The sequence below is a fragment of the Coffea arabica genome, chromosome 11e (assembly GCF_036785885.1).
Source record: "Coffea arabica cultivar ET-39 chromosome 11e, Coffea Arabica ET-39 HiFi, whole genome shotgun sequence".
Classification (NCBI taxonomy): Eukaryota; Viridiplantae; Streptophyta; class Magnoliopsida; order Gentianales; family Rubiaceae; genus Coffea; species Coffea arabica.
Genome location: NC_092331.1, coordinates 51,744,525 through 51,816,613, shown reverse-complemented (window position 1 = coordinate 51,816,613; position 72,089 = coordinate 51,744,525). Strand labels below are relative to the sequence as shown.

Here is a 72,089-nt window from a genome sequence, read left to right as displayed (position 1 = left end):
ACACTTGCACACAAACACTTGGAATTTTCATACAATTGCACACGTGCACCTTTTCATACACTTGCACACAAACACTTGGATTTTTAATTTCTTTCATACACTTTCACACTTGCACACTTGAGTCTCATTTGCATTAATCGACCTCTATGGGGTTTTCCTTTGTTGGCCGCCACAATTCATGTGGTTTGGGACCAAAAGCCTCACGAGAGACATCGTAGAATTTAGGATTGCATTTTTCTTTCCGTTTTGCATTCATATAGTCATATCCAACGTGCGAACATATATTGGGTAGAAAATTAGGAAAGGTAGGGTTAAGTCGCGCAACTAGCCTTGGCTAGGTCAATGGGGTGCCTTGGATTCTATCCTTGCCTTCCCCTTTGTCAAACGTGACCCCCGAACCTTTTTCTTTGGCTTACGTGGACTAGGAGTCGTTTTAAAAAGGGTTTTCACTACTTTGTCTTTAAAAACACTTTTTAGGTGACTTGGTACACCTTAACTCATTACCAAGTGGCGACTCCGTTTTCATATTTAAAAAACCCTTTTTAAAATTTCATTTGGCCAAATCGTCGCTTTCCAAAGTCCCATGGCCTTTTACTTTTTTCATTTTTTGCACACGTTCACACACCACACTTCACACACCACACAAACATCACATCACACATTCACAAACACACTCATTCATTCAATCGAAAAGTGGGGCGCGACAGTACCTGCACTAAATTTTTGTGGATTGGTCATGATTTTACACATGAAATTTGGCAAGTTGGTTTTACTCATTTTAGGTGAAATGTTATCAAAATTCATTTTTAGGCTGAAAATGGTGTATCCTATATGTATAAGGGACCAAAACTCTTCATTTTAAAAGTGAAAAACTAAAAGAGTAGAAAAGCTAAAATGCAAGGGACAGAAACGCGTCAATTTACAAGTGAGGGACTAAAAAAGCACAAATATCAAATCTGAAGGACTATTTCTGCAATTTTCCATTAAAAGCAATTGGGTCCAATGCCATGTGCCCCAAGAGTTACTCCTTTCGTTATCTGTTCGGTATCATTACGTCAACATATACCCAAACCTAATATCCTATGGGTTTATACAAAAACAAAACAATATATACTTTAGAAGGCATATTACTTTACTTTTTTCTTTTCTATATGGACAATCAGCATTAGCTTTTCAGAATGCAGATTTCTATGATTTCTTCGTTCTTTCATTCTAGTAGTCAAAAATAATTATTCAATGTAGCAATTTAATAGTAGCAAGTGAATTTCTGGTTTCTATAGAGCAGGTACATCAAAAAATTAGCAATAGAAATTTCTCATTTCAGCCATCACCCTTCACGTGCAAAGTTGAACTTTCAGAACTTGAACACAAAACAAAAATTCCTTAAAAACAATAAAAGGGAATAATTCCATAATCTAATTTTGTATAGTTTTTCATGCTTGTGGATTAAGTAAATTAAGTTGTACTCTAAAAACTCACTGTAATTTCATTTATTATCACATGATTCTCTTAACATTTCCAAATATACACTTCATCCCCCTCTGGTTTCATATAAAGTAAAAACTTAACAGAAAATAATTTATGTTACGTCATTAGTTGAAATACCATAGTATCCTTACTTAAATGCCAAAACAATTGACAACTTGATCACCTTCTAAAATCACATGGAGATTATATGGTTAAATACAAAATCACAAGAGGTAAAGTGGATATTTATGCAATCTATAAAGGACTTAAGTAGTCATTATGATTTTATCATACGCATTTTTAGAATGCGTATGATTTTTAAAACTATATGGAGTTATATGGCTATTTTGAAACTGTAAAGAGGTCATCTAGCATTATATAAAACCACAGGGGATCATATGTAATTTACCCTTAAAATGACACCCATTGGCTTTTTGTTGAAGTAGTGATTGACTTGGATGGGCGGAGGCTTGGAGATAACAACTTCACTATCACATCATCACACGTCCAGGTTCCCAAAATTGACTTGTCCCATTTTCCCTCTAAAGTCTCTCAAATATACAGTTTCAGCACAGAGCTCAGAGTCCTCAGACTTCTGAGAAGCAAAAAGAATGGATGCTGAGCAGATATCGGGTGGTCTTGATTATCTTCTTGGAGCACTTGAAAGGCTACATATTCAGCCAGCCTTCAGTGCTCCTGTGAAGGATAAAATCCCAGATCTTCATTTGGAGTTGAGGTTCCTGAAACTGATTTCTTTGTGCTTGAGAAAGTACGAGGAATCAGCTGATGAGGACATCATGATGCAGTCTATCATGATGAAGATTCAAGCTGTACTGGAAACTGAAATCGAAGATGTGGAGATTTTGACTTGTACCTTGCTTGAAAAAATTGAGAATTTGAAGCCAGAGGTGAAAGATATCTGTGATGTTTTGTGGAATTCTTCGTTGGGATATATGGCTGGTGGCACGAGTGATGAGATTATGGAATTTATTGACTTGATTTTGTGGAATATGAGGGATCTTCTGAACTGGAAAGCTGATCATATTGCTGCTTCTGTGAAGAAGCATATCAAGGCTGACCTGGAGGTGCTGTGTTTTATAGGGAATGTTGTCAACTTCACTGCAAAAAGATGCACCAATCAACAGAAACTGGAAGTATTTTGGACTTGTACGCAATTCATAGTGGTCAAAGAAGCATGTTTGTCAGTCATGTACTGGATTGATGCAAATGATGAAAATCTGGCAACTAAGTCGGATGATAAGACTTACGATCCAAAGGTCATAGAGATGTTTGTTGGGGTCCTGACAGCATCAAAATCATCCCAATATGAAAAACTTATGCTTAGTGAAATTGTCACAAGCCTTGTTGATTTGCTCCAAGAAGATCTACTGTCCCCCATGAAGGCTCACATTGCAATCCTTTGCGAGGGGTTGGTATTCTTGATAGCATTCCTTATGAATCCACCAGAAAACTTTGAAATAGAAGCTGGAAATGCACTTTTGGCAGAAATTGACGCTGTCATTAAACAGGTGATATCTTTTATTTGTTCCCTTTACACTGATGAAAACAAAGAAGATATTTCCTCAGAGGAGAAAGTTTGCCTTTCTAGTTTGAAAGAAAAGATTGAGATGGTCAAGGCAGAGGTTAGGGAGTTTGTCCAGATTACAAGTTTGTCAGAGTCTGGTTTCCCTACAACTAATGGAGTTGGATTTATTGATTTCCTTTTGGAAAATCTAAAGAAAATGTTGAAATGCAAGGCCAGCAGTATTACTTTTGCACAGGACAAAGTTGAGAGAATCCTGGAGGAGCTACAGTCCTTAAGGCATATCATCAAGGATATCATGGAGCTGCAAAATGAGCACAAAGAAACAGAAGATCTATGCAAAAAATTTATGAATGTGGCATACAAAGCAGAACATGCTGTCAACTCATGTTTAGTTTCGGAAAATCCTATCTGGTATGACATGGTATGCCTTTCCCATATCATAGAAGAAATAGAAGTGATTAAGCCTGAGATCCAGGAGATCACTGATCAGCAAATGTACAAGGCCAGGTTGCCAGGTTTTCAAAATGATTCTACTCTTATCCTTCCTGGAGAGGCTAATACCTCAAGAAGCGAGGAAGTTGTTGTCGGTTTCAAGGATGAGTCAGAAGCAATAATTGATCGACTTATAAGAGGATCAAAACATCTTGATATCGTCTCAATTGTTGGCATGCCAGGTCAAGGTAAGACAACTTTAGCAAAAAAAGTCTATAATGATCCATCTGTCAAATATTACTTCAATAGATGTGCTTGGTGTTTTGTTTCCCAAATGTATAACACTAAAGAGCTATTGCTTGACATCTTAAGCGATCTTAATGGTCTTGATGTCCGAGTCTCTAAACCAACAGCAAGAGAAGAAGATCTAGCTGAGTGGCTCTGGAAATGTTTAAAGGGACGAAGATTCCTCATTGTTATGGATGATATTTGGGACATTGGAGCTTGGGATAGCATAAAAAGATCACTTCCGGATGATGACAATGGAAGCAGAGTTATGTTCACTAGTCGAATTCGTAACTTGGTTCTGCAAGCTAAACCAAATAGTAGTCCTTGTCCTCTTTCTCCACTCTCCGATGAAGAAAGCTGGGAGCTATTACAAGAGAAGCTATTCAATAACAATGGCTGCCCCTCGGATTTATTAGAGGTCGGACAGAAGATTGCAAAGAACTGCAAAGGCCTACCTCTAGCTGTTGTTTTGGTTGCAGGTATCCTTGCAAGAGAAAATAACGATCTTGAATGGTGGAACCAAGTCCAAGAAAGTATGGGTTCACACATTGCTAGTGAAGGTTGCATGGACATGCTGGAATTAAGCTACAAACATTTACCGCATCGTTTAAGACCATGCTTTCTTTATTTTGGAGTTTTTCCGGAGGCTAAAATCATTAGAGTTCAGAAATTGATGAAGCTGTGGATCGCGGAAGGATTCATAAAAAGCGATGAGGTAAAGAGCTCAAATGATGTGGCAGGGGAGTACTTGATGGACCTAATTGATCGAAGCCTAGTAACTACTGCAGCTACAAGTTCCAAAGGAGAAGTAAAAGCTTGTCGTATTCATGATCTACTTCACGATTTCTGCTTGGCAAAAGCTAAAGAAGAAAATTTTTTTCAGTGGGTACATGGACATGATGTTTCCTATCATTCTCCGATTCCCAAAGTTTATGATGAATATCGCTTGTGCATCAGTAGTGAATGGGAACAATTCATTCATTCAAGACCTGCAGGTCCTGGTGTCCACTCTTTACTGGTGTCTGGTATTCATGTAGAAAGGTGCCAGCATTCAAAGATGACATCCTTTTTCTTGGGTTTTAAATTTCTTTACGTGTTGGATTTGGAGTGCATATATGTCGATGATTTTTTCCCTGAAGAAATAATATTGATGATTCATTTGAGATACTTAGCAATATGGTGTTGCACCAACTATATTCCATCATCAATTGAAACATTATGGAATCTGGAAACTTTGATTGTTAAAGGTGCAAGGATCTATAGCATTCCTCTGCCAGATACCATTTGGGAGATGAAAAGTTTAAGGCATGTAGATATTCCTACTATGTCTTTCAGAGACTATGAGAATGATGAGTCCTGTCAATTGCAGAATGTAGAGACTTTTGCAACACCAACTCTTACTTCAGGGAAAGACACAGAGGAGCTACTGAGAAGACTACCAAGACTTAGAAAGCTTAAGTGCAACTTTTTTGAAATACAATTGGATTCTGAAGATCCCATTGGGTTTCCTGCATTGGGCTGTTTAAGTCAACTAGAGTCCCTAAATGTTTATAACTGTGGGGATATGCTTATTGGTGAAAATGATGACCAGTTTCCATCTTTTAGTTTTCCAAACACTCTTCGAAAGCTGACTCTACAAAACTTTTGCCTTACAAGGGATGCAATATCAGCAATAGGGCAGCTACCAAATCTTGAGGTTCTCAAACTACGGAAATCTGCCTTTTTGGACCTAAAATGGGATATGGAAGATGGGGAATTCATAAAGCTCAAGTTCTTACAATTATCGGAAGTGCAGATTGAAAGGTGGAATGCCTGCAGTGAGCCCTTTCCCAGCCTACAACGACTTGTTCTGATAAATTGTAAAGGCCTTGAGGAGATTCCATCGAGTTTTGGAGACATACCTACCTTGAAGATAATGCGGGTGTACTGGTGCCACAAGGCCACTAGTTCAGCCCAGCAAATTTTTGAAGAACAACAGGATATGGGAAATGATGGCTTTGAAGTTTATGTCTTAGATGACTAGAGTCTTTAAATGGAGAAAGGTACATACTTTCAGTCCACATATAAGCATCTAGAGATTCATTTTCATCATCCATAGCCACTACTGTTGCAAATAATTAAGCAGCTAGCAGATTTATTCCAAACTCGGAACATCTACCTTGCTACTGCATTTTGTGTCATGTATCCTTTTTTTTTTTTTTTTGAGCATGTATTTTCATATACCTGAAGTTGGAATTTTGATTATTGATCTCAGTATCTTTTATATGAATCAGTATTACCATCGGCTTGCATCTGACATCCTATCACAACAACTGTGACCAAATAGTCAGGTACATTGGCTGCAATCTTCACAATTTTTGGACCTGGTGTACTTCCAGATGTTGAGATAATAAGCATATCTGGAGACCAAGGGAAGTTCTATGAAGGAAACAGTACAGCACATGTATGCAACCTTGGTAGGAGTCGATCAAAGGCACCAACAATCCAATATGTTTTGGCGAATGTAAGGGCAAGAAAGAGGTGCTCAATCCATGAGAATGTCATGTTTGAGTAACATAGATGCTGTTTTGTTCAATTCTTGAACTTCACTGATATCTAGTCATTTGTGTGAAAGTTTGATATATATCTACATCTTGCAAAGAGTTTGAGACAAATTTGTGGTAGTGCAATTCTGCTACTTTGATAATACCAATGCATCCATGCATTGTGGTCAGTAATAAATTTAAGGTTTTTTGGTAAATGGCAACTGTTTCGCGGAATCAATTAGATGTTACCGTTAGGGTGCGTTTGATAAATCTAAAGTCTGAATCCATTAAGTTATTGAATTGTTAAGTATTAAATCTAATATATCTGAGTGCATATTGTATACAGTTATAGGTGAATAGTTTATCACTTAATTTTGAGAGCAAGTTTTGCTTAGAAAATTCAGTGCCGGTTAATTAATTCAAATGTTCAATTTTTTATTATCAAACGGTTTGAATATATTAAGATTTGATTCTATTAAATTTAAGTGTCGAATTGAATTATCAAATAGGGTCTCAGTGTTTTCAACTCTTTTGCTTAGTTGTGGATGTTCCACATTACTCACTTTTGCTTTCTGATTCTTTTGAAGGTTCATGTTAGAAATTTGATATTTTGTCACAATTTTTACCATTCTTGCACCATCCAAATACTACATATTGACACGGTTCAAACTATAAAATATTCTCCTATATCATCGATAGTTCAACAACCAAGAATCTACTAGTCGAGGAAAAAAAAATATCACATGCTTGTATCATATCTTCCTAATTTTAGTATTTTTTCGATGTACAAAAAAGATAAAGAAATAGAGTGAAGTTGCCGGAAATGCCATAATCCCAGAAGAGACTGACCAAAACCTCGTTCAGTTCAGGGCAGGGAATTATACTGACACATATGTCACAAAATTCATTTTCGAGTGGGAAACAAAGTGATCCAAACTCCAAATATGTAAAGACACTAAAAGTTATTAGTAAGAGGCTTTAAAAGTGGATTTAATAGGCCTATTTTAAAGTATTGTAAATAACGAGTTTTGGGTTTATCTTCAACGAGACTAATCAATCAGGCCTAAAAGAAAAAACAAAAAAAAAAAAGACTAATTAATCAGACAGAACACAAGAAAAATTAGCATCATAGTCATCAAATCTTCTACTCAGTTTCTTACCATGGTTGAAATGTGTCTTTCATGCTCTGTTTGGATTGGTTTTTTTTTTTAAAAAAAAAAACAAGTTTTTCAATTGCAATACTACAATAATACACAAACAAAAATAATCTCAAAAACACCAAAAACAACTTCAAAAACACAAAAAAGCAACCTAAAAAACATAAAAAACAACTTCGAAAACACCAAAAACATTTTTAAAAAAAACCCTTAAAAAATACAAAAATACAAAAAAATAATCTCATCTACAGTAAAAGTTTTTCAACTACATAAGTACAGTAAAATATTTTAAAAACACTCCTAAAACAGCTAATCTTTAGTACAATACTCAAGATTGCTCTATGAATAATTTATTGTCACCGGCCAATTAGTGTACCAAGCGACATGAAGGAAAATCACCTGTAATCTTTTTCTTCCTGTGAAGTCTTCATCCCAGTTATCTGGTGACAAAAAGAATCACCAGTCCTAGTTCTCACCGAGATCCAAATGTCAACAATTCTTAGATGGTACAAAACTTCGAAATGGCTCCAGCCAATTTCGTTATTCCTTAGGTTCCATTACCTAAATCAAAACTCCTGCTTTCTCGAGCAAAACCAGGCCAGCACAAGCCAATACTTTCCAGGAAACAACAAACAGGTAAAACCTCCCAACTTTCTCATTTTTTAAGCTTCTCTCTCTCTTTTTTTTTTTTTTATTCCTCCTCTTCCTCAACTTTTTCTTCTCTGATTCTTCTCCTTCCTCTATCTTCAACAATGCAACGGCGAATCAGGCAAGTTTTTTGCTCCGTAAAGGAGCATACTAGTGTGAACTGTGCCAAGATTGCCACCATTGGAGGCTTTTGTGATCTTGATCATGTGGTTATAAAAGCTACATCTCCTGAAGATTTACCATTCAATGAGAAATACGTTCATGAGATCATGAAGATTTTTTCCATCTCGCCTACTTCTTATCGGGAATTTGCTTTGTGCTTTACTCGTCGATTCAGCAAAACAAAATGCTGGCGAGTTGCACTGAAGTCCCTGGTTCTACTGCACCGTCTGCTGCGATCACTGCCTGAAGACAGCCCTTTTCGAGCAGAACTCTTGTGGGCTCGATCGAACAGATATATATCTCTTTACCCTTGTGATTTCCAGGATTTCTCCTCCTCTGCTGCAGAAGATTACACCGATTTTATACGATCATATGCTCGTCTTCTTGATGAAGCAATTGATTGTTCAGCAATTGAAATCACAGAAACAGATGAAGATGATATGCCAGATAGCTTTCCTGATAAAATGAAAGAACTTGGAAGGATGATTGAAGTCCTGTCACAACTTCAAAGCCTCATCGATCGCGTCATGGATTGCCGGCCAACAGGGGCAGCTGCTAAAAACTTCGTTGTTCAATCCACCATGAAAAACATAATCCGTGATAGCTTTATGTGTTACACTACTTTTCGAAAACAGATCGTTGTGGTCTTAGACAATCTCATTCAGTTACCATATAGAAGTTGTGCTGAGGCATTTGACATCTACAAAAAAGCAGCTATTCAAGCAGATGATCTCAGTGAATTCTATAATTGGAGCAAATCTATGGGATTTTGCGGAGCATACGAGTTTCCCTTTGTTGATCGAATTCCACTGATTCAGATTCGAGCTCTAGGAGCTTTCCTTAACGGCATGTGGCAGTTAACAGAGTCGTCGTCTTCAACAATGTCTCAATTAACCTCAAACGTCCAGTCTCCCTCGACCTCGAGTATATCTGACGATGAAGCTGATAAACACCCAATCAAGATTAATGAGATCTCTGCAACGACAAATAAGCAAGTGAAACTCGAAGAAGAAACAATGAAGAAGGAATTGCAGAAAGATCAGGAGATAGGACCATTGATACAATTAGATGTTGAGAACAATGTCAGTTGGGAAGCCCTTTTGGAAGCTTCACTTCCTTCCTCATGCATTGATTCAAGACGCAATGTCTTCTTGCCAAATGGTCCTGGATATGGACAACAATATGGAAACCTTTCAGCAAACCCGGGGTATGCAGATCAGATGAACGGTTGGCAAATGCAAGTGTATATACCTTGTGTGCTGCCCTCTTCTGCAAATCCCTTTATCCATACCAATAGCATGCCTATCTATCACGTACCATTTCCAGCTAATCCTACATATCCATGGGGACTTTGATGCTCTATCACTAGTACAAATTGGATTAACTAGTATTGGCAACCAGCCTCACTTTTGTTGGAGAATAGCTTGAGAGAGAACATGCGTAGCGTATCACGTATCTTGTAACTTTTAACAGTAATTTTTTTTTTTGGTTGAAAATTGATAAAGTGAATGAGGAAAAAAGTTCATATTTTTCGTGTGTTTCTTTGATTTTAAATTTCATGTAAAAGGCTCTATTTATTTGTTTGGACTTTCTTTCTTTCTTTTTTTTTTGGATAAATTAATCATCAGCAGTGCCATTTAAAAAACTATATTGAGATAGAACCTATGTTAAATTCGTACGTAATCACACTTTAAGTTAATCAAACAATAGAAACTCACATTCCAATACAAATCAAAATGTGCTTATCCAACTCAAATTGAAACTTGGTTAATTAGTTGTTCACAATCTTTTGCTTGAACAACAACTAAAGGATTAGGTTCTTGTATGACTACATTCCTCAAATGCGCGGTTAAGTGTTGGTATCCTACATTTATATCAATAAAGAAAATGTAAAACTCAAAAAATATTTAATCAAACCATTTGACTAATAATTGTATGTATGTATGTATGTATGTGTGTGTCTGGGAGGAGGAATGGGTTGGGTGGTACGTAGGCCTGTCAACGGGTCGGGTCTAGACCCGGATCCGGACCGGATCCGTGAAATTATTGCGGGTATGGGTAGGGATTTGATTCCGTTTCCCGGATCCGGATATGTCAAACAAAAAACGGGTCGGATACGGAATATAGTATTCCGACCCGTATTAGACCCGGACCCGGATATAAATGAATTAATAATTTAAAAAATATATATTTATCAATATAATTTGATTAGGGTGATGTATTTGAGTAAAGTCAATTTGATTTCTTTTCTTATTTGGTTTTTTCTTTGCATTAGTTAGAAATTAGTTTACAAATATATTTTTTTCTCATTTTTATTAGAAATTATAAATTTTGCTAAATTTGTTCGGATAGACCCGACCCGGATCCAGGACCCGCCGGATCCGGATCCGGAACATAGAATAAAAGACCCGTCGGGTAAACGGGTCGGATCCGGGTCCGGTATAGTAATCCGGGTCCGGAATAATGAATTCCGGCCCGTTGACAGCCCTAGTGGTACGGGCTGCTTACACTAAAAAAAAAAAAATGTGTGTGTCTATATATATATATATATATATATATATATATATATATATACGATTGTTTGTTTTAATTTTTTTTTACCTTTCTTGTTTTTATTAGTACTCATCCTAAGTATGGGGCTAGATACTTGTATAAGCATACTTATAGGTGTGGTAAAAGTAAAACATCAACCACAGTTAAAACTTCTTTAGGTTTTCACTTAGAATAAGCCAAATAATATGAGCATCCTAACACAACAAATTTGATAATTAAAAAAGTATTTTTTAATATGAGTAACTAATAAAAACCCATGAAATGGCAAACTTGAGCCAATGTTCATCCTATTGATTTAAAATAGAACCCATTTACTAGTAATATGTACCCATTAATTAAAATTGATTTTTCCTGTCTTCCTTTTGCTTTTCCTAAATAGATATTAACTCCTCATTTAGTTGATTTAAAATAATGTTGCTTATTCTTCAGAAGAGTTAGTTTTGACTAGCAACACCGTGATTTTTTTTCTATTAAGTCAATAAATAATTAAACATGTATATATTAATCTATAAATTGCATTTCTTCTGTGTTAAATACATCAAATGATTTACTTTCAAGATCAATAAGGAGAAAATATTCCAAAAGTAATTAGCTTGATTAATAATTGTTTGAAGTTAATTACAATTATTTTTAATAGCAGTACGTGTTTATTATATTGAAATGGCTGAATTAATTTGATTTACAATTAGAATTGTAAAACTCTGTATTAAAAATCAGCTAAGAAAATGTATTCATCTTCATATGACACATCACTATTCATCTTTTTATATTTTGATTTGGGAATGATTTTGGCACTCCATAATTAATCTTAGACGTATTACTTATGCTTCCTATTAATTCAACTGACCTAAATGATCATGCCCCAGCATAGTAGACAAATTTGATAAATGTATTGCTAAATTATATATAATAATGATTATGCTACTTTTAGCCAAAGAGTAGTTATTTTTTTAGAGTGCTTTGAAAAGTTCAACACCTTAACAAAGAGTAATAAATTAGATTAAAGAAAGTCAAAATTTAGATAGTTGCATAAAAATTTCATAACCCTTAAATCATACTCCCTCCGTCACTTTTCGGGAACTAGAGTATTTTTTAACGGTAGGCGCAAAAAGAAGAGATATCCATCTGCACTTCCTAAATTGTCCCTGCCCAAACTTTGCCTATAAGTGGTGTGGTGAAGTTATTCAAATGATTAATGCAAACAAGTCAACAATCTGGGCCAACTATACTATTAAAGCTACACTAACTCTTTGCTTATGTTGCACTACAAGCGCTGGCAAACATCCACTAGTACCAGTTACGCACTTTAAAGCGCGTCTCGGTCTTATGACAACTTATGCTAAACCCACATATTTAAAGGTAGTGCTTGAAGGGTAAAGTTAGAAGAAGGGGAAAAATTCATTTGCCATTTTAGACGTGACAAACAATTTGGGACAGACCAAAATGAAAAGCATGGCAGTTTTAGTGGGACAGAGGGAGTATAATCTCTTCATTACTCTGCCAAATCAACTTTTTGTGATGGAACTGCATCAAATCAATAGTCGTGACACGCAAATACTAACTCATCTCACATAGTTTTGTCACAAAGGATACATTTATATCCACTAGCATGATTGAATTTCATTTTTCATTACAAGCCTTCTGTCTTCAACTCAAAATTGCACGTAGGAAATGTCATGCTTGCTTCTTTCGCTGATGATTGCATTCTTCTCCAATCAATTTCTTTCAATAAATAACTTGCTATTGCATTTTTTAGAGAGAGGATCCATGATGATTCTCCACATATCCTCTTGATGACTTAAATATGTGATCTAGTTATAGTTGAAGCATTAATTATCAAGTAAATTGCGCTTCATTATATAACATGTCATTGCATGTAGTATTTTCCTTTTGATTTCTTTTTTGTTTCAATTTCACAGTTAATATGAAAGAGATAATGGGAAAAAAGGTTGCATCAAGTGTCCTACGTCTCTGAAAAAATATAAGGACGTATTTAATTTTTTGAAAAATCATTTAAAACGTCTCTCATATTTGCAAAATAACTTTTTTGCCCCTCACTTTTAAAAATGTAACCTTACGTCCTTTACAAATTCATATTGGTTAAATTTGGTCCCTATTGAGGTTTTTGACTAGTTTTTGGGTGAAATCCATCACGTGCCTTGCACATGATCATTTTTTGAGAGGCAAAATTATCAAATCACATTTCACATAATCCGATTCATAGTCTCTTACATTTCACCAAATGAATTTTTTCGTTTCTCACATTTCATAAAATGAATTTTTTCGTTTCTCACATTTCATAAAATGAATTTTTTCGTTTCTCATATTTCACAAAATAAAATTTTTTATTCCTTATTGATCATGTGTATGAATAGTTTTTTTTTTTAAACTCATGTATATGTTTTATTTGATTTCACTTGAATAGTATGAATAGAATGTAATAAATTTCTATTTAATTTCACCTACAACTCCAATTAGTTTGTTTAGGTGAAATCAAATATAGAATATTAAATGCTATTTGTACTATTCAAGTGAAATCAAATAGACAAATACATAGGTTTTCAAAAATAAGAAAAAACTATTCATACACATGATCAATGAAGGATGGAAAATTCATTTTTTGAAATATAAGGGACGAAAAAATTCATCTTGTTAAATGTGAGGAACTATGAATCGGATCATGTGAATTGTGATTTAACAATTTTGTCCCTAAAAAATGATCAAGTGCAAGGCACGTTGATTCCAGCCAAAAATAGTCGAAAACCTAAGTAAGGACTAATTGAACTAATGTGAATTTGTAAAAGACGTAAAATTACACTTTTAGAAGTAAGGGACGAAAAAAGTTATTTTATAATATGTGAGGGACATTTTGAACGATTTTTTCTTTAATTTTTAATTTCTTTTAACAAACAAATAAATAAAAGAATTAAAACATTTGTTACTGGCAGCTAGATAGATAAATAAACCAACGTTTTGCTCCAAATCAATTGCTTTTTTATAATGAAATTTATGTCAATAATATTCTATTACCAAATATAATCTCAAGGTTAATTTTTCGTAAGCTTTAGTTTAGTTCTAGAAAGTCAACTTTAAGCAATTACCAAATTGAGCTCCTTCTAAAGCCAGCCTTTGACAGCATAGGGCTTCAAGAATCACATTGGGTCCCAGTTGATTTCGAATTCTCACGTTGATCTTGCAAGACAAGAAATTTTCTTCTAAATGTAGCTTCGGCTAATTTCTAAAATCTATTTGCAAGAACTCATTTTGGGTTAATCACATTTTATCCCCTTAAAGAATATCTCATTTCTCAGTTTACCCCCTAACCTTTAATTTTGCTCACTTAATCCCCTTTAGGACAAAATTGCCCTTGCATTATTTTGACTTTTCATTTACCTTGTTTTCCTTTCTTTTATTTCTTTTTCTCTTTCTTCTTTATTTAATTTGTCCTCTTTCCCACAAAAATCTTCACCTTAATGTTTGAAATTAAAAAAGAGGAATTGTAGAGATCTATCTTTTCCTTAAATGATTAAAAAAATATTCAAATCACTTTTTTAAAATACAATTTTTTTAGCCTTTCAATTCTTTTAATTTTGGGTTTTCCTCTTTCCTTTCTAGTTTCTCATTTTATTCTCAAGAAAATATCATAAGATGAAATTGTTTTCCTTTCTTTTATTTCTTTTTCTTTTTCTTCTCTCTTTCATCCTTCCCAATAGAAATTTCATTTCAACGAAAATTTTTGTTTTGAGATTGTAGTTGCATATTTTTGGGTGAAGGTTTAAAAGGCATCAAAAACTAATTTTGATTTTTTGTATGATGCCACGTGTCACAAATTTCAATTGATGATTATTAATCAGGTCACAATTTCATCTTAAGATATTTTCTTGGGAATAAAATGAGAAACTAGAAAGGAAAGAGGAAAATCCAAAATTAAAAGAATTGAAAGGCTAAAAAAATTGTATTTTAGGAAAGTGATTTGAATATTTTTTTAATCATTTAAGGAGAAGATAGATCTCTACAATTCCTCTTTTTTAATTTCAATCATTAAGGTGAAAATTTTTGTGGGAAAGAGGAAGAATTAAATAAAGAAGAAAGAGAAAAAGAAATAAAAGAAAGGAAAACAAGATAACTGAAAAGTCAAAATAATGTAAGGGCAATTTTGTTCTAAAGGGGGGTTAAGTGAGTAAAATTAAAGGTTAGGGGGTAAACTGAGAAATGGGGTATTCTTTAAGGGGATAAAATGTAATTAACCCACTCATTTTTTGCAATTTCATATAATGTTTAATCTTAAAACCATTTTTCTTCAAGGGAGGGAGACGGGAGGATGAATTAAGGGTTCAGGAGAGAGAATATAAATAAAAAATATCGAGTTCGAGCCCTCCTTGATACAGTATTTTTTTTAAAAAAAAAAAAAAACTTTCCTCAAGTATTTTCTTCAATTCCCCAATTATCATAAATAAGCCAAGGCTTAAAAATAACATTGAATTACACATTGTGGGCAGTGTTGTAATACGAAATTTAATGTACCAAGCTGCCACTTCAGCCTCGTGCTTTTAATATAGTAGAAGAAGATTACTACACTTTCATTTTTGAAAGAAAATGCGAAGTAGAGAAATGAACAATCTTTAATTTTTCTTCCAATAATTCTGATGTAAGTGACATTTCAGTCATGCATGACCTTGTTTGAAATTATTAAGGAGCAAACGAGAGGGCAAAGACAGATTCAACAGTAAAGGTTTTTGAAGAAGGGTCACTACAAAATTTACTTACATATTAACAATATGGGCCAATTACAAAAGGAAAAGCTATTAAAGTAAACTAATCCAAGTTGACGTTAACTCAACTGGGCTAAAAATAACTACTAAACAACGAAAGCCCCTATGGTCATAGCACAAAATTCACATCTTACAACAGTCTAGATCAGCAATTCTATCATATACCCAAACAATTTGCTTTGGATGAATTCTTAGAAACTCAATGCGAGAAAATGCTGCAACAGCTCGTTTAGGGGAAAAATGATAATACAGGCACTCGTGTTTCAGCATGGCAGCGACTTGAGCACCAACAGCAGGCTCATGGATATTCTCAACCCTGGGAAATTTTGATTGGCAAATATCACTAATCTCAAAATTATTTCCGATGTCGTCTTTTTGGTTCAACTCTCTGCCTCTTGTCATCATCCCACTCTCTGTCGTACATCCTGAAAGATGTAGTCAAGACGTTCAGGAAAAAGACACAAAAATCAGTCTACAAGACAAAGGTCCGACTTTCAACCATGCTACAAGTAAATTAGAAAATCCCCAACTCAGCTCATTTCATAACCAATAATTATTACTAACTCCCCGAAGTAGCGTTTGTTCTAAGGCACTTGAAACAGAAAACCCCCCTTGGGAAGGGCAGGCAGAGAATGACATTGAAAAGCAAACTCAGCAGCATGAGAAAACTGCATGTGGCTTTGGATGAATCAATCAAAGCATTGCATGCTCAAATGAAACTTACGGATCAGTATCACGACGGGCTGTCTTGCTGCCTGCTTCTTTGCCATGCATCCTCAAACTTGGTTCCTCCAAGTACGCTGGGCGTTGGACCATAGCTCCCTTCCGGTCTCCTGCCCTATCCCTTCCATCATATGGTTGCGATAAATTTATTGTAAGGGGAGGAGCTGGAGCAGCTGGCAAATATTCACCAGGTTCTGATGGCAAGTGGTCCCTTTTCAGTTTTCGCCTTTTCGCATTTGAATCTATATCCTCCTTCAGAAGGCTCACTTTCTCCCTTTCTCTTTCTCGATCCCTCTCCTCTACCTAGGAAAAAGAAGCAGAAATATATAATCAAATTCCATGTCAGCGAGCAACAACTTTTGAAAAATTCCGATCAACTTCAGGCAAGAATTTCATATTAAACTCCTGTTGCATGCTAATAAAACTATTAGCTCCAAAGGACATTGAAGAATTGTCATCAACACAAATTTTAGTTCTGTAGGACATTGAAGAACAGTCGGCCTCATTCTTAGTAGAAAAAGGAAAATAAGCAGAAATAAAATCTAAATGTACATGAATGGTAAGTGGTGAAACTGCAACTCTTCCTAAACCTACTCTTCTCAAAGACCAAAATTTTCTAGATGATGTAAAACAAAGAGAATGGACAAATAGTAACCAAAACTAACAGAGAGCATGATGACATGAGGTAGCACAACTTGCTCATAGAATTATCCTCAACAAAATGAGGTAAAAGAATTCATGCTGCCATACTTATGGAACTCTCACCTCATGGGCAAAACAAGACAAAAATGTAAATTTGTCTGTAAGAATTACATCTCACTCAAGTTTCACTGACTAAATTTATAACAAGTCCATTAGTCCAAAGCCAGAGCAACGGTCCTAGAAATGAAAAGCTAGAAAGCAACTCTTCAAATCTGTAAAAAGTCGATTATATGGAAAAGAATTTCCATGGAGACAAGGCATCCCTGCCACTATTCAAACCACTGATGCATTTATCATAGCTATACAGCCAAAAGGGCACCCCCGCACACACTTTAACTGCAAACTCCTTAGAGAAGTGAAAGGCCCCAATTTTTTTTTTTATTGGCTGCATCACTTTGATAAAGTCCTCCAAATTCTCAGCAAAAACAACTACATGTCATGGCGGACACAAAACCAAAATTTCACTAGAACAATCAACAGTAGTATTTTACAAGGTTTCATAGAGTACTCGAGCAATGATGAATACCTTTATCAAGACACCATCTCGTTCTTCACGTTTTCTATCTCGAAATTCATCCTCTCTCCTACGCTTTGGATCATCTTGTAGTGGAACAACATTCTCTTCTGATCTTCTCCTCTCTCTCTCTTCATGTCTAGGGGAAAGCCTCTGAGCATGTCTAGCAGTTCCAAATCGTCTATCGGCATCCTCATCCCGTCTGTTTGCATTGACTGATTGTGGGACCATGTTAGGCGGCAATGGTGGAGGTGGAGGTAAATTTTGCCCATGGAAGCGGTCTTCATTATAGGATTTGTCTACCGAGGTTTCTGCATACCTCACTTTGCTCCTATCATCTTTGTTTCTTTCATCCTTAGATAGTCTATCAGAGTTCCTATCAGCACCTCCTCTCTCTTGAGCTCTTTCAACAGAGCGTTCTCTTCCATATCTTTCAGTTGACCTATCTCTTTTTTCAGATAAATTATCATCCCCACGAGGTTTATCTACACGCTCCAACCTATCCCTGTTATCCCTGTCATGTCTTTCACTGATTTTATCCTTTGATCGATCTACAGACTTATCTATGGATCTGTTTGTCATCTGTTCATCAGTTCCTGGCTTCTCCACATCCACTGGGTGTGGTCTATCCCCTGCTCTGGCATCAATTGACCTCTCCTTTTCAGAGACTCGAACATCACCACCATCTAGATCTCTGAAATCAGTCTCTCCTTTCCGACGCTTATTCAATCTATCCACGTCTTCAGCAGGGCTGGCCCTCTTTTGAGGTTTATCACCAGATTTGGAGGACGGGGCAGCACCATCTCGCCGGGGAGAATGAATCAATGATCTAGAAGATTTTACTATATCTGAAGCTTCAGCATCATCTCTCACAGCAGAAACTTTTGAATCAGCTGACCTGGCATTTGCAATCTCCATTTTGGATTCACTGGCATGTTCAGCAGATCTTGTTGATGGAATCCCTTTACTTGAGGCACAAACCATGTTATTATTGCTAGAAATTGCAGAAGAAACACCAGCAGTCCCACTTTGTTTGCCTTCAGAGATGTGAGAAGATGGATCTCTGTCGCCATTAGTGTTTGAAGTTCTGCCAACAGGTTTTACAGATTTAGTATCGTCCTTCCCATGATCCTGCTTTAGTTGTTTTGAGAGGGACCCAGCATTAGCAGATCGTTTAACTGGAGCTCTTCCCTGCAAGGAGGAACACACGTTGCAGCGAGAAGAAATTAAGTATGAAGACCAGAATAAAGCAGCTACCGAAAATGTTAAAAGTAATGCTGGAACATTAAGGTGCTTTTTGAAACCAAACGTGACAACAGGATAACAAATTACTAGAATCTTCACCAGAACAACTGATCTCATACAATTTATCACATTATTTTCTTCTAACACGAAGAAATAGCCCAGAGGTGTCAAACCAGTACAAGAAGTAATATCTCATTTTACAAGATGCTTGTTATCAATTATGCTCAGCTCCCATAATATCGTTATACGGTTGAAATGCAAGCCCAGCACACCAGCACTGTGATTTCGGATGAATTAGAAGAAGAAATTGCACCATTTTCTTCTAGAACAATGATATCACACACAAACATCTAATGAACATGATGGCTGATTGATAGATCAGAGAAATACAGTTCTTCTTACATATCTCGTCCCACCAGACTGTTAAAAAAGCCAGTTAAATCCATTCCGCACCAAACCATCTTTATCAGAACCAAAAATGCCTTACAAACAAGTTCTCAAAATATTATAAGATTTTCAGTCATGTAGGAAATTTCTTAATTGATTCTAAGCTGAATGTCAGAAATATAAACGATATGCTGGATCCATATACTAGTTTTGTTCCATGACCTCTCCCAACCATAAATTAGGAATTTGGGTTTCAAAAGCACAATTTCAACCATGTAGCTAAGACAGCATTTTGTAAAATAATACAGACAGAAACTTGCAGGTACTAGTGGTGTTGAGACTGTTTGCCAATGGTAAACGAACAGTCTTGGACCAAGTGCTGTTTTTGGCCACAATAATCACGGGCAACTGAAAGATGAAATTCAAAACTAGCATAGACATTAGATATTCAAAAGCTAATCAATTATTCCACATTGGATAAATCAGCATCCTCCTAATACTATAAGTTCAGCATATAAACCAGTTACTTAAATTCCAAGTTAAATTTCAAGAAGTGCACATCTAGAAGACTGCCAACCGGTCATAACATCATGAATGAAAGCCTGAAATAAACAGCAAAAAGATATGCGGCACATTACATTGAATCTACGATATTGAATCTACTGTGGAAGTAATCCAGAATATGGACAATATGGACAAAGCACCGACATCGAAAGCCCCAGATAACAATCATTCACCAAAAGGTATTTAACCAAACATATACAAATAAGTCAAGCAAACTGAAGTCCAAATCCAAATGGTCTAATAACATGAGACATCATAATCTATCAATTCTATTTCACCCAGTTACCATCTCAATATCTATTAACATATGTAAGAGTACTGAGTTATAATAAATAAAAATCTAACCAACATGACATTAATCATTATGATGACAATAAAAACATGAATAATAAGAACCTGTGCTAGTCCAGCAATTCAGGTGCCTATTGAATGCCATTGTAATAAGTTATGCTATACCTCGGGTTCAGTAGACATCTTCACAGCCATTTTTGTGATATCCTCGGAAGACCTATTATTTGATTCATCTAGTTGTTTTAGGATTTCAGTTGACCTGGATGTCCCACTGTGTACAGCAGCAGATGGCACAGAGGAGTGATGTTCAGAGCCATTCACTAATGAACCACCTTTGGCTCTTGCAGATCCTGAATCAGATTTTAGTGCAGCACTCTCTGTTATCCTTCCATCAGCAGGTCTTGTTCTTAGATCTTTGATGGAATTACTATAATCTGAATGTACATTCCCTGCAGTAACACTTCTCCCTACAGCAGGTTCACCCACAGAAACATGTTGGCCTGCACCATTTTGTACACCAACTGAATTTATACCTAAAGACTTTGAAGTAGCAACTGCTGCAGGCTTCAGGTCAAGGTAACCCATGCCAAATTCTTCATCTGTAACCCACGAAGACTGCCCAAATGCACCCCAAAAAATAATTAAAAAAAAAAAAAAACAAAGACAAGTTAGGCAGCCAATCTAGAGCAAGAAATAGTACTTATCCCAATGTTTCTATGCTGACTCCAAAAGCAACCAAGAAGACACATCTAAAACCTGTAAAAAAAAGTTAAAAATTTACCTTTCTAGCAGCCAAAGCAGCAGCAACACCTGTAGCCAATACCTTGAGATCCTCCCTTTCATCACCTTTAATTTTAGCTACCTGCACCACAGAAGCAATTGTTCAAACCCCAACAAGAAACTTATAAAAAAAAAATTCTGCATAAAAGTTGATAGTTTTACCCGCTTTTCAAGATTGATACCACTCTTTCGAGTCACAGGAAAAACACTTGAAATTTTGGTCAGCATGATAAGAGCATTTCGAATTTCCATGTACTCCGTTGATTCCAAGCACTGGATGAGTAGCCTTGTGATCCTCTGACTCCACTTCCAATGTACCTTCACGCAATCAGTAAGCCCACTTATCCATTAGCAAGGTCCTTCAGACAAAATAATATTTAAAATGTATATTTCATCTAACATGCAATTTAAACTTGTTTTTCCACATCCATTATAAAATGTCTGTATGTAGTTGTGCACGATAGTAGCAGGATACTGAGAAAACAATAATGTCAAAAATGACAAATGAAGGAAAGGAAGCATACCAAATAAGCAGAGAAAAGCAACATGTAGACATACAAAATGTCAGTAAAAGGTACCGAGTTAACATGAGGAAAATCAGTCTTAACAGTCCGGAAATGCCAAATAAGGACAGAAAGCATTTAACTGGGTCTGATACTCGAAAGCAATTTATGAAGACTGAACATCAACTGCCAATTTCACTGCAACAGTTAATGGTACTACTAAAAATAATAAAAAACATTCATATTCTCCAAATCAAATCATGGTGGTATTAATTGGTAATCAGTAAGACAGAAAGGAAAAGAGAATTTAGTACACACAAGAAACAAACACCATGCATGTAACATTTGATCTGACCTTGATAAATTGGCTATAAGTAACACGCTGGCTGTTCGGATATCTGTAATAAACAGCAAATCCAGGCATGTTTCCACACTCGCGTTCATATATCGATTCATCACTCTAGGAAAGAGAAGAATTTCATCAATGCACAAAATTCAATAGTTCTGAGGCACGAGAAAAACAAAAAATGAACTGATAAGAAATTGCTCAGGTATCTAGTAAAGACAAGGACTGTCTACCTTCCAAAAGTAAGCAGTCTTTAATGTCTCGTACAAAAACTTCCCTAGTCGACCCACTTCATACTCAGTACAGCAACAAATCATTGGTTGCAGTGTTTTACATATGAGAACATCTATGTGATTAACGGTATTGAAAAATGGTGTGCCCAGGGAGTGCAGAGTATTTACAAACATGGCACAGTATACAGCATCAGGCATGCTAAATGTACAACGAGGGAATATACAGCGCTGAAGAAACTCCATGTTTATCTTTAAAGTGTCCGGACAGGAACTCAACCATGTATCTTTTTCACGAGTTAGGCGCCTACGAACACATGCAACATGTTCTTCATGCTTCTGGAGTTCCATTGTCAACCGATCTAAAGACTCCTGGATTCTCTCTTTGTCTTTCTTCCGTTTGGTGATTGCAGAACTGGAATTATCAGAAAGTTCTTCCAGAGCTTTAAGAGCAGCATGCTGCTTAGCAATTTCAGACTGGTAACGATTTCTAGGAACATAAAGATCATAAAGTGTAAGACCCCAAAATGTCGCATAGAGGTCTGGGGACAAGCTATTCCAGGCTTTAGAAGGCAACATTGTTCTGATTGTATCAAGAAGATCAGACCACCTGCATTTAATAGTCAACAAGAACTTAATTACACAAATGATATAAGAAAAATGCTAAAAGTATAGTCTCAGAAGTATATGAACTCCATATTAGATAAAACCTCTTAACCAACTCAAGAACATGTTTTAGGAACAAAATCTCTTTACATCTATATTGTTAATATCTCCTCTCTATATTGATTACTTGAACACCATTAATGTCAATAACTTGGCGAGGTTGTTTAGCAACCACAAATTTAACAGACATTACAATCCTGCAACTTCCCTACGGGATGGTATAATATTCTCCAGTTTTACAACTTGTACAGAGAATACACAAAACAAAAGAAACAAAAAAAAAAAGGTTGAAGAACATTACGAAATAGGTTTGCGGGAAGAATCAAGATTCAGAAGTAAAGAGGAGGAAGCATCTGCAGTTCCAGACTCCTTGTCAGCAGAGGTACCAGTGACTGCATCATTGCAATCTAATGGCCAGGAAGATTCCAAGTGGTTGTGGCACCGGAACAATCTCATTACAGGCCTATAAATTAAAAAGGCCACCTGATCCCGAAACAAAAATCACAAATGCCATTAAGGAAAATAGCATTCAAGACCTCATACAGACTGAATTGAAGTATAAAAGGAAAAGCCAACAGGGAAAACCTCAGGATCAAGATGGTAGAGGTGCACAAGCTCATTAAGAGTGGGAACCAGAAGAGCATAAGCTGATGTTGGAGTCACTGCACCAGAGAGAAATTCCACATACTGTAGAAGGGTTCCGTGGCACCTATCAAACTGCTCACTAACCATTTTAATATGAGGTACAGCAGCATCTATGACAACCCTGCAAAGAAATATTTTACAACAAAAAGCATAACCATTTCGGCAGGAAATAATCATGCTTGGTACAATAAAATCAGTATGCATTGCTAATAAACCCATCAGAGTAATCAGGAACTATAGAGAACTAATTTTAACAGTCAGTTTCAGGACCCCGTCAATTTACTGACCCCAAACCAACCAAGAAGTGGACACGATAAATAGACCTGGGGGAATTGGAAAAGGGATACAAGAAGGTAAGTGAAAAATAAACCAGAATTACCCTAGAAGAAATTTGCAGTGCTCATCAAGAGAAAAAATTTTTAAAATTCAAAAAATAAAATAAAAAATCAAGTGCAACTATAAGTACCATCTACAGCAGCATGGCAGCTAAAATGTTGTTTTTCCAGTTACAACCCATATAAACAAAAGTCTAGCAGCTTACACTGCACGATGTTGTGCAATAAGTAGCAAAAGCGGAACTGCCAACTTTGGCTCTTCCCTGGGAAGCAAAGCATCTCTCAACCTATTAGTTGACTTGACTAAGGCCTGCAAAAATATTTAACCGCCGCCACCATATCAGAAGGAAATTGAAAATCACATAAATGAAGTACATATATGTCTCTTAAGATCAAACTGAATTTTAATGTTCAATCCTCAGATCAAAAAATGCAGAACATTCGCTTACTCTAGTAAAGCGAAGCCAGTTAGGCAAAGGAACTATAGTCCAGAGAATTTCAGTTGTTACCACAAAAACACCAGTACTCAAACATAGAAGAAAATACAACTCCATTACATTTGCAACATATGAAATGGCAGTTTAGGAAATCCAAACTTCTAAATGCCCTTGAAAGAACGAAAAACAAAATAGTTATCCATAGCTGCTTAAAAGTATAATCAGGATAGCTGACCATTCACCAGGTTATTTTGATAGCAATATATCCACTTTCTGTGCATGTTATATCAATAATAAGGTAGAGTGAAGAAAGTTACTTAAATTCAAGACAAAATAAGAAAAAAGAAATAGAAAGATCAAAAGAGCAGGAAAACCAAAGTATAATAACCAAAAAAATGCACACACAGACGGGAGATGTGCAGAAGCGATAATAGCTTTATGTTTAAAGCTAGACATATCTATCCTGTTTAGCTATTTTAAGTTGACAAACATCCAAACTACTGAAAATAATAATCAGAGTTGTGCCTTTGACCTTCATGATAAATAAAAATACAAAGCCTCCAAAACAAGAAGCTAAAATATCCAACTCATTAGTGAACTGTTGAACAAAGCCAATATCAGATGGTTCCAATCATGGCTTAAAATTTACCATTCAAAACTCAGTCGGCTATCTCAGGCTCAAACTATAAACATAAAGCAGACATTCCTCTCAAATTTTGTTCCACTTCAAAGATACTCTTCCCTCAAGAAATACGAAATTAAGAACAACAATGACACAAACTACAGTGTACCTTGTTATTCCGTGTTACTCCGAATGAAGTAGCCTGATACCGAAGAGTCTCACTTCCAGCCATGGCATCTAATTGTTCCTCAGTCATATTCTCAGTGTATTGAACATTTGCCATCTGCTGTATAAGTTCCTGCAGATTATCCATCAAACTCCATTTTAGAAAGCCTAAACTATAATTGCAATGAAATAAGTCACTAGATATAGAAGGCAAAATCCACTAATTCTGAAAAGCACCTGAAGGAGAACAAGCTCAATCCCGTTCCCCTTCTTCAACTGATTAACTAGATACTGGAAAAGACCCCGGAGTTCCATTGATGGGTACTTTTTACACCTAAGAGACAAAACAAACAACTTTAGTAAGAATTAAAAATTACATAAACTAAGTTGCAGCAATATTAAAGAAATCCTCTCAATCTTAGACAAAAAAAAAAAAATCAATCAAATATTATGATTTCTGTAAAGTCAACAAAACTCGAACCATTTGATTTTGACTCACTAAGCAAGAAAAACCCAAACTACATAAAGAATGTCAGAAAGGTAACCTTTAAGGAGCCGTGTTATGTTGGTAAACCTTAGAATACATAAAAATAGAGTTTGAAGCAGCATAAGCTGCTCTTGCAATATGGTTTTAGTTTCACAGGAACAAAGAAATTGCTTTCAGAAAATTAATTCACACAAGGCTCATATATGCATTTAGGTTATTTCCACACATTAGTTAACATAGTACTCCAGGGTAAACAAAAGGCCTCATACAAAAGTAACAAGGATAAGCGTGCAGCCGCAAGTTTTGGTCCACAAAAAAAATGCTTTAACATTCAAGAGCCTATTCCTTTATGTTTTTGGGTAAGGCCGCTCCAGAGTCCTACATGATGCCACAGAATTAGTTGATGAATTGTAGGTTGACTAGGTAGAAGGAAACTATGGTCCTCCTCCGCCTAATTCTATGGCCATGGAAAATGATATCCCTTACAAGCAACCCGATGACTACATAGAGCAAGTAACCAAATTAGATGAACTACCGTCTTTGAATAATTTAAGATGACACAACTAGAAGATAGATTCAATATGTCAATAGAAATAAGCAATCAACAAAAGATATTAAACAAGGCAATTAAAAAAGTAAGCTTAACCTGCCTACATCTCTATTTTTGTTTCAAACGTAACTCAGAGACGACCAAAAATATGTCAAACAATTAAGCCCAGCTCAGGATCCTTAAATTTTTTTCGCATGCAACTAAAAAACCTATAAATAAGTTAAACCACCTAGTTTTCTTGCAGAAAGCGTTTCTTTGGTGACGCAAGACAACCCTAACACCAATAAATGAAGCGATTACTTATTTCAAAATAGTGAGTCAAATTTTTTCGTGCCTTTCAAATAAAAAACATTGTAAAACTTGAGCTGAAAAAGCAAGTTCACTGTTGTGATGGATGAGACCATGAAAAGCTTTTGCCCTGAAGCTTTGGAGCATCAAAGCTAGAAAATTGACCTCTTCATAAATGAGCTCTAGACATTGAAGCTAGGCAGATGCTGAAGCCACGTATGAGGCATGCCTTTCCATTTCAATACTGGAATGCAGTATTTACCACAGGATGTCATCAAATTAAACTCAGAGACTAACAAATGCCTTCAACTTTGCCACCAAAACTACAATCACCAAGTAAGCATTTTGACTTTTCCCTTCTTATAGAACAAAAAACTATGATGTCCTGTCAGATAGGGCCTTACAACTGTAAACCTTGTTGTCAGTAAAGAGATATACTTAAAGAATATTAACATCCAGCAACCACCCAGTGTCACTCCTCAACCAAATGAACCAAGTTTTTGCTTTCAGGGTGCATGATCGATCTTGCATCATTAAACTAAATTCAATTGTAGATCAGAATCTACCAAAGCAAAATCCTAGATTTTGAAATCCACCAGATGAAGAGCATAGGCAGCATCCAAAACAGCTACTATGCATTCATCAATAACCACAACAAACAAGTGCCTAAAAATCCAACACCATTCTTCGAAAATAAACTTGCATGATTATTTTTTTGCACATGACTGTGTTCTGCCAGTCAAACAACTTCTTGAGCACTTAAAGGACACTACACCAGAAAGCTGTGTGCGCATCTAGGGGTAGCAACTATTATCTCCACCAGACATCCATGAGCAACGATCTTTAAATGGTAAATTCAACAGTTTGTCTTCATCTGCAAAACATCTAAAGTGTCGACATAGACCATGGAGACTCCCCCACCTGGCTTTGCTAAGATCTCAACCCCCATAAAGGTAACGTAGGTTGCACTTCGGAAGTGAAAAAGAATATAAACATAACAATGCTGCCATAACAACTGTGCCTCTCAGTCCTTTCCCCAACCTCATGAGCACTGCCTAATCTGTCACATTGTGCCTCTCAGTCCTTTCCCCAACCTCATAAGCACTGCCTAATCTGTTGCATTGCCTCAAAGCTCCAGATCACACAGGTTCATCAAAGGTCAATCTGCAACCCAATAAATTGGGTAAACCATCCCATGGGTCTAAATTCTGTGGAAAGGAGTAAGTGCGCAATGCAGTTACAGCAAATGCTATACCAGTTCCTGGACCAAAATTTCTCAATGAGCATTATTCACCACCAAGCAATAACCCTGTGCCACCCAAGCCAAACTGGAAGGAAAATAAAGGGAAAAAAATAAAAAGGGAGGACATAGCAGAAGGAAAATGATTCAACCACCATTTCTGTTTCTTGACTCTGTGGAAGAAATAGAAAAGGATGCTAAACAACAGTTGATTCAGAACCAAGGCCTCTTGATGAACTATAGTTGCAACAGATTTGAAATTATATTCTATAACTTCACAAATATAAAATAAAAGATGACGCTAACAGTGAATGATTGTCACGCTCAAGAAAACATAAGATAATAAATAAGTATACTGCAAACATAAAGAATCCATAACAGAGTAATACAAGGGGAGAGAAGAAAACATACAAGTGACCCCAAAATGATGCCAATGATTGAAGCCAATCTGATAAATTAAGGCCATCGTCCTTTAGCTTCTCACGGCCAGCTTGCGCCAAACGTTCAATAACAACATATTCCAGAATGTCATACTCAAGCTGTTAAAGCAGACAATGAGCCAGCATTAAGCACATTACAAATTATAAAGAACTAGATCAATAGAAAATGACAATGAATCAAAAAGTTAAATACACATTATCCCCTTAAACCATCTTCAAACACCCCCCCCCCCCCAAAAAAAAAACTTGTATTAATTCTAGCCATCTCCTTATTGAAATTAAAGTAGACCATGAACATATCAAACAATAAGACCATGCCAAGAAGACACCGCATTCCAACAAGACTTTGCTTTGTCACTTCTATGCACAAAACCATGTAAGTGCTCATCAGAGCACTTTTTTTGTCTCACACAAACTTCTATACGCATCAAGCAAGAGGAATTCAACAGTGTGTTTGCACACTGTAAAGACAGCTCTAACCAACTTGAATAAACTTTAATCTTTTGCAATCACTACATAAAGTGCTTCAAGACATGATAGTTGGACACACATTTTTCAGTCAAATGGTTAACTACAGAAAATTACACTGAATTGCAAATGTCTATCATATGTACACTTTCTTTAAGTTGATTGTGCTAATTGTGTGGAATTCAGACTAGCCATTTGAGAAGGTGTACATGTACACATGCATGCCCATGTAAAGCACATCCACAGGAGATTTCAAATGAAGGTATAAAGGTAAAATTACAAACGAAATTATTTTGTCTTTTCTCCATATGAAGTACAATTGCTGATCAGGTTTCAGCTGAACAAATTTAAGTTACAAACGGATGATGCAACATTGAGTGATGATTATCACCCAATGCAGAGTTAGATATAAACTACCATACTCTAGGCACAGAAAGGCAGCATAGTATGCTATGTAAGAAAAGCATCCAGTAGTTGTTTGTGCAATTATCATTAAGAAATTTTACTTGTTTATGCTCATTGCCTATCAAGCTGGTATTTTTGTCACAAACTTAGTAGGATAGGCAATTGTCATTAAGAATTTTTACTCATTTAAGTACCTTGCATATCAAGCTTCTGTCACAACTTACTATCACACTAACCAGAAAACTAAGTACACCATATTGGCCATGAAAATGCAATCCAGGACAAATCACATGTACTCCCCTCTCAATTAATAATCACCAGAAATTTTGGGATTATCAATTGTCACATGAATTATTCACAAGTTCCTACATGTTACAACTTAAGCCCAGGGGAAACACTGCACAAGATATCCAGGACAAATCACATGTACTCCCCTCTCAATTAATAGTTACCAGAAACTTGGGGATTATCAATTGTCACACGAATTATTCACAAGTTCCTACATGTTACAGCTTAAGCCCAGGGGAAACACTGCACAAGCTATCCTGTCAACTAAAGTTTTCAATGCACAACCTATCTTGAAACAAACATTAAAATTTAGACACATAATCTGAAGCTAAGGTTGAAAATTAGATTGCTTAAAGTGGAAGCAAATATTCTCAAATAACTTTTCAATTAGCCTGTTCAATATAGTTTACATGCAATATAGTACAAGGCATGGAATAGTAGATTAAGGTTATTTGTGCAAAATGAATCAGCTGCATGAGTTATTCACATCATAAACTCACGCAGGGCACCTAAGTTACAGCATATATATACTTTGAGAAGTCTTAGCAATTAAGTTTATTGCAAACATACGAGACCAATTGAAAGGAGATGTTTAACTCAAATCAAGATAAACATAAATATCCAGCAGAAGCCACACCTGAGTCAGGTATTTAAATGCATCCACAACAGGAGTAATCATATCTCTATAGGCCTCTATCTGCACCAAAAAATGACAAAAAAAATAAAATTCAAAGACATCTTCAGACCCAAAATCTTCAATTGAGTGCAATAAGAAACTTTGTAGCAAAATACACAACCTGATGAACAATTGTCCGAAGCACTGTCATTGGATTAGCATGAGCTAATTTTGCAACCATTCTTCCAAGTTGTTTCAGATTTTCTTTTGCAAGGCGTTTTAAGATCCTCCTTGTGTCCAACTAAAACACCGAAATAACCAAATTTATACAAGGTTATATAACATGAAAAGATTAATGCAATTCATTCCCACGTATTATGAACTTGCACCTTTGCTGTTTGCCTCGCAGCCAAAATCATCGGAAGTTTCTCGTCGTCTTTTTCCCATTCACCATATAATCGATATCGTGCCTCATAAGGAAGGAGACTCAACAGTTCCCAAATCTCCTGGCCGACCGCAGGATTTGCAGGTATCAACTGTAGGGAAGGAAGTAGGCATATTCCAAGTGCTTCCTCAATCCTCAACCTAGCATCCTTTAGGTGGAGACGAGGAGTCCGGTTACCACTAATAACAGCAGTATGAGAATTGAAAGGTGCATCATTATTACTGCAAAGTTCAAGTGCACAAAGATAATAGCCTCTCAGCACTCTGCAGACCTGCTTGGATAAGCCAAAAGTTAATCCTGTGCTTACTGCAAAAACAACCAACAAGAAAAAAGAACAGCAACATAACAAACACTACCTTCTGCAGCAATAAAGTATCCCGATACAAATAAGGTCCAGCAGACACAAGCATCTCAAAGAGCTCCTTAGGAAGGTCAATGAAAGATCTACTGACTGACGTACTTGTAGCCTGCATCAAGTCAATACCAGCACCAGCAGAGGTACTATAACTAACAAGTCGCATTTTGCAGACCACCTCATATGCTGCAGATATTGATTTCTCAATGAGCCTGAATAAAGAAATGCAAGGTTAAGATAGATTCTCGATCCAAAGAGCATAAATGTCTCATACAACAAATGAAGCAGCAGACTACTCGGCCAAAATGAAATCAAAGAAAACCAACCACAGAAAACAAGAGAAAAGACAATAAAAGTACAGCATCAAATTTAACTCCAATCTATATATCCCGAGATATTAGTTATTTACCTGAACAGACCATCACAGATCTGAACATGCTCCACTGGGTTAAGTCTCGCGAGACGTTCAAACAACATACGAGCATGATACCTGGAGAACAAATTTACAATGTCAGTTCATAAAAGACTAAACTTGCCTTCAACACTCTTCCAAAGCTCAACAGAGGAGACATACAATACAAAGTTTAATATCTCTGGAGCAACCAAAAATATTGACTTGCTTAAAGTCAAAATGTCAATAGGACACATATAGAAGATATCAAAGACAAATAAATATCAGAAACTGAGTTTTTCTGCATTAATATAATTAGAGGTACAATGTCAAGAAACGAAACAGATTTTCTTTTTAAAGAGTGCTAGATCAACTAATGCTTCTGAAATAATTTGATATAACCAGGCAAGTAAATGAAATTCATGATTTTGCCACTTCTCAACTGAGTAGATCATTCTACAAGCTCTCTGCCCTACTAGGTTGTGATGTAGTGGCAGAAGGCAGGTGAGGATGGTGAGGAAGCAAGAGAAAGGCAGAAAAGGGCCCACAGTATCATTTACAGCTAAACCAATTGCAAATTTAAGTGATAACAAGTAAAAGCTGGATACGTATTTTCAGGCTTCATTTCCTGTGTCATGTACCAAATTACACAAACCATGCTCAGGTAATCCAACATCACCAGGGTCTCATTAATTAACCAAAACCTTCAATAAAGTTTAGATAAAGCTTCTAGAAATCCAACAAATGGCCCTATTGCCCCAAGCTAAACTTGACCCATGACCAAGAAAAAAAATATATAAAAAACCATTTAGAAGACATTATCAAAATCATTTGGCAATAGATTCTCAAATAGTTATCCAGCTAAAATCCCCATTTTTTAAACAAATAACTGAGGCACTTTAGGACTAAAAACGCCACCGAAAAAGGGAATAAAAAGTTAATCACATTAACCTACAAGATGAAGCTATATTTCAGAATCACATAACTTAGTTGATAAAAAAAGCATACGGCTTTGTTGAGAAAGAGAATGATGAAACAAATATGGAACACAAACACACACTCAAACTCCATATATACCTCAAGCAGATAAAGTAAATAAAACCAGCAAAATTAGGTCACATCACAGGCACACAACAAAAGCAGCCATGCATATGTTGGAAAAAATTCTCCAACTAGGGGAGCAATGTTATCTGCAACAGCAACAACAGACGACAATCTTAAAATTACCAGTCATCAACTGCCAGAAATCCCATTAGCAAGCCCAGAGTCTGACTGTTTTCAAGCTCTGAGGATCGCTCAGCAACTGCCTCTCTTTCAATGTCTAAAGCAGCAAACAGATCGACTGTCACATCACCTTGTTTATCTTCATCCATAAGATCCTTTCCAGTAGCAGCAAGATTTATCTTTCCAATTTTATTAGCCTGTTTCAAAGCACCCCCATGCCATATAGATGTCAAAATATAAGCCTGTTTTAAAGCACCCCCATGCTACATAAATGTCAAAACAGAAGACATCATTTTTTTTAAATTGATGGGTAAATGTCAAAAGATAAGAGTTCAAATTCTTTACTAACAATCTTCCCCCTACCCCTTCCCCAAAAAGAAATCCATTTCGTAAACTATCACACAATTTGGCATTGCATCAACGAATACTCATGAACTAAAAACTAATGGATGTAAATATGGAACTGCAAAACATCAAAACAGGAAAAGAAAATCAACATCAATTCGGATGCTGTTTATTCCAAAAAGATAGATGACAAGGGACCGATGGAAGCATATAAACAAAATATCATGGTACTTTCCAAATTTGATTTTCATTAAAACTGTATATAAACCACAATACCTACTTGAGATAACTCACTCAAAAACGAAAAAATGATTCCCAGAAATTGTATTGGAAAACTACCTCATCGAGTCTCCTAGCAGAAAAAGTATTATAACTGTCAAATGCCTCCTCATCATCGGGTAGTAAATGAGAATATCTGAAACAAGTGCACAGTTTAGTCAGGTTAAAACAACAAACCAAAACAAAGATGCTCGACCCACTAGAATGAGTAGGTGTTGGCCAGTTACAACAACTATGAATAAATGAATCACAAGAAAATACATCATACTAAGACTATAGAATGGAAATTACCGTAGCAAACAAGGATGTCTTAGTCTAGGTTACCAAACGCAGAAAAACAAGGGGAAAAAAATGAAAACCTGTCATTTGGCACAACCAAATATTGCTCAGGACAAATAAAATAGGCCGCATCCTTGTTGCATTTAATAAGAATTATACACAGATCTCTCATTTCCAATCTCCAACTTATATTAATTGTCATACTCACCAGGGTCAGAGAAATAAATATGGTTCTAAGCAGAAATCAGAACTTCATGCAATCATATGCTTTTTGTAATTATATGCTTTGTATAATCAGAACTTCATGTAATTATATGCTTTCTGTATAACAATTAGTAATAAAGAGGAGTTGTCTAGTAAGCATCAAAGATCCTCCTAGGGTGTTTCAGAAGCACAGAATGAAAACACTTCGGATTCACTTAGGAGCTCAAACTGGGACTCCCTAAAGGGGATTCACACAACAAGGGACTCCCCCTAATGAGGGAAATTCCACGAGTTATACCTTATGAAGGAAATAAAACAGATAACCTCAATGGGGATCGGGATTAGCATAGGAAACACAACTCCTTTGACAAATATCTCTTATCCTATAAATTTAACACTACCCACAAATTTACAGAAGGTACTCCAGATATCATGTGTATAATTTATTACTTCAGTTCTACGTTTTCATAGTTGTTTGCTGATTCAAACATCAGAGGTTCGAGGCCTAAGATAACCTTGGTGCCTCATTTTCCAGGCGTGCAGCTAGATGAGCAAGTGGACTGAATACAAAGGTCATTTTGCAGTCCGTCACACTAAAGTTAGTCAGCCAGGACCAACGCTGATAAGTAATTTCATTTCACTCAGAATTCTAGATTGCCCAGCAAGTTACAGCTAATGTACAAAATGTTTGCAGTGGACAACACTGCAATAATCTATTATTTAAATAATGCCAGTCACCTTGCTGGATGCATTGACCAACATAGAAACCTGGTCAAAGAATTTAGGTTCCATGAAAATCTCAAATGCATATCTCAAAAGTATATTTAAAAAAATAATAATAAAGTTTCCCCAACCCTCCGCTAGTAATACTATATTTTACACCTCAAACAATAACATTTGACTTGAAGGCACTAAAATAAGAAGCTTTAATGGGTAACGATTGAGTAATATTAGAGAAACAAAACTTTGTTTTCAGAAGCCAGGTAAAATACGTCAATTGCATTTTGCAAATATTAAGTGCCACTATGGCAACTATACCCACCATAAGTCAAACACTGGAAACCAATTAAAATACAATGATTACTCATATGTTTTAAAAGAAAATCTGAGATTTGAATCACATGTTGAAAACTTTGTTAGGTTCACACCTAAATATCCTCGAGTCCAAACACAAGGTGACAAGAGGCAGCTTTTAAAATCAAAGGGTACTACAATCACACACAAAACCATGTGGGAAGAAAGACTGAGAAGACTGAAAAGAACTGTGAAATGCAGAATTCCAAGGCTGGTGAATGGATGGGACAATAAGCTAGTATACATGAAAAAGCAGTACAAATGCAACATACATGCATGCAAGCTAATAGTTACCATCAGCATGGCCAAGCAAACCACTATTCAAAACACAGATAAAAAGCTTACATGCTATCAATATCAATGAAGTCTTTCTTAACCAACAAAGCTGTCAGGTGATAAAGCCCAGTTGGTACTGGACAATTGACTTCTAAACGCTGGTAATATTGGAACTTGAAACCCAGGATTTGAGAGGCATGAGACTGCAAAGCAATAGAACAGCCATATTGAATGAGCATTTACATAACAGAAATACTACCCCCAAAAACTTGTAGATATTTCAAATTCAAATAGAAAAAGGAATTTGCAGCATGAAATGATATCAGAAACGATTATAGTAAAGGAAAGGGAATTCGAAAAGCACCCACACCTTGGGAAAAATTGGAATAAGCTCCAAGAACACATTGTTATCAGGCTGAAGTTCAAAGGATTCTAAGACCTACAGATTAAATAAATGCTAATAAATAACTAAAAAAGAAAGGTAAAGAAGATAACAATAAAGATTATATTCAGTACAAAATCCCACTTGACTCACAATGTCAAACACACGGTTTGGATCCAGATCAAAGTGTCCAATCAGCGACTGCATGTGATTAATTACTTTAGAAATTCAGAAAAGCAAAACAAATCAATTAGAAGAAACTCAGGAGCAGGTTCCAACCTTAATGTTACCCACTAGAGCTGCTGACCCATTTTCAGTTGAAGTTTCTGGAATTTGACAAAGAAGAGTAGCCTATACACAGCAACTTTAATTTAGAATGTGAAAGTAGTAAATTAGTTAAAACGTTGCATAATAACACACAATCAATCAAAGGAGGAAATAAAAGAAAAAATGAGTTTCCACACTAAATAAATAAAAATGAACAAACCGACCTTACACCTGAAAAATGCATAGTATTTCAAAGAAGCATTATCCATTATTGTTGACAAATTTGGTGTGAAGATTAAAACAATTAAAGGAGTATATTCAATGAAACTCAGCAATCAGCATTAGATTCCAGAATTCAAACTTGACCTTTAGCTAATGACATCTTAAAAAGTAGAATGGTTATTAGAGTTCTTGTCTGCACTTAACATATGTTCAAAACACTAAAATCCTCGGAAGCAAGAAAGCAGAATGCTTGAAAAGAAAAAGGAAGTCTGATTAAAATAATTCCATGTCAAATCTGACAAAGAATGTGTAATATCCTAGCAAGTGATAAACAGGCTACAGTAATACAACAAGGCATAACAGAAAAAATAGGCAAAGCTGAGTATGTAAACTCTGAACACATCTGTATTTTAAGGAACATACATGACATACAGAAGAAATACTGGCCTCCGATTTTGTTGTTTAGACTTTCATTAGGAAACATAAGTATGAATTTTACAGTGCAATACATGCACTACTCAAAAAACAACACTAAAATAAGCTTTTTTGAACAATCATGACATTAACCTAATTCAGACATACCACGTAGGCTAAGTCAAGTAATATTAGTCCATATAGTGGGGGAACTTTTGACATGTTGGACTAAAACTCTACTATTCAAACTAACAAACCATGACTTAGGGACATTGCAAAACAAATAACCATTGGGTTCAAACAAAATTTTCACCAAACAGGAGACATAGTCCCACGCAATCACCATCTTTAGACATTTTTTAAAGCCACTAGTGACACCTTCTGTACATATTGTTACTAATATTTATACACACGAGTTATAAATTCCAAGTGTCGGCAAAGCAAGACAACTAAAAGTAGAGAACAGCCATCGAATTGCTCTGGACTCTAACTGTCACGTTGAAGATCAATTTTTTAGGCAAATTTAACTGTTTAATTCCAAGTGAAGAGACGTACATAGTGTGGCAGGAAAAGAAATAAGAAGGAATGTAAACAGAAGAATACCAGCTTCGCATATCCCTCGCTCTCTTCTCTGAGAAGATTAAATTTTGTTTGCTGGTAAAGAAGTCGAGTGTTTACTCTGACCTAAATCCATAAAAAAGGATATGAGGAAATATGTAAGAAGACCAACCAAACTCATGAGGTGCAGATCACCCCAATTGTACTCCCAGGAAAAAATGAAAGTTTCAAAAACTAGAATCCATAATAATATCTTTCAAATTTCCTTTTAGTAACTAGAAAGAGATCTAGTCATATGGCAAAAGTGGCACTCACCTCTTTTGATTTCAGATCTGTAGCCTTTATCTTGATCATTTCAGACTCCCACAAAAATTCTTCCTACAACACATGAAGAAGACTTTAGTTTGCTTTCTCATACAAGCCCAATTCTTGATTTATATTGAATACTAAGAAGAAAGCAATTATAAAAAGGGACCTCACAACGCTCTTGGAAAAATCTTAATGGTATCAATGCAGATTCCACCAGCCATTTTGCCTAAAAAGAATCCATTAAAAAATCCACAATTAATAACTAAACAAAAACTGACATGAAAACAATAAAATATCATCAACTCAATAGACCGAAACATCTTCAAAAACAGAACTTCAAACTTAAATATATGCCACAACTGTAAAATGAGAACTTGATCTTAAAAGCATCAACATTTATGTTCTTAGTTTCTTTGAATTTCTCAAAGATGTAAATAGTCTTCTTACATATGGTCAGTTTCAGAAAGAATTGTATACTAAGATAAATTAGGAAAGGAAAAAGAGGTGCCTTTTTGCTGAGTTTTACTGAAGTGTCTCCACAAGGGCATTCTAGAACAAGGACATAAACAACAAATTGCTTTTTTCACTTGGTGCACCAGCTGGACTGAATTCTACCTGCTAAAGCTTTTTAGCAAAAGGGAGGCTGGTATAAATACAAGGATAGTACAATACTAATCACCTGCTGTTACCCAGTAAATAAGCATCCAAACACTTGAACGGTTGGAAGCCATTAAAGATGCCACAACTCACAACTGAGAATAGTCATGCCCAGGAAAAAGAATGTCTCAAAAGGCTGATAATACTGGCAATACTTTGCGTGCTATAATAAGGAAAGATCTGCAGAGCCCCCAAGAGCTAAAAAACCAGGAGGCAAAGCCATCAGGCAATCATTTGGGTACTGAGTTGAAATGGAATAGAAGTCCTTCAAGAAAATATAATCCTTCCTATGGGTATCATTTCCTTTCATATATCAATCTGATAGGAAATAGCCTCCTATTTGAGCATAATTTTTATCTGGATTTCATAGGTCATCTTACCACTTAAAATAACCTCAGTACAAGAAAAATATTCTAGTCTATACAGATCAAGCATAGGCTTATTTTCCATATCACAACATAGATTCCAGCAAAAGTAAAGCATAAGCAACAGGTTCCAAGAAGGCAGAACTCATATGTATACTAGGCATATGAGCCCCAGAAGAAACCAAAATAAAAATCAACATAACCAACAGTCAAACGCAAAAGCACTTGGAAACTAAAATGGATTCATCAATTCAGAGTGGAAGAGGCTTGGGCATCAAATATTCTCCCAATTTATTATCCAAGGCCAGTGATTTCTGTGGGTAACAACCACCTTAAGATGCTTCTAACATTCTGAGTATGTTATAAAGTTATTGCAAATGTGTAATAGTTAACATAAAGTAGCCCAAAAGTAACCGAGGAATCCTAACAGAAATTTTAAATAAAATAAATATAGGTGAGGATAGAAGATATTTGAAACAGAGCACAATCTGGTACTACCAGCTCCGAAAATTCACCTCCATGCTAACAAGCATATAAAATTTCATTTTTCTCAATTAAAAACAGAGAGGCTTCAGAATAACATGGAACAAAAGACGCTCTGCATCTGAATTTATTCTTCCATCCAAACACTACAACAGTCCCTGGTCAACAACAATTCCTAAGTCTAGTGTTTCTTCAAGGAATAAAAAGAAACTTAAAAACAGAATTGAGGATAACATTCTCCTCAGAAGGTCAAAACTAATTGACAGAAAAGACAGTTTAAAGGATGGCAAAACCAAGCTTTGCCAGGATAAAATGGACCAAAACAGGTAAGATTGAACATTACAAGATTCCTGATATATTCAAAACATTAGTGATGATGGGTTGATTGATACTTCTTTTCCCATCCTTTAAGGTCATCAATTATCAAGATAATCAGCACACAAGTTGCTCAGAGAAAAGAGCTGCATTGAGGGGCCTAGGAAGCACTATTTTGAGGAATTAAAAGAAGAAATCCACAAACAAATGTAATCAGCATCGACAAACCCCAGACTAACTAGCTCCTCTAGTTCCAATGCTGGCGAAAAAACACGAGTACAAGAACACAGCTCTGATGGCTACAGACAAAATTTAATACTCTATCCAACATAAACAGTTGCTGAAGGCCCACACTGTTAGCCAATATTTAGCAAATTAATCAGAGAAACATCAAAAGTTTAATGGAAACTTTAACCTACAACACATCTATCTTATCATAGGGGGCAAAAAAAAGGATGTAATTACACTTAGAATGTGCAAAAATAGAGAGCATCCATCATAGATAATAAGATTGATAGTCATGCTAGGACCTAGTTCACATGTGTCAAATAGACAACAGCAAATGGAAGTAAAACAATTTTTCTTTACAGAAGTCCAAACACTGCAGTCATATAATGCCCAAAAAAAAAATTCATACCATTTATGACAAAACCTGAAAATTAAGCATGAACGGATATTTTTATGAACTTGTTCAGGATTAGGTTAAATTAGTAAGAACTCTCTCTTTTTGGGTCTGCCATCAATGTGTTTCTGCAATTCTCTTCCTTTTCATGATTTCTTTATCCATAAAAGAATGTAGGCATAAAGGGAAACTGGCAGGATTGCAAAGCTACTGCTTATAGTAAGTACTAGGAGCAGACAACTCAACCTTGTCCCTAGCAGCATAAAGATTAAAGACATTAGGCATATATTAAACTCATAACCTCCTCGGTCGCAATAAACCAATCTTCAGATTGTAAGAAGGTTCACCATTTGTGCACTAAGAGGAATATACCCCTTCCATAATCTTACCGGTGTCAAAATGGGTGACTCGGGCAGGTTTGGGCGGGTCATAATTGGGTAATGGGTATAATTGGGTCAACCCATTTACATCCATTTAAATAAATGGGCATAAATGGACATTTAATAAATGGGTAAGAGCATACTCAATTACCATTTATGACTCACTTAAAATTCTACTTATTCTTTCAATTTTTTTGCATGTTGTTTGACAACAAATAACAGCATTTTTTTGTTATTAGATTTGTAGGAAATTCAAGTTTATCTGCCTAGCCAGCATTAAATATTGAGTTTAAATATATAATTATTTTTAAATGGGTATAATGAGTGAACCGAGTCAACCCACTACCCACCAATTAAATGGGTTTAATTGGTACCCATTCAAAGTTAACGGGCGGGTTTGAGCGGGTTAACATAATTTGGTTGCGATTGACACCTCTACATAATCTAAAGAAAGTAAAGTATGTCTGCTTACTGGAAAAGAATATTAAAGCCAAATGAATTCAACCCTATTCAAACAGGCACTCATGAGATCAAGATATGATACTTCAGACCGCATCTGTACTCACCAGCTTGATAAGCCGCAAGCGGTACTCTCCCGGCATTGTTAGCTGCATCACACGCAAACGCAGAACATATCAATACAATCTATTGAGAAAGCATGTTAACAAGCTACAACCACAACAATATCTTGAAATCAAGAAAAGCAGTAACTGCAGTATGTAACACAGAAATTCCAATATATTACTGTGCAGTCTGCAGCATTAATACCTAATGGTGTACATTCAAAGAACCAACAAAGGTGCTTGAAGTCTTCCAAAATAAAACAGATTTATCAATTTTCTAGTAGTCTCTAAAGATTTAGCTTAGGCTGTATTAGTGTCATAGAACCAGAAACTTGTGGTTCAATGTTCTAGGGTTTGGATTGCATTCCTGTAATTTCAGTTATCAAATATTTTACATTTTCTATGATCATCTCTATTTCAGGTATTCGGGGAATCCTTCTTAATAGACGAAATATTCCTATTATGTCAATGCCAATTGAATCAATGTTATTAGCTGTGAATTCACACTTTTTGGTATTTGAAACAAACAAATGTCAGGTTAGCATTAGCCATGCTAAAATCAGAACCAAATGCACCTCAAGCAATGTTTAAAAAATGCAAGCACCTCAAGGACTATTAAAAAATTGCAAGCAAGCTTTTGTCATTACAGTTTCAAGCAGCACATCAATGGTTTCTCTTTCAGAATCAGCTTTTTCTGCTCAAGTCAAGATAGAAGCAAAAGTCAAAAGCAAGGCGAACACATCGAAATAGCTTCTAGAATAAGAAAAAAGCTATCAATCGGTCATTTTAGACAACACAGTAAGAGAGAGAGAGAGAGAAATGACATTGAGCGTGCAAAGAAAGAAAATTGTTATCCTCCAAAAAGTGCTTGTAGATCACTTAACTATTTCCATAAGTTTGAAATGAAAATCTGTAGCACAACAAGGACATTAGTTACAGTATCACTGGCACAAATTCAAATTCGGAACACTTAATTAAGTACCAAGACAAATGACTAACATTCCAGCAATTACAGCCTGGATAAGACATCCTAAAATCCCCACAATTGAACTGACCCAGATGCCTTGCCTTCTACGAGTTTCATCCAATATAACTCAAAAAGATCAAAGAAACTGTTAATTCGCAAAATATGTCCCTTTCAATGAGGAGAAAATGCCAGTCCTCCAAACATTTTGGCTTCATTTATAACAACTTAACCAACATGCCACCACCCCTCATATTCAATCTAAAACGAGTAGAGGCACCAAACTTCTGTTTATCGCAACACTCAAAAACACAATCACACGTACAAAGATACACACATCCAGGATCAGTACCAAACTTAGTAGTAATACAAAGGAAAATCGCTTAGTCTAAACTTAAGTTCCCCATCTACACGCTACTGAAAAAAGCAAGCATGACTTGAAATACATTAAGAAAGAAGTTAATATAGGGAAAATCAAATAGGACTCAAATATTTGCACAAATAGCAAACAGTATGTCGAGAAATGCTTAAAACTCACATCTTGAGCCATTTGGGTGACAACATCCGCGAAATTTGACCCCATTTCTTCCTCCGAAACACAGTCAGTGAACTCCACCGCTTCCAACGCCGCTTTACACTTCTGAAACGGCAACTCCCCTCGAACCTAAAAATTTCCCAAAACCAAAAAGTTCGTAAAAATAAATACAAAAGCTCAATAATTAATTCTATCAAATCTGTAAGTACCAGGGTCCAACAGAGCTCGTAGAGGAAGCGGAGAACAGGGACAGAATTGGGAAATTTGAAACTGGAATTCCCATTCTTCAATTCTTTAACGGATTCTTCTGTTATGTACAAGCAATCCACAGGCGGGAGAGACATTTTCCTTCTCCAAGAATGGAAAACTCAGCTCTAAAACGACTGGAAGTTGGGCATTGAAGATGAAATTACGGAGAACGAGCAGCAACTATGTGTGAGTCTGTGTGAATTCTAGGGCTCCGAGGCATTCAGGGGTTTTCAAGATGATGAAGAAAGGTTTAATTTTTCTTTTAAAGTGTTTTTCTTGTTTTGGCTTTTAATTACCAGAGGCTTTTATCCTTTGGGAATTTTTTAAAGACACCAACGAAAATGACGAAATAAGTCAGGGTTAAAATTTTCTAGATGCAATAGGACGAATAACGCATTTAGTGCAGAAACGAGTACTCAGAACTTTTTTTATTTGGGTTAATTAATCTACCATTGTCCATATCACAAACAAATCTTGGGCCCTAGTTTAGAATATTTAAGAGGTAAAATTGGAAGCTTAATAAGAAAGGAATTCCCTTTTATAACAAAAAAAAAAAGAAAGAAAATGTAGGATGTAGAAAGTGGATAGCGAGGATGGATATTTGTAACGATCGGTATTAGTCTAGTGGCCGATAATCCAATGACCGAGGAAGGATTATTAGAATTTTTTCTAATATTAGGTTGAGAGTTTAAATTCTACACCTAATAATTGAGGATGCAAAAGGTGTTAGGAGGATGGGAGACGAGGATAAAAAAAAAATGCATCAAGACCTTTAAATCTGTAAGTGAAAAAAAAAAAAAAGCCACATGTTTTTCTACTGCTTTATGGGGTTTGAAACCACTGGGCCAATGGCTTAGTGGCCACCAGGGAGGGTCTTAAATCCCTCCTTTGACTGTAGGAGCGAAAAAAATCTAAGGGTTGGAATCCTCATCTGCAGCGAAAAAAATCTAAGGGTTGTGCCAGAGCACTCCCTTGATCTAGTTGGGTCTGTATACTCACTAACCCCCTACCACACCTTCCTTAGGCTCCCCCTCCCCCCTAGATTAGGATAGAATAGGTTATACAAATGTATCGTTGTTGACCAAAAAAAAAAAAAAAACCACTTGTTTTTCTACTACTTTATGGGGTTTGATAACTTTTTTGGTTGGAAACTTTTGAATTACATGGCTTAAAATATCACGCTCTCTTTCTTGTTGGAATTTTAATGTTCTGAGGCAATTTTTTTTCAAGTATGTGGGGCAAATTATTAGTTCCTTTCTAAAAAGTTTGATTAAAGAAAACGTTTAAAGATTGGTAATGGTAATTGATGCGTACCGACCCAAAATAGTAATTGACGGAGTTGTACTTCATGGCTTTGGTGTTTGCTAGGGAAAGAACAAAGAAAGACAACATGAATTTTTTTTTTCATTTTTAAACCAATATGTAAATAAACAAACATGTGTTTTTGTTATGTTCTTTTATAGAAATAGAACACTTGTTTTATTTTGTATCTGTAAAAGAACAAAAACAAAAACCCCATCATTGGTAAATCTTACAATTATTTGTATAAACTCGTATAAATTTAGTATAAATTTGTATTTGTTAACTCATATAGTGGCGATTACACTAAAAAAATATGAATTTACAGTAGATGTAATAATTACATGAATTGGTTCTAACCGGACAAAATTGAACATATGACGCTCTTAATTCGTTATTTTGGCACCTAATCACTCAACTCTCGGAAATGGCAGTGGATTTACTTATGTGGCCTTGAAGTCGATGGAAAACAGCTGCGCAGTCCATACCTAACTACTTGTGAATCAGTAGAGCCAAGAAAGAAGTTGAAACTTTGAAATGACAATAAAATATTTAGATCTTGTTTGGACAGTTTGAAAAATTACTACGTTTTCTGTGAATACATTTTCAAATCACCTTTTTATCTCACATATATTAAATCGTTACAGTAATTTTTTTACAAAAAATTTAGAAAAATACAATCCAAAATTTAGATTCTATGAACAACCAGCGTATGCTTTCTTCTTGGTTTGTTTTTTACCCACAACCTATGCATAGGCTCCATGGGCCTTTGTGTTCGAATATTTTCAAGTTTTTAATTTAACGTGTACACATGTAACTACCCAAAATATCTTTATATGCTCCAGCACTTTGAGTTTGATGATGTCTTGTACCTGTTCTTTTATGAGCATATAATATATGATTTAACTTTTTATATACTGACAGTATATGTACTATAATAATCGAATGCATAATAACTAATCTAAAATTCAGTTTGAAATTCAAAATTTACGTATATATTATATTTCAATTGTAATAGTGTATACACTGGTAAGGTACATAAAATTAACTCATAAAGTATTGACCAGTGATTGTGAGTAGATATGCACAAAAGGCAGTTTAGTCATGCAAATGTTCAAGAAATGAATGTACATGAGTTGTTGTCTTTGCTAGTTATTTACTTGAAGTTTTTTATTAGCTTTATGTTATATACATGTTTGAACTTAGAATACATTTGTCATTTTTCATGCATTAGTCAATGTAATATGACCCTCTTTCTTTTAATTGCATTTTGTTAATTCCAAATGAATAAGTTGATCAATTTTTTGAGTTTTTTATTCTGTATGTGTGATAAAGTGCTCTAATATTTGCAAGTATACCTAATAGTCATTCTATTCTTTTTGTTGTAGATTGGCAAGGGATCAATCAGTAACATGTGGAATCAAAGTCCAGTGAATTTGTTCATAAGAAGTAGCACAGCCTTTTGCTTTTTATATGCTTTTTTATAGCGATTTTTTATGTACTAGATTAGATTATTTGACCATAGTATTGAGGATGTGGATTTGACCTACTTGTTTTATTGACAAATGCTCAAGGTTATTTATAAAATGCACTTGATGTTAGGAAAATAAGTAACATGTTATTAGCTACAAGAAAATTGCTGTAAAAAGTTTCCTTGCAAGTATCCTGTAGTATTTGCAAGGCATAATTCCTCACCAATGGAGTGTTGCTAGCGAGATAGGGTACTTTTGTCAATGAAGTTACTAGCGAGAAAACATTTTTATTCTTACTAAAACAACATATAGTTGCAAGGATGGGGTATCAATCGCAACAAGACTCTTCAAACTCTAGCAAGAAACTTTTACTTGCTAAAATGTCCAAAAAATTGAAGACAACTACCATTTATTGCTAAAGTTAGATCTTTTTTAGCAAGAATATGAGCCAAATCCTCACCACATACAATTTGCAGCGATCCTCTAGCTGCAATGGGGCGAGGGACCTTATTTTCTTGCTAAAAGCTTTTGGCAAGGATGTTTAATCCATTCATGGCGAAATTCTTTCCTAACAATATTTCACCTTCATTTTTGTAGAACCCATCGATGCAATATTTTATATATTTTTGCTCTTGACAAATTTTTCTAATTCAACAATCCTATACTGATAACTATTAATCCTGTCTAGTTTTTGATAAGACACCAAGCGTGCCATCTCTTAGTTTCGGACTAAGATTTGCCTATTCACAAATTTGATTCTAAAACCGTTTATACAATTATACTTATCAAGTCCAATGTTTTGTTTCCCAATCAACTTAGGATCATAATTACATATTTTTTCATCTCAATTCCCAATGATCTTTCAACTTAAGGAATTTCATTAGGATCTTATTGATTTTATCAATGGTATGATGGTGCAATTAATCAGTTCGCAATGGTTTTCCACCAAATGCTATTGGAAAGGCAAATTATTCTATAGATGCAAAAGATGTCGTAATTGAGATCTTGAAGTGGATAGAAAGAGATCAGTTGCATGCAATGTTTTAAAATTCGGACCGTTAAATGAACCGATGAGGTGTTCGAGTCGAGGTTCAATCGGTCGGACCGATTCAACCCTGTTGCAATGAATTTTTTTTAAAAATAATTTATATAAATATATATGCACAAAATAAGACATGCATTGGACTAATTTAAGACTTTATATGATGAAATTTTTAATATTTTCAAAGAAGTTAGATTTTCACAAATAAAATTTTTAAATTATAAGTTGAAACAAATAAATTTCACCTCAATCTTAATTGAATTTACCAAAAAAAATGTAAAATCCAATTCAAAAATACCACAATATTTTGAAATTATACCAAATTCACGTCTTTGAGAATTAGACATTGTGAGTTTAACTTTTAATTCAAATTTTTGATATTTAGATATTGCAACTTAAAAAAAAAAGAAGTTTTGAGTTTGGAGGAAGTCAAGAAAATAGAAAATAAAAATACAAACTTGATAAGAGGCAAAAAAATGAGAAGAAAGAGAGTGAATGTGGCATTTAATAATTAGTTTTTTGGGTTAAGAAAAACATATTCTTTTTTTAAAATTTTTTTTCAATTTAATAGACAAAAACAAAAAATCTCCAGTTCAACGATTCAATTCAGTTCAAACGGTTCAATCTGATTTTTAAGTATAATCAACCCAAAACATGAATCGGACCAGACCAAGGCCGGTTCGCGGTCTGACCAGTCGAACTGCCTGGTCCTGTCCGGTTTTTAAAACACTGGTTGCATGATCCTGAGATTAAAGATTGGAAGTGTTTATCAAAGGTAGAATCTTATAATGAGAGTGTTGAAAAAGTAATTGTCTTAAAGTTGGAATGTTGTTGAGCATCTGCAAAATAAATGAAACCTTGATAATGATTAAGAATGTTAGGAAAAAATAAATAAAAGAGGAGTTTTTATTATATATGATTTATAAGCTATTTTTGAAGGTATATTTTGTGTCTTTAGTTTGGAATAGTCTAATTCATTGATTTGAGTACTGGGATTGATTTTTGCTTAACAAAGACATGCAGTAAATCTTAAACTCCATTCAAATATGTAGAGACACAAACACAATTCATGAAATGGTCTTTTAAGTTGTCTAAATGTTGCATCTAATTTTCCTTTGCTATGAAATCTTGCTTATAGATTATTCTTCCTGTCAAATAGATTAGAACTTAAAAGGCAATTCGTTCTACTGTCTTAAACATCAATGACTAAACTATGTTAGCTATTGAGTCATTATTGAAATTTTTTGTTGATTTTGTGTCTCAGATAATACTGCCTTACTCTAATTTGTCCAGATTGACTTTGAAAATACTTGATTTCCTACTGTCATATAGCAGACTAATCAAAAAGCTCACATATATCACTAACAAGTCATAAATCAGATTAAATTTCTAGTCCACATTACTATAAGAAAGTGTGAAAAACAGAAATTTGTATTCCATTTTGCAATTCCTGCAAATTCACTAGATTGTTACACTTCCTTCATGAGTTATTTTGGCTGGACTTTTTTGTTTTTCATTCATTTCTTGATAAATAGTCTGGCTCTTGATTCTTTCTCGAATTTTGGCATTTGTGTGTTTCTTCTATTTTCATGTATTGCAATTTATTAGCATAAAAAATAATGCAGCAAAAGTTCTAGTATTACCGCTGGTTGTTATTGATTTCCTATCTGTATGTCAGCTAACGATTGAAGTCAGAATTGTGCTAGGGTTTAGTTTCCTTAAGTCCAATAGCTGAAGTCCAGATCTAAATTGTTTTTGGTTCTTATGTGTAGCGATTATTAGTCTATATAAACTACTGGTAATGCTGCATTGTTACTCGAAGAATTGAGTAGTGAGATAGAAAAAAGACTCTAAAATTGTTATTGATGAATTTTATTGTTCAGAGTTAAGTCAATAAAATCATCGAGTATTTATTTATGTTTATTCTCTTCTTTTTCACACATTCTTTTTACGTGCTGAAAATTACTTTTGCCATGTGTGTGTGTGTGTGTGTGTTTTTTTTTTGTTTCAACACAATTCAAGGATCATCAAAAATATTCCACAAGTACCCATGCAGATGACCTGATTGCTTTTTCTAATTTTACAAGCATTATTGCAGATGACCTATTCAGTCACATCCCTGATATTTATTCAAATAATGAGAGCATACTGTATGCAAAGAGATTAGTTTTGAATTTGAATAACAATTTGAGAATTGAGACAGCTAGGATAAAAAAAGTATAATATCAAATTGTTTCTTGTTTACTTGATCTAAGTGAATACTTTTAGTAGTTTAAAAAAAAAGAATAATTTCAGTTTATCAAATATTCTCTAGATAAGGTTTGAAATTGAGGTGCAAAAACAAAATGAGATATGTACTTTGGCAATTCTATATCATAATAAAGACGTCAAATGCGCTTCATAATTTTTTTTAGTTTTTTTTTACCCTTCCACCTTTTCTGCAGTCTTCCTATCCCCTACCGTCAACCCAACTCATACAGTGCGGAGAAGTCTTCCTATCCCATAATGTCAGCCCAACTCATACGGTGTGGAGAATAGTCCCACTTGGTGACTTATTGTTCAAAGGCATAAAATTGAATAAAACTTACTTGAAATCAGAGTAACCTTTGAAACGAAAACTTTAAATAGCGGAACCTTTGAGATGAAATCAAACTTCGAATTGTTATTGAACTTCTTGAATGAGAGAGTATACAAAAAAATAAAAATTGAGAAAGTAGAGGTTTACAAAGAGATTTTAGGATGGCTAAAAACTCGATGCTCCTTCCAAATGATTTTGAGTTCTATTTATAGAGACATTCTTCTTTTGAATTTCATCTTCATTTGATTGCCAACACTTTCATTTGAATTTCATTTGCTTTTTCTACCGACACCTTATCTTCTTTTGACTGGTTCTTTTGAGATTCTTATCTTATCTTGAAGTTGGCATTTTTGAAATTGGCCGACAACTTTATCAAAAGTCCGTCGGGTCTTGAGCACAGGGACCACCAAATGGATCAAAAGTTGATTCTGATGACGATCAAGCTGACTCATCTTTTTTGTCTTCTTCTTTCTTGTCTTGACTTTGCAAATAATTTAGGTATTCTTTGAGCATCTCCGGATTTTGCATCATCTTCTTCATTAAGAAATCATTTGCCGTTGTTTCTGATGTTGAGCAACTTTTCTCTTTTTCTTTCTTTTGTGGAGTAGTTGGGAAATTAACTCCTTTGGTAGATTGTTGATTTGGATTGGTCCATTTGAGTTTTTCTCCAGTCTCTAGGAATTGTAATACATTCTTTTGGTCACAAAATTCTTGATTGAATCCTATCCACCATTTGATTTTGAATTCTCGGACTAGTGACATTGGAAGTGGTTTTTCCAATTCTTGATGAACTTTGAAACTCCAGCAAAAAATCCATGATACTTTGAATTTCATATGAAATAGTATTGGCCTTGTATATTCTTCCCCCCTTGCTTTTTTGAGATAGGTTTGGAATTCCATGAGAACGTTTGGAGATAGAATTTCTGGTTGAGGACCAAACCATTTCCACCAATGGTTGAACCAAATTGGGAATTTTCTGCTACAACTTTCTTTGAATGTGAAGAATCAGGAATGATTGAATGGTCTATACAAAAAGCACGATACCATGTCATTTTGTAATCTTGATAAGTAAATCCATCTGGAATGAATCTGATTGAGAAAGATTTCTTTGAATAAAGAGAAGTCCATTCATTAGGAGAACAAACTTTCTTTATAATGCATTTTGAACGGCTGATAATTTCTGGATTCTTTTTATCTGGAATAGAGAAAATCTCAACAGATTGAGTATCAGTGAGAATTAATTCATAATAATTCAGATTTTTTGATGGATCATCTGGTTGCCAGAAACATTTTGAAGGAAAAAGTCTTTGAATAAAAGAGTTAAGTGCATTGTAAAGAGGCACTTCTTGAAATCTGGTTAGAGTGATATGTTGAGTAGATGGCTTTGTGAAATAGGAATTTTCATTGGATTTTTCTGAGGTTTTTGAAATTTGTTGAAGGGGTCTTATTTGAGAAGAAGTTGGAGTACGAGCAACATGACTATAAGTCAATGCTGAAAAATCTTGTAATAATTGGAATCTATTTTGAGTTACAGGAGTAATACTCATCTCATAGTCTTGAGGAGTCTTTGGTCTAGAGTTTCCTGCTTTTGAGTCCATGATCCTGCAAAATTAACAAATAATTTTATTGAATTTCTCCCGAAACTGTTGGATTTGGTTGTTATAATATTGAATCTCCTCTTGAGGGTGGCCGGCTTTTTTGAGGACTTCTTTGAAAATGATATAAAAATTGATTTGTCTTTTGAAAAGAAAAGCTTGTTCTTTTGGAGTAATGGCAGACCAATAGCTATGTCTAACATGTACTATATCATGGTTTTGAATTTGATGATAGGGAATGGGTTGAATTTCTTTTTCAGAATGTTTGATATAATAAGTGAAATGTCTATGGGAAATATCTGAATCTTTTCTTTGAAGAAAAGGATTGTCTCTTTCAACTCGTAATCTTCGAATGTATTCTTTGTGGGTTTCACGTTCCATTTCCCTGTAAAAACTCTCTAATCAAGAAGTCAGGAAGAGAATTATTTTTTCCCTTAATAAACTCTATTTCAAAATCAAATACTGATAAAATTGCTTGCCATCTAGCAAAAATTTGTTTTGAAACTATATTTTGAACATCTTTTTGTAAACTTCTTTTGCTGATTTACAATCTATTCTAAGTAAAAAAATTTTATTGTATAAATCGTCTTGAAATTTTGAGATACATAATACTATAGATAAAATTTCCTTTTTAATAGTTGAATAATTCTTTTGTGGACCAGACCATGTTCCTGAATGGAATCTAACTAATTCTTCTTTTGAATCATCTATCTTTTGTTTTAATATTCCTCCATATCCTAATTCTGATGCATCTGTTTCTACTATCATAAAAGATATAGGATGAGAAAGACATAAACATAGTAATGATTCAATCTTTTCTTTAAGATATCTAATCTTTTGAGTATGTTCTTCTGTCCATGGTTTAGAATTCTTTTTTAATCTATCAAACAGTATAGAACATTCTTGTCTTAATTTAGGAAAGAAGTCTGCAATATAATTTAAACATCCTAAAAATCTTTGCAATTGATTTTTATCTTTTATTTCATCTGAAAATTTATTTGCAAATTCTAAAGCTCTATTTATTGGCTTTATTGTTCCTTTATTTATATCATATCCTAAAAATCTAATTTTTGTTTGAAATAATTTTAATTTGGATGCTGAAACTACCAGTCCATTTTTCTTTACTATCTTTAGAAATATATTTAAATGTTTAAAATGTTGTTCTAACGATTCTGAAAATATTAACACATCATCAATATAAACTATACTAAATGAACTATAAGGATTGAATATATCATTCATTATGTTTTGAAATTCTGAAGGCGCATTTTTTAATCCAAACGGCATTACTTTCCATTCATAATGACCAAAAGGTATTGTAAATGTTGTTTTGTATCTATCTTCAGGAGCTATTATTATCTGCCAATATCCTGATTTTAGATCGAATTTTGAAAATATCTTTGCCTTATATAGTCTATTCAATAAATCCTTTTTATTTGGAATTGGATATCTAATCCATTGTAATACTTTATTTAATGGTTTATAATTAATTACCAATCTTGGAACTCCTCTTTCTTTTTCAGTTTGATTCATAATATAAAAGGCTGCACAACTCCATGGTGACTTTGAAGGCGTTATTAATCCCTTATCCATTAATGTCTGTATTTCTTTTTTACAAAATTCTAATAATTCGCTATTCATTTGTATAGGTCTTGCTTTAGTTGGAATATTTTTCTCATTAAAATCTTTTTCATATGGTAATTATATCATATGTTGTTTTCTATCCCAAAAAGCATTCGGAATATCTGCACAAGCTTCTTTTTTAATTAATTTTTCTAATTCAGAAATTCTTTTTTGCATTTTTGTTTCTTTTAATTGTTCTTCAATTTTTAAATAAGATTTTTCTTCCTTTATATAGTTTATATGTTGTTTTACTTTAGTAATAGTATTTATTGTTTTATAAATAGAAGATGATTGTAACATTTGTAATTCTCTTTGTTTTATTGGTGTTAAAAATTTAAAAGTAATAGTCTTTCCCATGATATTAGTAGAAATTCCTTCATGTCCTACTGAGAATGGATATATTTGAATTAAAAAGGGTGTTCCTAAAATTATATCATTACTTATATTTTTTACAAATAAAAAGTTATGTCTAATGCAATAATTATCATTACATATTGATCCTTTTGTAAATTTATATTTTACTTGTAGATTTTCTCCATTTGCTGCCATTAATATTTCATTTGTTCTTTCACAATATTTAGTGAGAATTATTCCTTCTTTTATACAGCTTGAATCTGCTCCACTATCTAATAGAGCTACATAAGTTTCTTTGAAATCTTCTATTGTTATTGTGACTAAGGCATACCACTTTTGAAATATTATTTTGTCTATTGTATTTAAATACTTTTCTTCATCTATTGGTTTTTCTGAAATAATTATTTCTTCTGTGGCTAATGTTTTTGAAATAGAAGGTTTATTTTCTATTAATGTCATTTTTGTTTCTATTTCTAAATCTTTAGTTTTCAATTCTATAACTTCTTTTTGTAATTGTTTTACTTGATACTTTAAATTATTAATTTCCGTTTGAAGATCTTTAGTGGTTTCTTTTTTCATATTATTTATATTAGGATATTTATCTAATAGTTTTGAAATACTAAATGGTTCAATTATTTTTGGCGCATCTTATCTTCTTGTATAATTAAACTTTTTAATCTTTCTAAATATTCTTTTTTAGCTAAAGGGTCTTCAATTTTTTATATCATATCTAATAAAAATTCTTTATCTTCCTTCTTTGTGATTACATTTATATATTTTGGATTATTTGAACAATTACAATCTTCTTCACTTTCTGAACTACTTACGTCATTGTAATAATCGTTTTCTGTATTTTGTTCTTTTTCATTTATCAATAAATTTATTAATTTATTCTTTATTTCTTCTTCTTCTGCACAAATTTCATTTATTTTTCCTTTTAATTTACATTTATTTGCTTTATGTCCTACTTTTCCACATTTATAACAGACAATTTTCTTTTTATAAAATTTTTTCTTTTTCTCATATTTTTCATCCTTATTAGATCTTTTATATTTTTATATTTTTTATCCTTTTTACTTTTCTTTTTATATGCTGATGGTGATTTTATTCTTTTTATACCAAATGCTTCACAAAATGATCCTAATTCTTTTGTTTTTGAACCATACTTGATTTGGAGTTTTAACTCTGAACATAATATTAAACCTTCCTTTTTCACAAAAGCAAATAATTGTCCAAAAGTAATATTTTCGAATGAAATAACATCTGTTCCCATTTTCTTTTGTAAATTATCCATTATTTTTTGTGAAAACAAACTTGGTAATCCTGTAATAAATCTTTCTTTCCAAAATGAAGCATTACAATCTGGTTTTCTTAATATATTGGTTAAAAATATATCTTTATACCATCTAAAATCTGACAAAGTTGGACATCTTAAATTTGTTAAAAATATTTTATTAGCATTTAATTCTTCTTTTGGATTTCCTACAAAATACATCACTATTGTTACAATTAGAAATTCTGCAGCATCTGATTGAACTTGAATGTTACCTTGATCATCTTCAATTTCTTGAGTATGGTCTAATATTGATAATTTATCTTGAAGTGTTAGAGTATTATCTCACCAATTTTTTAATTGTCCTGTGAATCCTGACACTAATAATGTCGCTACATTTCTTTCTTGAATATTTTTTAGTTTATAAGTTAGTCTAGCCATTCCCATTTCTTGTAAAGTATTTAATACTTCATATTCTGCTCTTCCATCTATATTCCATTCAAAAATTGAATCTCCATCATATTTAGTAGTATGAAATTTTGATATTTCCTCATATTGAATATCTGGGGGACTCGGTCTTGGATAATAATTTCTAGTGCTTATCCTTTGCCAATCTTTTTTATTACTTCTAAAAGGTTTTCTTCTTCTTATCTTATTTATTTGATTATCTTCGTCTTTAAATTGGTTTTCTATTGGTGAAATTATATCTTTATCACTTCCTGAATAATCTGATTCTTCTGATGATATTTCTTGATTTATCATATTATCTAGTGTACTTATTCTATGAGTTTGAATTTGAGTTTCTGTTGTTAAATTTTGTAATGTTTGAGATATTCTATTTAATATATTATCTGTATTGTTTACTCTTTGAGTATTAACACTTTGAATTAATTCTTGTTCTCTTTCTCTGGTTAAACTTCTAGGTTGAAAGTGCGGTGCTGAAATATCATTAGGAAAATTAGTAACTGGTTTTTTAATACTATCTATCTTAGTACTTATTACTTCTATATGTTGTGATATAGTATGAAAAATTTGATTTGTATAATTATTTTACTGGCACTACAACAAAAATGCCCTTTAACGGCATTTAAAGGTGTCAGTATAGATAATCTAATCTGACACTTTACTTTTCCTCAGACCTAGGACGAGTGTCGTCCCTTCCAATGTAGGGATAGGTATGTAGTATTCAAATGTGTCAGAAAAACTGTGTTGTTATAACATCTCATCTGCCAACGAAAATTCTTTTTCTTGATAATCGAAAGTGTCAGGATAGCTATAGTCAGTAATAAGTAGGAGTTTTTTTTAACGGAGCTATGCTGACACTTTTAACTGCCAGGAGTTTTTTTTTTTTTTTTGATATAGAAGTAACCTGCAGGTAGTGCTCCTTGCTATACATTCCGTCAATCAAAAAAATCAAAGGACTTGTAAAATTATCCCAAAGAACAGAATGCATATAGTAATCTAAAAGCAAAAGTCAATGCTCAAATATAATTTGTTGAACTAAAAGTCAGTAACAAGTACAAACTTGAAAAATTCCCTAACAAGTATAATTTGCTGAACTAAAAGTCAGGTAACATAATTGTACAACATTAGCAACGATCCGCGAGAGGTACAATATATATATATATATATATATATATATATATATATATATATATAGTACATTGTTTGGGCGCCTATAAAACAGGATATTAAAATCGAGCAACCCATACTGTCAGCGAACTAATCAAAGTGAAGTCAACTCCATGAATTTCTGTCTAATGTGATAATTGTCCGCAACAGTAAAATACTTTACGGGCATTTTCTTTGAACATTAGAAGCTTCATGTTCCTCAAACCTGTTAATCGAGAGATAAAACAGACTGAAAATGGGGAGAAAAAAAGGAGAAAAGTTGAATATTGAAAGGTAAAGTGGATGTAAAAGCTTACTTAGATTTTGAAAACCACATTTGCTGAAAGGAACCAAGTGACGCCAATATACTCCCACCTATCCAAACACTGAATTCGACAAGTTAGTCAACGTGCAGCATACTGACATGCATCTAAAGCAACGTCGCTTCTGAATGCAAAGAAATGTCCACTTCAATCATAAGCAGAAGCAAATTGGTCTAAACATGCAACTTTGGAGGAAGCACCGAGGCACATCTAGACTATATCGTAAGTAAACATATCAAATACTGTAAATTTTTGTATTTGGAGAAATCCAGCAATTTGCTGACTATAACAAAGTTAATTCTCCTAAAACATCATTTAAATATTACACGCAAAATTATTGCATAAATTTGCCCTGTAAATTGTATTCTTCCCCATTCAAATTCTCTTACCTTTCGTTTTTAAACATCCCCAAATAAAAATTCAGAAAAAATCAAAGCATATAATTTCTTAAGCACATTTTGCCAGTAAATGAGACTCAGAAAAGAACCACCACATTTCTGCATTAAGCTGTAGAACAAAACTAAATGCCCAGACTGTAGGAACTAACTACCCAGAACATTTTATTTTCCTCACAAGATGAACTCAGATGAGCAAAGTCAATGGCATGACAAGTACTATGAAATCCAATTCCCAGCTAAACAAGTTTGGGGTTGGGGTTGGCCCTCAGTGAAACAAAATGAAAACCCCACTGACAGCAACCTATTCAATTAGTATGCCAACAATCATGTATAGTATATATCCATTAATACAATTTAACTTCGCAATTGGGTATAATTCTACAAGATCCTCAAAATCACGACCACTAATGAAAAGCTTGGTAGCTAATAGAAACAAGGTACAAAGAACCTTCACTTCTCAAAAGCACCAATTAGTCCCATGAAAAGTAATGATGAGAAGAGGAGACCAACCTTGGGAGTAACTGCTATATGCTCACGAAGCCAAGTATTATATACACGATAAGAAAGACAAATGCGAAAGGTACAAGTTCACAAGTTGTGAATATGCTAACCAAGATTTCCAAGTTGATAAAACCTGTACGATGTGGTGCTTGATTACATATTACCCACCATGAATGAATACACAAATACACATCCATGGAAGCATACAATTTCTTGCTAAGTCTTAAGTCACAATGCCAAAAACGGAATATCATGAAAAATATAGAACATGCACAGTAGACAATTCTCTTAAAGAAAAAAGCTCCTCCCAGCTTTCTCATGGCTTTCAACAGCTAGATTTGAGGGATAATGCATGTGGATTTCCCAACAGAGACATACAGATATCAAAAGAGTGGATGCACCGAAAAGGCAATAAGTGAGTGAGTGTGTGTGTGTTTGTGTGTGTTGGGGGGGGAGAGAAAGAGAGAGATTTCACTAATAACCTTTATGTCTCCGAACTTGGATGTTTGCAATACAAAAGAGGACTCGGATGATTTACTCCTTTTCCTGATCCTTCGTCTGATCTGTTGGAGTAACAAGAGACCTAAGAACACCCGGACTTCTTAAATATTAGCTAGAGAAAAGTTATGATCTTTTCCCACCAGGAAGCTTTAATTTCATCTATTAATTACCACCTCATACTTGCCAACAACCATAATCACACCACTCATCCTCTTATACCAACCACAAAGTTCAATAAACCCAATCTCCTGCAAAGCAAAAGCAAAAATGCAGCTGCAAAGCAGAAGCAACTTCTTTAATTCATAAAACATAGTACAAAATCAACCCATTTTAGTACTCAACTTCCAATTCTGCGTGCCCATACAAAAGCTCCAATTAGCTTGCTGGATAAACTAAATCAACCCCAAAAACTAGTGGCAAAACGCATCTAATTTAATGTTTTCTAAGTTTGTTGGGTAGGTTTGTCTAATGAGGGAAAGAAGCAGAAAATATGGTCAACATTTCACACTACCAATGACAACAACCAAAATTTTCCAACCGCTGGTCAATTTTTGTTCGACTCTCCCCCTGCCAAGTCCAGCCGTAGCTGGGTTTTGTGCAAAAAATGGTTAAGAAGTAGCAAGTCCTTCCCAAGCCGGCCAAGTGGCAGATGATGCAATTAATCTAGGGGATTCATGATGAAAGGCAAAAATTTTTAACAATTTTTTTCCCCAAGTTAAAAATTAGGGCAATAAATTTCTAGGGATGAAAAGATTAATCATGTAAATAACCATAAAATTACACCCTAAATGCAGATTCGACAAGAATGCAGGTAAAAATTTTTAGAAAAAAAAAACAGGCTTAGGGCCAAAATATTTGCAAATTATTTTAGAGAGAGAGGAGAGGGAAAGAACTAACCTTCGCTGCAGACACTTGGAGAATTACTTGGTCTTCATGCCAGAGAGCCATGGTACTTCACTGGTCTTCAATCGTCGGAGAGATTGAGATTGCAGTAGTGAGGTGGAAATAGAGGTAAGAGTGGGCGTTTGAGTGAAAGTGAGGTAGAGGTGATTTGTGAGAGAGTTCAACACTTAGAAAAGCTTTGTTTTGCTTCTCACGGTAAAAGACAATTAGACGAGAGTCCGCCACTTTTTTTGCCTTGAATTTTAAAATTTTCGTCACTTTTTTTTCTCACATTTTCTCAAGTGTCACGCTAGATAGTCTAAAGGTACATTATTATTTTTATATTAAATAAAATAAAAAGAATTTATAGTATATATTATTGAATTAATAATAAGTGTCATGATAGGATTGCTATAATGACACAAATTAGAAAGTGTCCTTATAGACATGTCAGGAAAAGTCATTTTTGTTGTAGTGTGATATAATTTTTTAATGTCATCTAAACTTACATTATTATTACTACTACTTGCTTCAGTTTCTCTGCCTTTTTTGAAAGGGGATGCAATTATATCTCCTTGTCCTATATTAATTTTTATTTCTTGTAATGGAGGATGAATTGACGTTATTACATGATCGTCTTTTAATTTTCATTTTTTATATAAATTAGTTTGAACATTTATTTGTGAAGTATTATATACATCATTTATTCCTATCTTTGAAATATAAAATGATAACCAAGTAAAGAAAGGAAAATCAAACTTTCTTGTTTCTAATTCATTTTTTCATTCTAATATTAATTTTTCTTTACATTCAGAAGATAATTTAGAAAATCAAATTCTTTTTTCGGTATTTTCTTCTTCATCAAAATCTTCTTGTAAGTATTTATGATTTATCTTATATTCTCTACTTATTACATTTATTTCCATTTTCATTTGAGAATGTGTTGGAGAATATTCTGATTGATTTTGGTTAACTATTTCCAGTACAGGGGTTTTGAATTTAAATGTTGAAGAACTTTCTAGAATAAAATTAGTATCAAGCGAGTCGTAACTAGATCTTCTAGCTGGTATCCATGAATGACTTGAAGTTGAAGGTCTTTCTCTAAATGAAGAAAATCTTAATAAAACTTTTCCATTAGGTTCTTCTATTATATCTTCTGGATTTGTTTGTTCTATATTTCTTGGTATTTATGAATTTTGTATTATAAATTCACTAGGTATAGTAATTTCATTCCATTTTAATCTTTTTGGAGTATAAGTAGTAGGTCTATCGGCATCGACTTGTAATAGTGTTGTTTCTTCTTTTAAAGTTTGAGTCATTATAAATTTTGGATTTAATTATGAAGACAAAGGTCTATAATACATTCTATAAATTACAGCAAAATTCTTTGTATGTTTTTCAAATTGTCACCTTGTAAATGAATATCTAATATTACTGAATTCAAAATATGTGGATCAGTTAAATCTATTGAAAAATTTGGAGCACAGTTAAAATAAATAGGTCCATTACATACATTAGTTTGAATCATAGATAAAAGTGAAATTTTATATCTTTTGAGTCTAGTGTCTCTTAAAGCTAAATATATAGGTGCATCTATTCCTAAGTGGAATAAAAATTTAACCGCAACTTAAATTAAACCTATATGAATATATCTATATCCTTTACTAAGATACTTTTGAATTGTGTTATGATTCAGTAATGGAATTGATTGATATTCTTCTTGAATAGATATTATTTCTTCATGGGTTTTAACTGATAAAGTTATTTTGAAATCTAAGGGGCCTATTCTATAAATATGTTCTATTTTTTCTTCTGGAATAGTCCAATCTGAATTATTTACGGGCATATGATATTCATGACTTTGAACTACACTTGGTTGTTTTGAACTAGATCCTATCTTCAATTGTCTAAGGAATGCGGCCATGTTTAATATCTTATTTAATCTTTTATCTTATCAGGAACAACCGAGCCTAGGCGTAGAACATCCTATCCTGGACTTACCAACCGGCTTACAAAGCTTCTAAGTCTTACCAATGCTAAGATAAATTCATAAATGAGATATTTAACATGAATGCATAAATTAGAGATTTAAGATAGCATATAATTCTAAACAATCAATAGTATTCCTTCAAAAAGAAAACTGAAATCGCTGCGTACCTACAGATAGATTGGGGGGATATTCCATAAACAGCAGAAATCATGAAATGTTGTGCAGCCACAGCATTGAGGAAAGTGAAATGCGGAAACTAACAACTTCTATGGACTGCTACTTCTAGAAAACAAAAATTTTGCTCTTAAGAAACATGAAGAATTGTTTGTGGTCCTATTGTTCCCCTTCTAAATGTTTAATTGGGCAATAAGGAGCAGCATCACATTCTCGATTCATCACATTATACAGCTTATATTTCTATCAAGCACCCAAAAAACATGTGTCATGTCTAACCAAACATCCTAATTAGGAAGACGATGAGTACAAAATAAAGCATCTAAAAGTGACTTACACGCATAAATTTTACATGAGGATAAAATTTGACTGCTGCTTCCTCAAGAACTTGAGTATATAAAATCAAGAAAACAGGGTTTGACCATGAAGTAAGACTCTGAACTCTAAGACTTGCAATTTACCAGAATAGATCAAATGGACAAGAATAAGTAATGATAGCAAATATTTCTAGGGACAGAAAATAAAAAATGCATTCATTGTGCTAAACAAAACAGCGTTGGAGTCGTCAAGAACAAACATTTGATCAGAGAATAGCTTTGATAGAAAAGAAAAGAAAAACTTACCACAAAATACAACTTTAAAGTCAGGTTTCAAGGACTTAACTCCTCAAACATAGCATTGTGGTAAAGCTTTAGGAGATAAGAACCCCCAAAATGACGTGCAAGAGCTAAATTCCTTTCTGGCAAAGATGGCTATTATAGCCAAAAAGAGTAAAAGAAAAAACAATAAATGAAAGATTAATCATACGATAAACATGGCTGTTACATGTAACAAAGAAAGATTAATTATGATATGTGAGGATGTGAGGAGGTGGTGGTTCACTTAATAGAGAAATAGAATTAGAAGCATTACGATATTTGCACTAGAGTCTTGTAGTATCCACCGATAGTTATTGAGCGTGTCTGCTTCCTCAATGTGAGCACTAAAATTTCTTAGATAATCTATATAAGAACAGAAGTCATTAGTGTAATCTTCTGGGTAATACACATGTGGTTCAACAACCAAACTTAGTTGCCTTTTTAGTTCCGCTACTTTTTTTTGCCGCTGAATGAAAGGATAATAAAAGACAGCAGTACAGATGCTAGGTTGCTTAGCATGTTCAATCCGAGATGTCCAATTTCCAACATTGATTGTTAAAGTCCGTATTCTCGCTTTCATCTTTCGCTGAGCACGAATGACAATTTTCTCACGCTCTTCATGCGTCAAGAGGAAAGGATGGTACTTCAGTTTTGGCCTAGAGAAATGAAATAAAACAAATTTAGTAAAAGAATAAAGCACACTAAACTTCAAAAACATTACCAAAAGTCAGAAATAAATCTCTTTGCACTGCTCAAAATGAAATAAAACAAATTTAGTGGAAGAGCGAAACACTACATTAAACTCCAGAAACATTATAGAAAGTTAGAAACTCACTCCAGAAAATCTTTCACACTACAAAAATAATCATACTCCGCTCGTAAAAGCCTCGGATAAGGTTGTGGAAGCGTGTCTTTGAACATTTGATGGAGAGAGTTCATATCAAGCACATTGCGCCTTTCCCACTCTTTTTTGTCCTTTCTGCAATCAAATTTAATCAAGAACAGCTTTACTTTTCCTCCAGCCAAAAAAATTTTGTTCCCCGTTATGTCACCGTGGCAAATTCTATAACATAATAAAGACGTCAAATGAGCTTCATAATTTTTTTTAGTTTTTTTTTTACCCTTCCACCTTTTCTGCAGTCTTCCTATCCCCTACCGTCAACTCAACTCATACAGTGCGGTGAAGTCTTCCTATCCCATAATGTCAGCCCAGCTCATAAGGTGTGGAGAATAGTCCCACTTGGTGACTTATTGTTCAAACGAAAATTTTAAGTTTCACAAGAACATTAAATAATTGCCACCTAACTTAAGCAATTTTTTCAAAATGTCACACTTAAGGACTTATCGACAATTGACTTTGCATTTAATTTGATATTTGACGATTCATTTAAAGAAAGGATTAACTTTTTATACACTGACATAGTATAATTTATTTATATTACCAGTTGTAAATGTATGTCACATGTGCATAATTTATATTTTAAATTTGAATTTATGCTCTGTAGTATGATCCAAACTTACTTGTGTTAAAAAAAAATTATACACTGATAGTGCATAAAAAAACTTACTAATTTAAAAAGTGGATACAAAATTCGGAAAAACTAATAGAATTAGATAAGGATTATATGTAACTGAAAAAAATTAAGCACGAAAAATAAGAAAAATTAGGATATTTTGCTGTCTGCACTTTGCATCATAAATGATCAACGTCCAGCCTTCTATTGAACGATATTTTGTCAATTACTAATTCTTGAATTACCAGTTAATAATTGAATTATTACGATCATTATTATGATCATGGTTTTCATGAAACCAAGATATATGATAGTAGCTCAACAAACAAAAAACTAACTGTCCCTAAATAAAAACTTTCTGTACCTTCTCCTTGTCTTTTAAATTCAACACTTCAAAAAAAAAAAAAAGAACTTCAACGTTTTTTTGTTCAAGAAATTTTTTTTTTAAAAAAAGGAACTTCAGCTTACTCTTCAATGGCTATGCACACACTCCTGATCACGATCAATTTCAAAAATTAAAACCTCCAACTCTTGATAATCAAATGTGAATATTGAGAGGGGGATTTGACTATCAGCAAGACTAAATTTGAGTCAAGAATATATTTTAGAAAAAAACATTCAAGACTTCATATACAAATGGGACAAATAACAATGAAAAATTGTCATTGCTAACATCTCTCTGCATTGTTTACGTGTGTTTAGACCAACATGGATCTAGTTTCGACTTTATATTCTTGAAGAAATTGTATGGAAGACATCTCGTGATCCATTTTGCTATCACTGTGGACACACCGGTAATTTTTTTCTCAGCTCATTGTTCATAAATTCTTTCTATACGAGTCTCCTATTTTTTTAATGTCTCCTTAGATTAATATTTAAGTTATTAATGTATTTTCCTACTTCGATTTTCTTGACAGTTATGGGGAATGCTTAAATAGAATGTTGGTGATTTTACTCATTTGCTTATTAATGTTTTTGATTATGATGTTTTTTTCATTTGTTTGATGAAATTGGATTTTGATTAATATCAGAATATATTAAAATATAGTGCTTTTCATATTGTATCGATGGAATTTGACCCATTATTGCGGGAGGCAGTTAACTTACCATTTTGTCTCTAAGACAAGATATCATTTTATATGTTTGGAACATGATCAATGGAATGGAGATTTGGAAGATGATTGCTTTGACGAAATCACATTTTATATAGTTTGTGATCGAAGATTTCTATAAGTGTACAGATTAGATCATAGTAATAAATCATCTAGAGTATTTTAGGGGTTGAATCTACAAGAACAAGTTAATTTTATCTACTTTAATTATTCTAAAAAAAAAATTTAAATTCACAAGATTTAATTGATAATTAAAAAGAAATTAAAAAATCAAGTCAAATAGAATAAAGTTGAGAAAACAATTGGCAAGAGACCAAGATTTTAGATTCTGATCTAAAATTTGAATTAATTATCTAATTATTTTCTTAACAGACCAAGAACGTATCAGTCAAAATTACTTTAAATTATCTCTCGATACATCTAAATTGTACCCAATTAAATTTAACGTTTCTCTTGACACCACAAGTATTTGAACCCTTTAAAATCTTAGGTGATTTCAATTACAAAATGCACACCCTAAATTGCTCTCATGTTTAAACTAAATATGTTAATCTATCTAGTAGTCAATTGTATATCTCTTCTCAATTTAATACGAACCTTAAGAGATTGTCTATGGTGATCAAGCATAAACATGTAATTAAAACAAGATAGATAAATCAAATCAAGAATGATGAATTTAACTAGGATAAATAATCAATACTCTTTCACAAAACCCTAACCTTGGAATTAAATTAGTTCAATATAGATATAGTAAAATAATTAATAAATTGAAGAATTCAAGCAACAAATACAATATTGGAAAATAAAGTAAAAAAAACTTCTCAATCTTTGATGCTATAGTCTCTATGTTGATTGCTTATTGATTCTTGCTTGCACGCCTCTTGATCTTGATTTCTCAAGAGCAAATTATAAAAGATACACTAAAACTAGCCTAACGTTTTCTTCCCTAAAAACATCATAAATAATACTTATTTATAGCTTTCTAAACAAGGAAGGGAACATGTAGAGCTAATTGTGAATATCCTTTGGCAAATCTGGAAAAGAAGAAATGAATGGAAGTTCAAAGTTCAATGCCAAACGAAGGCATCCTTGAGAAACAATTAAAAAGGCCCAACAGGAATGGCAAGAGCAAGCATCAGCTTGGAGTGGGGAGAAAACGACCCCTGCGGAAGCTGAAAGAGGTGGAGAGATTGCAGAAACAGATGAGGTTGGAAGGGATGAAATGCAGATCAGAATATCAACTCATGTGCAAGAACAAACCAATAGAGTTGGTACTGGGATTATAGCAACTAATTTCAACCATCAGTTAGTGTCTGCTTGGGCACTAACTGATAGGTACGTAGGGAACCAATTGCAGACTAGTGCAGAAGCTGTGAAGATGGCCATCATAAAGGCCAGACAACAGCAATGGCAGAAAATTACAATCCATCTCCTCAGCCCTCAGCTGTTGAAAATGATAACGAATGGGTTAGCCAAGGATATCAAAATGGCAACTTTGATTGATGATATTAATAGCCTCAGAGTTTTATTCCAGAAATGCTCCTTTTGTTTAGATAGAAAATTAGATTCTAAATGTGAATGGATTAGTGATTATGCGTTAGGCATATCTCAAGATGAGGAATGGATCAATCCTCAGTGTGTCTAACACTTTTTGTATAGAACTAGTTGAGTCTTTGCTCATAGAAGTGTATATTTTTGCCAATCAATACAAAATCTACCGTTGCGGAAAAAAAATATAATTTTCTAAACTTGTACCCGAAGTATGGTAGGATTTAGTTTTGAAAAGCTGCTAAAATTTGAGTCCGAATAGGTATCCACCAATGTCCGACCCCTATCATTGCATTTATGTTTGTTTGATGAATAATATAGGATTGTCAACGGACTTGGACCCGCTAGTTTTTCCAGATACGGGTTGACAAATAATCCCGGTAGTGTTTGGATAGTGTGTTATTTGAAATATTATTTGGAATATTTAAAGTTGACTTTTGTGAATAATGGAACTTCCAAATAATCGTTTGGGCAGCGAAAATATTACTTGAAATAATTGTTTGGACAACTACAACTTTTATTTATCCTTTTTTTAACCAAGATAATACAAGAGTCCATGATTATGAGATAAATGCTAGACATTGAAATTCCTCTACCATGATTTTTAACACACTAATTCTGGTTATTGACCTTTATTCCATCTACGATGGCAGCAGTTGATTAAAAACTGTGTGATAGTTTGACTACTACAGAAGTTTGTCATCTATCGCCTGCGGTGCTCTTGGGCTGCATACATTTGGTCCGCCATTGCATCGCTTACTACTTTCCACGCTTCTACCTCTGTCCGAGAAATGTTTAGCGTCTGCATACGTACCCTTTCTCCGAGGTCGGGTTGCACCTCTAATTGGACATTTTCATCCTCGAACCTTTGAAAATGGGCATCTCCGGATTGGAACATTCTCAAAAAATTATGTAACCTACAGCATGCAATTATCACACTAATTTGTGTGGTCATATAAAAATTCGGTACTGGGCCCTTGAGGAATTTAAATCTCTTTTTCAATACTCCAAACGTGCGCTCTATAACATTTCTAAGACTCGAATGTCGAGTGTTAAACAACCGCTTGGCTGGGTCTCGTTTCCGAACATTCTTGTAGGGTGGTAAGAAACCCGGAGTATTTCTATACGCTCCATCTACCAAGTAGTACTTCCCTATATTTCTCAAAACATGTAGGGGAGTATGGATGTAGAATTAGTAACAAGGCTTTGTGTATATTATGTGTGTGTGTGCCGAATATTAACTAATTATTACCTGAAGGTGGAATTGAAAAATCTGATGGCGGCATCAACGCAGATTCTAGCACTCGTGCATCGTGGGCACTGCCTTCCCATCCAGCGTAGATGTAGTTGAATCGCATGTCAAAATCGCACACTGCTAGGACATTTTGCGAGTGTATCCCGTATCGATTGGTATATGCCATTTGCTCTTCACTTGGCGGGCAAACTGGAATATGTGTGCCATCTAGAGCTCCAACAGCACCCTGCCAAGAATGAAAAATCGACTGCAAATTGTGCGATCTGCAAGGACGGTAAATTTTTCACTTTATTCAGTAGACTAAATTATAGAATTTTACCTGGAACCATGGATAGAAGTGTTTTGAGTTTGCAATTCTTGGGTGAACATTATTGTGGTCATACGGCCTTATTACTGTGGCGGCAAATCTGCATAGTCCAAGGAGAACTTTGTGCACGTTTCGATTAATTGTCTCCATTGACCCGTTGAATTGTTCCTGTAGCACGCGCTGAGTATGACGGTGACTTACCATGACTAGAGTCATTGCTAAGGCTTCCTCTATTTCGACCCTTTATTGATAGGATCGAGACACATAACCTTTATTCTGGAGTATTTCACATAATCGAAGGAAATTGTCAACTGTGATATGCATGTTTTTCATACTGCGTCGATAATGCCCATTGATCACCTCTTCAACCCACTGTCGTCCAGTTAGAGAGCTGTCATGGTGAGGTATTTTATCTCTAGTCCTGTCACGATGACAACATCATTAATTTTGCTACCAAAACCAACATTGTCTCACCCCTTTCATTTTCCTCAGCTATTGCCTCTCTCCGTCCTCTGCCCGTCCTCCTATTGTTGACCGCCATAGTACAATTGTCTCTAGAGAAAAAGGGAGTAACTGTAAATTGCTAAATAAGAATCAAACTTGACAGATAAGAAGCAAGGGAAACGATTACCTTCAAATATTCGGTGGCAGAGAGGTATCTTTATCGTCAGAAAGAACATTGGTTTGAGCCGGTAGACGAGAGAAGCTAGAGTTTTGTGACAATTGCGAGACTCCAAGCACAAGGAGAACTAAATTTAAGGTGCAATAAAAATACGAGCAATACTATGCACCGACAAAACTCACATGAAAAAATGAACGTCTTTTTCAAAAAGGCTACCATCTTTTTCAAAAGCCTACCATCTTTTTGAAAAGCCTGATCAACTATGATCGGCTCTTGCACAATATCAAAAGAAATAATTCGGTGGACATAGCTGCCCTCTACCAAATAAGAGAGCAAACAGTTGCTGTGGCAAGCAACCGAAAGTGGACTGGCATGTTGCTGGAGTTGTGTGTCATAATACGCAGCTACTAATAGCTGTATGAATAGAGCAAACAGAAATGATGCACGGGAATTATGGCAGGGGCCCGTTTCATAATTCCCTTTGTCTTTGTTTCGTTGTTGTTGGGGTAAGTGAAAATGTAAAAATAGTACAGGATTAGATATGGGAGAGGGGAAGGGAGGGAGGAAATAGGGGAGAGGGGAAGGTTAAAATGAAAAAAAAAATAACGATGAATTTATTTGACATACAACATTCTGGGTTCCTATGGCTCAAACTGGACACAGTTTCTCATTTAGCTTTCTTCTTTGGACAATGACAAGCATATTAATGTTGGGAAGAAATATTGGGCCCCTCCAATATGTGTGTGTTTTTTTAGGAAGGATCCGCAAGCATTTGTTAAGGAAATTGCTCCTAATTACTTGTACGTCATGCTACTTTATGTTATGCTTCTTCTGTATGCTGACTTAAAGAAATTTGAGACCTTCGCAAGCATTCATCCTCGAACCATTAGAATTGCTTAATGATCATGGTTCATTAATTGATGTCATTGCCACACTTCAGTCCCATAGCAAATGAATAGTGTGCTTGTGATCAGCTCGCTGGAGTAGGCAGCAAGTTTAAGTTTGGCATTGCCTGTTGCCATACTCCAAGTATCCGTAACAAATCGCAGTTACTTCCCTATATTGGCAATTCATAGCTACACATCACAGGCTGAAAGTCTAACTCTAGAAATATCAAGCACTTTCCAAGGAAAAAGATAATCAGAATATGTAAGTAGCACTGGGGTCTGGAGATAACAGGAGAACCAAAGTAATAGCCCGTGAACCCTTTCTATTGCATGGAGTAGAATGAAGTGTACGATCCTCCAGAGAGATAATTGAGAAAGCCTATGTCCAAATCAACTAAGGCACGAGCCACGGTCGTTCACGGGCGTTCATGCAAAAAAAGTCAAGAATGCCTCCAATGAGTCGTGGATTCTTTTGCGGTTTTAGCTAGAAAGAACAGCATTTAGCTTATCATAATTGGTGAAGTGCTGTCGGCTGGTCCTAGGTGAACAAACAATTTTCTAAAGTAGAGTGATATTGGCTGATCCCAAGTGAACATTCAATAGAGTGAATTTTGCTACTATCTCTGTTCAGTATAAAAATAGAAAAGCACACTTAATCTATTTAGAGAAGGTCCAAATCGAGTTTGTATATTACATAAATAGGACATGGTGTAGCTGCAAGTGGCTAAAGAACTTATATTAAGAAACTCATCTGCGGCTAATTTTTTTTGTCTTTCGCTACCTTGTACTAGCAAAATTTAATCACAAGGGTTGAATGACTTCCATCCACTGTCGTAATCACTCAAATCCCGTACTACTACCCTTACATACCAGTAGGTTAAACAGGTGAGAAAGTAAATTTTCATCTACGAATGATGAACTTCCTGAGTAAAAATGATCAATTTTGACAATAAATAGCTCCCCTAAATGATGAAGTACAATAACAACCAAATGGAGTGATGAACTAGAAAATGATGAACTACAAATGATGAACTTCCTTAGTAAAAATAGCTGTTAAGAGTTCACTTAGAAGAATTAGAGAGTAACTGACTACTCTTAGAAGAATTAGATGAGTAACTCAGAACTCTTGCATACAAACTACTTGCTAAAAAATTCTACAAAACTGAGAGCTATGAACACTTAGCCAACAATGAAGCAATGATGAAGCAAATGCCTCCACTTATTCCTTTTCGCAACTCCGTAAGAAACATAAAGCTATGACAATTCAAACTAACAATGAGCTTCATACGTATACCAATCTCATACTGCACATATCCATTACGCAATAAAAGTAACAATTAAGAACTAGCAACAAAATCTCACACACCAAAATGAAACAAAAATTTGACAAGCAAACTCCACCCACATATTACACATACAAGGTACAACAACAGTTTTGTAAAAAGAAAAACAACTCCAACTCATAGTTCTTAGCGGATATAGGTAAGTCCTAAAGATTGAAAAAAAATACAACTCCACCTAACTGGAAAAAAAGGAGCAACTCCACACGCATCACACCAAACTTACACAAACCAAAGTTGACAGCGACTAGGGATATTATATTCCCCTATAACAGAACCATTGCCGGAGTGAATATCAGAAACAGATTTGAGACGGCAACTCTTCTGTTTTGGTGGAATATGCTATTTCAAATTATGCCTCACCTTTCTTCCTCATATGCCTTGCAACATATGCATATCTTCCAGTAGTATCATAGCGCATGAAGATAATCTGTTGGCCTAAATTCGTATCTTCGGCGAGATACGAGTCTATTTCTACCTTCTAATCAACGGGAATATCTATGGCTGACACAATGTCTTGACAATTTTTAACTTTGTATGTCTCATCTCTGTCTATACAGTCCTTTCGATCAATGATCGCCACATCTATGAAGCTCCTGATCTTGCTTAAAGCGTCTTCAAGTCTATCTGCAGATGACCGGCTAGATTTTGTGCCTCTGGAACCCTCTTGCTCGCCGGAGTTACCCAAACTGGATGCTGGTCACTTCCCACTACTGCCTCCTGGAATAGAGGACACGTAGTACACATCCTCCCCTTCTCAAGGGGAGGTGGCTGAAGGCGATTGCGACGACGATGAGGCTTTGGCCTTGCCTTTCCGACTCTTCCTAAAGGTGGTTTGCTCGTTTCCCAGTTGCTCAAGGGCAACTGGCTGGCCATCAGACTGTGCTCGTGTCCCTGTAGCCGCTTCTCCAATCATGACAGGAGTGAAACGCTCGTATAAGCCGCAACTGAAGGACTTAGAGAAGTCTTCGTACTCGCTGTTTGACTGTTGGTTAGAAGACACAATGATAGATAATTTTTCACGTTTCTAGCTTCTATATATGCATAAGCAAAGTGGTCAGGTTCGGTAGACAAAAAATGCAAAAACTAACCGAAATGAGAGCAGCCCAATGGACCTTGTCAGCAGTGAAATTCTGGGTGTTCTCTTCCCATCTGATGCCAGTTTCGGCCTTGTTGCTGAGCCCTCGAAGTTGGCAAAAAAGTTGTCATTTCTTCTTGAACTGGTAGAATCTAGATTGGCACTGGGCAGCACTGACTTCATCTTCATGGTTTTCACGCAAATGCTCGGCTATCTGACCATAATTCCATTCTAGCGATCTACGCCGGTCCCATTTTTTTGATATCTTGAAGGCAATATACGCATCAATAAAGTGCTCATCCATTTCAGAAGTCCACTCGAACTTACTCCCATCTCCTATTGTAAAATTGGAACTTCAAGTTAGTTGGCATGCAAATAAGTATGGTAATTAAAAATATTTTGAGGTGAAGCAAATGTATACCATACGGTTTGCTTCAAAGTTGCTGATGCACTCTTCAATATCGTTGGAGTCAGTGGATGATTAGACTGTGCAATTGGAGGCGCAACTGATGGGAGGAGCTAAAGATAGAAAACACGCAAAAAACTGACGTGAGTCACATAATCACACAATTCAGTAGTGTTTTCAGGAGGAAAAACTGAAGTACGCCTTACACCGACTATTACACTGCTGCTGTGAGGGGCATCTCTATCAGTCTCCATCATGGCCTTATTCAAAACGTAGGGAAAATTTTTGGAAGACAGCTCTCAAAAGAAACGTTTAAACTTTTTCTGGGTTAATTCACGCTGATTTGTGAACTCTACAAATACAACAAATAATAGAAAATAAAGTGGCACTAAGTTGAGTCCAACTACTACTACCATGTGGAGAATAAGAACTGCTTTGAGTGATAAACAAAGATTGTACAATAATGGCTGCCATGGTACACGAATAGATACTGTAAGGTTAGAATAAAACACCTTTTCTGCTTTCGCCTAAAAACTCACTAGCATCTGGTGACAAAGGCTGAGTGCCAGCATAACAACCAAGATTTTTTTCCCCAACTCATACAGTATAGATGCGAAGCTAAACGACCATTACGGTGGGAAGTTATTGGGCTAGAAAGGATTTTTTTTCTAAAAAAAATTGAATGTTATAGGAATAGTTTAAGTCTCAACATGGTTGTCAAATGTGTCCATAACCACAGATATTTAGCGCACATAGAGCCCCAAAATTTTCAAATCATTCTAGCATAGTAGGCCAATATTAGCCGCAAAACAAGTCCACATTCAAACAAGAAAGCAAATCCCTAAAAATTGGTACTATGAAAATTCATGGCAAAATGGGAGGATGTTTCTCAAATTAATTTTGACAACGGTGGCCATTTTCGTATTTCTCCTCAATCCGAAGGCCGGCCACACAAAAACCTCTCTCCAAATTCGAATCAAAATAGGTTGTTTTAAGCACAAACGGGTATAAAAAAGTTCAATAAGTGCTCAGATCATATTTGCCACAAAAAATTGCTGCTATTCATCCAGACACATACAAATCCAGATTTATGTCAAACGGTAAGTTGGGTACACAAAAATTTCAACCCAATTGATGGTACCTGATAAAAGCTCCTGGATCGGATTTTGTTGGCACTTCAAAGACGGGGGTTGAACTACGCCACTACTAATAGGGACTCACAGCCGCTTGTGTTGCCGGAAGAATGGTAGCTACTATGTGACGGGTTAAACGAACAAAAGGAAGCAGGCGGTTAAGGAGTTCCTGGAGTTATGCTTGAGGAAGTGGGAATAAAGAGATGAGATCGGCTTCAGATGAAGAAACACACAGTGGTGTTTCAGTAAATGCTGAGCAGCAAGGAAATGATCGAAGTTAAATTCCGTATATGGGTAAAGTAATGAGGACCCAATGGCTAAAAAATCTGAATTATGAAACCGGTGCGCCACGCGTCGTAATGCATGGACAGCCTGCACAGGACAAGACCCAGACCTTGCTGACAAGGCTAAGTACAAAATAACATGTGGGATTCTAAATTGTTGAAAATATTCAGTCAGCCAAACACCATTTCTCCAAATTATTCCAACACCACTCAGATAATTCAGTCCAAATAAAGCCCTCGTTAACCAAACCCGTTTATTTTAACAAAAAATGCAGGTCGGATACGAAATATAGGATTTCGATCCGTAGCTAATCCGAGCCTGTTTAATACATTAATAATTATAAAATATAAATACTACTTAATACAATAATAATTCTTTTACCAAATTACCAAACTCTAATCTTACAATCCACCCGCACATCTCTCTCTCTTGGCTTCCGTGTAAACCAATTCATACCACAGAGACTGCTTGAGGTATTGCCAAATCGATGCATTGTCATTCCTTATGGCTCCATAAGCCAATTCATACGCAAATTATGTCGGGCCTTATCTTTTTTCGAGTAAATCCGGACCTAATCCAGGACCCATCGGACCTGATTCAGGGATTAAAAACACAAGACCCATCGGGTAGACGGGTCAGGTCTGGAACTGGTACATTATAACGGGTTCGGGCTCAAAATTTTTAATTTCGGCCCATATCCAACC

The 72,089-nt window shown here is 34.7% G+C and overlaps 3 protein-coding genes and 2 long non-coding RNA genes across 8 annotated transcripts in view; 3 read left to right on the top strand and 2 right to left on the bottom strand.

The window, feature by feature from the left end:
* LOC140020987 (uncharacterized) overlaps window positions 1-225 on the top strand; it is a 3,646-nt gene extending 3,421 nt beyond the window's left edge. Inside the window, exon 2 of the long non-coding RNA XR_011824946.1 lies at window positions 1-225. This exon is cut by the window's left edge and continues 994 nt beyond it. This is a non-coding gene — a long non-coding RNA (uncharacterized lncRNA).
* A 1,595-nt stretch (window positions 226-1,820) lies between these two features.
* Window positions 1,821-6,410, top strand: LOC113718763 (putative late blight resistance protein homolog R1A-3). Of its 2 annotated transcripts, none has more exons than XM_027243679.2 (2): window positions 1,821-5,775; window positions 6,060-6,410. In XM_027243679.2, exon 1 carries the CDS (start codon window positions 2,079-2,081, stop codon window positions 5,754-5,756), a length of 3,678 nt encoding a protein of 1,225 aa, XP_027099480.1. In that variant the 5' UTR covers window positions 1,821-2,078; the 3' UTR covers window positions 5,757-5,775; window positions 6,060-6,410. The 2 variants fall into 2 exon arrangements, with proteins under 2 accessions (XP_027099480.1, XP_027099479.1); XM_027243678.2 differs by having other exon boundaries at window positions 6,007-6,410.
* Window positions 6,411-8,165: 1,755 nt separating this feature from the next.
* LOC113718467 (putative clathrin assembly protein At1g03050) lies at window positions 8,166-9,752 on the top strand. Its single transcript, XM_027243369.2, has one exon. It carries the CDS (start codon window positions 8,168-8,170, stop codon window positions 9,578-9,580), a length of 1,413 nt encoding a protein of 470 aa, XP_027099170.1. The 5' UTR covers window positions 8,166-8,167; the 3' UTR covers window positions 9,581-9,752.
* A 5,745-nt stretch (window positions 9,753-15,497) lies between these two features.
* LOC113717664 (THO complex subunit 2) lies at window positions 15,498-41,922 on the bottom strand. The gene is made up of 31 exons (XM_027242439.2): window positions 41,605-41,922; window positions 41,399-41,524; window positions 39,900-39,941; window positions 36,678-36,737; window positions 36,518-36,580; window positions 36,248-36,328; window positions 35,021-35,092; window positions 34,895-34,942; window positions 34,730-34,798; window positions 34,429-34,562; window positions 32,587-32,662; window positions 31,906-32,099; window positions 30,697-30,777; window positions 30,289-30,499; window positions 29,877-30,203; window positions 29,669-29,788; window positions 29,509-29,568; window positions 27,682-27,809; window positions 24,943-25,039; window positions 24,710-24,838; window positions 23,688-23,791; window positions 23,087-23,267; window positions 22,803-22,984; window positions 21,839-22,445; window positions 21,615-21,719; window positions 20,919-21,074; window positions 20,758-20,838; window positions 20,142-20,591; window positions 17,502-18,680; window positions 16,275-16,576; window positions 15,498-15,975 (listed from the first exon to the last, which is right to left on the bottom strand). The coding sequence occupies exons 1-31, from the start codon at window positions 41,737-41,739 to the stop codon at window positions 15,906-15,908; spliced, it is 5,670 nt and encodes a 1,889-aa protein (XP_027098240.1). The 5' UTR covers window positions 41,740-41,922; the 3' UTR covers window positions 15,498-15,905.
* A 26,592-nt stretch (window positions 41,923-68,514) lies between these two features.
* On the bottom strand, window positions 68,515-71,420 carry LOC140021695 (uncharacterized). 3 transcript variants are annotated; one of them, XR_011825591.1, is made up of 4 exons: window positions 71,109-71,420; window positions 69,983-70,080; window positions 69,575-69,897; window positions 68,515-69,468 (listed from the first exon to the last, which is right to left on the bottom strand). It is a non-coding gene; the product is annotated as an uncharacterized lncRNA (long non-coding RNA). The 3 variants fall into 3 exon arrangements; XR_011825593.1 differs by having other exon boundaries at window positions 68,515-69,460; XR_011825590.1 differs by having other exon boundaries at window positions 68,515-69,897; window positions 71,109-71,412.
* Window positions 71,421-72,089: the final 669 nt, after the last annotated feature.

Bases quoted from the DNA above. Each gene is read 5' to 3' on its own strand.
- LOC113717664 (XM_027242439.2), bottom strand. From the start codon at position 41,739: ATGTCTCTCCCGCCTGTGGATTGCTTGTACATAACAGAAGAATCCGTT. The intron at 32,100-32,586 runs GTAGTTTTCCAA...GCTTTGAAACAG, and splicing joins CTGCTAGGAGACTCGATGAG to GCTAATAAAATTGGAAAGAT. The intron at 23,268-23,687 runs GTAAGCTGCTAG...ATTTCTTTGCAG, and splicing joins ATTGCACAACATCGTGCAGT to GGTTGTCATAGATGCTGCTG.
- LOC113718763 (XM_027243679.2), top strand. From the start codon at position 2,079: ATGGATGCTGAGCAGATATCGGGTGGTCTTGATTATCTTCTTGGAGCA.
- LOC113718467 (XM_027243369.2), top strand. From the start codon at position 8,168: ATGCAACGGCGAATCAGGCAAGTTTTTTGCTCCGTAAAGGAGCATACT.